The 70,718-nt window shown below is 50.4% G+C and overlaps 1 protein-coding gene across 2 annotated transcripts; it reads right to left on the bottom strand.

Annotated features, from left to right (window-relative positions):
• Positions 1-5,604: 5,604 nt before the first annotated feature.
• Positions 5,605-24,980, bottom strand: GDPD2 (glycerophosphodiester phosphodiesterase domain containing 2). 2 transcript variants are annotated; one of them, XM_084813539.1, is made up of 16 exons: positions 23,733-24,229; positions 21,117-21,243; positions 19,030-19,133; positions 18,850-18,943; positions 17,807-17,866; positions 16,700-16,798; positions 15,481-15,574; positions 14,878-15,023; positions 13,383-13,465; positions 13,077-13,227; positions 11,416-11,631; positions 9,604-9,755; positions 8,713-8,860; positions 8,315-8,397; positions 7,311-7,339; positions 5,605-6,547 (listed from the first exon to the last, which is right to left on the bottom strand). In XM_084813539.1, exons 2-16 carry the CDS (start codon positions 21,216-21,218, stop codon positions 6,495-6,497), a joined length of 1,614 nt encoding a protein of 537 aa, XP_084669665.1. In that variant the 5' UTR covers positions 21,219-21,243; positions 23,733-24,229; the 3' UTR covers positions 5,605-6,494. The 2 variants fall into 2 exon arrangements, with proteins under 2 accessions (XP_084669665.1, XP_084669667.1); XM_084813541.1 differs by lacking the exon at positions 23,733-24,229 and adding an exon at positions 24,890-24,980 and having other exon boundaries at positions 6,076-6,547.
• Between the last annotated feature and the right edge of the window lie 45,738 nt (positions 24,981-70,718).

Below are 70,718 nucleotides of genomic sequence, written 5' to 3' on the forward strand. Positions count from 1 at the left end.
TGTCTGGTCTTGCAAAGCGAACCTTCTGGCTTTTATTGATGCCAAGAGCAGACACCCAAGTTGCTGCAGCATCAAGCCCCACCTGGCCTTGGCACCCTTTGGCCTGACCCCCAAGAATCCACAGGGCACCGTATCTCCATCCGCAAGAGTCTGAAGGCTGCAATGGGGGCCACAGCTGCGTCTCCAAGGCCATTGTCAGCACAGGGGGAGGAGGCACATAAGGAGCAGCAAGGAATCCAGGCACCTCCACCCTGAACGGAGGCGACCGAGGAAGAACAAGCTTGATAAATGGGCAGTGGCCTTGCACACTGGGGGGGGGGTCTTTCCTGTTGCAAAAGAAGCCCAGGGGGCACATGAATCTCTGCCTTAATGAGGGGTGTGTGGGACAGGGCAGAAAGCAAGGCCAAGTGCCGGTGTTGCTGGAGTCAGGTGGGAGCAAATCCAGATTAGCCACAGCCTGAGTGGGTGCAGACATCAAGCAGCAAGGGCTGAAATGCTCATGATGTCACAGGTATATTTTGTACCCCATCCCTAATGCTATGCTTACCCCACTGTCTGTGCACAGCTGTCAGGTCCTGAATGGGAGGGAGAGAGCAGTTCTGTCTTCATGACTCTCCCCATCTGCTTCTTTGGTGGAATCTTGAAAGAGGAATTGGGGGGGGGCACCATTGGCCTCCACTGAATGGTGCGTGGCTTCCCCAATCCCTGCCCGGGTGGGGTGGAGGATTTGAAAAGGAAATTGCTGAGTGGGAAGGTGTGAACCTCCACTCCCTGCACAGCCCTAATCCACAGCGCACACGTGTGTGCTTAAGTGACACTAAGGAACAAAGGTGGGATCAGCTGCGTGCTGGGTGGGTGACGTAGGGCTCATGGACATTAGCGCTGGGCCCCCTCTGTTCCCCTCCCCCTCTTGGTTCCACATCTTTCCTTCCACACATTTCAATGGGATGTGCCAGCATAAGATCAGTAACCCATACTGCCCTCTGCTATGCTGACTCACACAGCAGCCCTTGTCAACGAACAAGCAGGGAGAAGGGGGGGGGGCACAGCAGCTGCAAGGGGCCGATTGGAGCTGCCACCAAGTAGCGAAGAGGGCATGGAGACGGTGGCAGGCAGAGGACATGTGCAGAGGAGGAGGCTGATGCTACTAAAAGCCAAACGCCAGGAATTCCTCTTCCTCCTCCATGGTGTGTGTGTGTGTGTACATGTACACCTTTGCCTGTGCACCTACAGCTGAGTCGCAGTGTATAGCTTTGCACTCAGCAGCAGCCAATTCAAACTTTCACCTTTGCAACATTCCCTGCCCATGTGCAGAGTGACATTGGGAAGGAGCTCCACTGCATTTCTAATCCACCCCGCCCCGCCAGCCACTGCCACAGCATGTCTATGTGTGTGGAGAGACCCCAGCTGCCACCCTCTGCAAGGGAGGCCTGGGGTGGGACAGTTGCTCACTTCCATGTTCCAAACCCTCTCGGGCTATTTGGGGTGCATGGCTGCCTGCTAGGGAGTTTAGTTTGTACAGAAACGGTTCTCCTTGGAGCAAAGAAGTCTGTCCTCCCCCTGCCCCCCGGTGTGGTGATCCAGTGGCAAGGGCCAAGGCCAGGGAGATTCTCAGCTTGTGCCCCTGCTGCCCATGGAGTTTGAGCGGTGTGTGGCAACGTGACTGCACCCTCCCGGTGGGGAGAAACCCCTCTGTGGCAGCAGCAGCAGCAGACCTCCAAGGCAGGCCTTGCCATCTGCAAGGTACAGATCCATGAGCTGTTGCCCCTGCCCAGTGAGCAGGATCCATACATTGCAGATGCAGAATGAAGCTTCCTGCATTCAGCTCGTGCAGAAAGGGTAGAAAGCTCATAGGAGCCAGACATGGGGATCAGCCAGGTTCCTGAGCATGCGAGTGAATGCAAGGAGGAGGGCTACACTGGCAGAGGCTAGCCCAGGGGGCTGGCGTTGCAAGACCGGCATTGCAGTGCTGTCTGCCATTAGCCTGACGAGCTCTGGGCCCGTCCGCCGGCTGGGGGACACTAGGCAAGGAACCACACTTGAAACACGTGTGGGGGCTCTTGGCTGCACTGCAGTGACAATCACCGATGCCCTGCAGGGACAAAGCAGTCCCTACAGGTGCCTGCTACAGAACCAGGGAGCGGGGTGCTGTGGCCTGCAAGCCTCAGGGGCCATTTTTGCAAGGTCAGAGCACAACCAGCCAAGCCAAAAACCGAAGTCAGTCATGGTCAGGACGAGGAAGTTGCAAGGCGGGGAGTCGCACGACCATGGTGGCCCGCTCGCATGAGCGGCCATGGTTCTCAGCCATCAATCGCCACGCAGCCTGCTTGATTTATTGTTGTTGTTCAGTCGTGTCCGACTCTTCGTGACCCCATGGACCATAGCACGCCAGGCCTTCCTGTCCTGCGCTCTCTCCCGGAGCATGCTCAAGTTCATATTCATTGCATCGGTGATGCTATCTAGCCATCTCATCCTCTGCCGTCCCCTTCTCCTTTTGCCTTCAGTCTTTCCCAGCATCAGGGTCTTTTCCAGAGTTTTCTCTTCGCATTAGGTGGCCAAAATATTTCAGCTTCAGCTTCAGTATCTGTCCTTCCAATGAGCACTCAGGGTTGATTTCCTTTAGGATGGACTGATTGGACCTCCTTGCAGTCCAGGGGACTCGTAAGAGTCTTCCCCAGCACCACAGTTCGAATGCATCCATTCTTCGGCGCTCAGCCTTCCTTCTAGTCCAGCTCTCACAGCCATACATTACTACTGGGAAAACCATAGCTTTGATTAGACAGACCTTTGTCGGCAAGGTGATGTCTCTGCTTCTTACTATGCTGTCTAGGTTGGCCATAGCTTTCCTCCCAAGGAGCAAGCGTCTTTTCATTTCATGGCTACAGTCACCGTCTGCGGTGATCTTGGAGCCCAAGAAAGTAAAATCTGCCACTGCTTCCATTTCTTCCCCTTCTATATGCCAGGAAGTGATGGGGCCAGATGCCATGATCTTCGTTTTTTTAATGTTGAGTTTCAAACCAGCTTTTGCACTCTCCTCTTTCACCCTCAAGAAGAGGCTCTTCAGATCCTCTTCGCTTTCTGCCATTAGGGTGGTATCGTCTGCATATCAGAGGTTGTTGATAATTCTCCCAGCAATCTTAATTCCGACCTGTGAGTCATCCAACCCGGCGTTTCTCATGATGTACTCTGCATATAAGTTAAATAAGCAGGGTGACAATATGCAGCCTTGTCGTACTCCTTTCCTAATTTTGAACCACTCGGTTGTTCCATGTCTGGTTCTTACTGTTGCTTCTTGACCCTCGTACAGGTTTCTCAGGAGGCAGGTAAGGTGGTCTGGTACTCCCATCACTTTCAGAATTTGCCACAGTTTGTTGTGATCCACACAATCAAAGGCTTTAGCGTAGTCAATGAAGCAGAAATAGACGTTTTTCTGGAATTCTCTTGCTTTCTCCATGATGCAGCGAATGTTGGAGATTTGATCTCTAGTTCCTCTGCCTCTTCGAAACCCAGCTTGGACTTCCGGTAGTTCTTGGTTCGCATACTGCTGAAGCCTAGCTTGTAGGATTTTGAGCATCACCTTGCTGGCATGTGAAATGAGCGCAATTGTGCGGTAGTTTGAACACTCTTTGGCGTTGCCCTTCTTTGGAACTGGAATGTAAACTGACCTTTTCCAGTCTTGCGGCCACTGTTGAGTGTTCCAAATTTGTTGGCATATTGAATGCAGCACTTTAACAGCATCATCTTTAGGATTTTAAATAGCTCAGCTGGAATACTGTCATCTCCGCTAGCTTTGTTGTTAGTAATGCTTCCTAAGGCCCACTTGACTTCACTCTCTAGGATGTCCGGCTCAAGTTCAGTGACCGCGCTATCATGGCTATCAGGGACATTCAGATCTTTCCTGTATAGTTGTTCTGTGTATTCTTTCCACCTCTTCTTAATCTCATCTGCATCTGTTAGGTCCCTGCCTTCTTTGTCCTTGATCATGCCCGTCTTTGCACAAAACGTTCCCTTGAGATCTCTGATTTTCTTCAAGAGATCTCTAGTCTTTCCCATTCTGTTGTTTTCCTCGATTTCTTTGCATTGTTCATTTAAGAAGGCCTTCTTGTCTCTCCTTGCTATTCTCTGGAACTCTGCATTCAGTTGGATATATCTTCCCCTTTCTCCCTTGCTTTTCACTTCCCTTCTTTCCTCAGCTGCTTGTAAAGCCTCATCAGACAGCCACTTGGTGTTCTTGCATTTCTTTTTCTTTGGGATGGATTTCGTTGCTGACCCCCAAATCATGGAGTGCACATCCCACCCCATGGGTGGCCTCCAAATGTGTCTGGCTACACCTCCCATCATTCCTGATGACTGAACATACTATGACTGATGAGGCTTGTAGTTCAGAACGTCTGGAGGGTGTAGGGTTGGGGACAGACTGTGCACCGAAGCCACCATGGGCAAAGAGGAGGCAACATGGCAGCAGCACGTTGGCCATTTGCTACCGATCTGGCTTAGCCCTGGACACCAGATGGTAATCCACACATCCATGGCAAACTGAACACAACTCTCTGACCCACAATCTCCTGCTACCTGCCCAGCCTGTCCCCCCCCCCAGTAGCTTTGCCACCTACTGAATCACTTGGTTGGTTTGCACAATCAAAATAAGCCATCCATGGGCTATTGTAGAGTTATTGGAGGGTTGTTCCTCCCTCCAACAAGCCCTGCTGCCTGGGTTCGGGCAACAGGACAATCCACGCCTGGGCAGTGAAATTGCATCCAGCACGCGCAGCAATTTAAGTTAGCCAGCATGGTTTAAATAAATAAAATAAATCACGCTGGCTTATTTTGATTATGCGAATTAGGCTATTATTTCCTGCTGCATGGAGCTGGTTGAAGGATCCAGCAGCAGGCATTTACAGAGTTAATTCGGGAGATCCTGCATTCCAAGGGAGGGAGCTGGGAGCCTCTTGGCCTAACATGGAAGGGGCGGGGTGGGGTGGGGCAGCCAGTCAAGGCCACGATGAAAATGGGAGACTGTCTCAAGCTCTCTCATTGCTTAGTTTAGAGTACTGGGTGAAAGTCAGAACCTCAAAATCAAAAACGGATCCTCTTGATTTCATATGTTTGCAGGGGATACCCCCCAAACCACCATCCAATCATGGACCACCTCTGCCTTTACAGATTGAACCAGATCTGGCAACAATCCCCCCCAAATGGATCTGAGGCACAGATCCTCATGGCTTTTACCTAGGATCCACCTGAAACCATGGTGAAATCATAGATTATATGCATGCCCATGAACCAAGCCATAAAAATCACATACCCCTCACTTCACCATGCTATCATGGCACAAAACATGGGTCCAAGGCAGGATCCTAATGGACCCTCTGTATTTCTACTGGGGATCCCTCCAAAACCGCAGTTATATCACAGATCACTTCTGCCTCCATGGACTGAAGCTTAAAAATCACATCTGGTGTTTTTTGGCACTGGCATGGCACAAAAACATGGATCCGAGGCATGGATCCTCATGGATACTATGGATTTGTATAGTGGATATCACAAAAATTACCATCAAATCACAAATCCTATCTGTGGCCAAGGACTGTACCCCAAAAAACACGTATCTAGTGATTTACTGAGGCACGGATCTTCATGATTCTTACAGGGAACCGCCCCACGCAACCATAGTCATATTACAGATCACATCTGCCACCATGGACTGAGCCTTACAAATCAAGGATCTGGTGCTTTCTGGCACTGCAACGGTGCAAAAACATAGATTCAAGACACAGATGCTCCCAGCTCAGTGTTCCTGGCGCCCTCCAGTTATATTCCCATTATCCCCAGCCAGCTTGCCTATGTTGTCTGGGGATGGGAGTTGTAGTCCCACACCTTTGGAAGGTACTAGGTTGGGTGAGTTAATGGAGCATTATGTGTGAACCCCACCGGTTGCCTAGAGTGACTGCTGTTTTTGAGGAGCAAAACCCAGAGGTCGCCAGTTAGGGGGCAGACATAAAGCTGTGAAGAGAAAGTATGTGCTCTCCCTTCAATTTGCCCGCCTTGGAAGAAGAATGGCAGCCTGCATCAGCTCCAGCTTTCCCAGTCCATGTAGTCTGCTTTATTGACAAGAGCTTCAGAGACATTTAAAAGATGCTGGTCAGTTCCCACACCGAGGAGATGTTGACTTTCATGAAGCAGGCTCTAGGTCTCTGCCCCAGCAGGTACAGCGCTCTTGCAGGAACGCCAGGATCTGGGCCATGCCAAGGGAGGCGCTGGGCGAAACACCCACACGTTGAAATGCAGGAGTCCAGCCTGTCCTGCCCAACGGCCACATGAACGCTCCTCCTCTTGGATCTGCAGAATGCAGGTCGTTCAAACAGGTCCTGGCAGCAGCTGGCAAACACCATCCTGCAGCCATTCCCAGAAAAGGCATTTTGACAGAAGAGTGGTCCCCCTTCCCAAGCCAGCAACAGGAAGGGTAGGGCCCATGCTCCCTTTGTGCTCCCACATCACTCAGACAGCAGGACGTGGATCTTGGTCAGCAGCACGTCGGAGTCGGAACCTGGAAGCACAAGGAGATGGGTGTCCCCGGCTGGAGCCGACTAGCGTTCAGCCTGCCGGCCAGCCTAAAAAACAGACTCCATCTGCAAAGAGTAGGGAGCTAAGCATGCAGCTGCATTTAGCACGGCAACATGGTGTCTGTACACCTAGACTGAAAAGACTAGAGCCGGAGTGGCAGCCTGTAGCTCTCTGCCTACTTTCAACCACCCTCTGCTCTGGCCAGGGAGGAAGAGTGGGTAGCAGGAAGGGAGAAAATGGCTGGCCCTGCCCACGACTGGCATCTGGCTGCCAGCAGATAAAAGGTTCCCCACCCGTTCCGTAGAGGATGTGGGTTGGGTTTAAAAGGGGTGTGCAGTGGTTGCAGGAAGGCCTGGGATGAGTGGGAACATCTCTCCTACAGGATAGAGTAGCTTTCCCTTCCTTGCGTCCTCCAGAGACATTGGGCTACAACTCCCATCATCCACAGCCAGCACAGCCAATGCCCATGCTGGGAGTTGCAAGCCAACCCATCTTGGACTTGGGAAAGGCTATAGGCTGCAAAACAGCAGGAGCAAGGCTGCACCTGTCCGCCCGCTGCCGGTGGCGGGGCGGAAGAGGGTGCTGGGTAGCGTTCCTCCCCATTATTCATGCAAAGTTAATTCGCTGCCTCTCCAGCTTTGCAAGTGCCCAAAGTGAGGTTGGGTTGGGGGTTTTGGTTTGTTTGTATACTACAGCACATAAAATGCAGAAGAATTACCAAGTTGTTCCGAAGGCCCAACTCTTACCTGCTGGCTCTTTTCTCCGAGACCATCTTCTACAAGGGGAAGGGGGGAAAGTTAGCTCACAGGCAGGTGCACCTTACTACCCCCTGCTTCACTACCCCTGATCTTGGCATCTTGACCCTGGGATGTGAAGCTGCCCAGAGAGCAGGCAGGGAGGGATGCTGAAGCTTGTGGCACAGTGGGAGGTAGGGCCACCTTCCAGCAACCTGGCACCCTCCAGATGCTTTGGGCTACAACTCCCATAATCCCCAGCCAGCATGGCCACAAGCACGATGACTACAGTGGCTGGGGACAATGGGAATTGTAGTCCAAGACATCTGAAGGGTGCCAGGATATTGCACCACACACTAGTTTACTACAGAAAGAGAATTCTTTCATCAGCAACTTCTTCCCCATAATGCAAGTCTTTAAAGAAAAAAAGACAACAACCACCCCGTAAAGCTCGGGAAGCCGAATAATGCTTGGAGGTCAACACAGTCACACAGAATTGAGGCCAATTTCAGAGCAAGGCACTGGGTATGTAGAAAGAAGTATCACGGACACTCCAGCAGGACAGGCTCAGCAGTGAGGACAGCACTGCAAGGCATCCACATTGGGGGGGGGGTGTCTTTCCTGCCATAGATATTGATGGGTGAGCAGCACCCTGCATGGGAGAGGGGGCACCGTTTCATTGGCATACTTCAGGTGGGTCCCAGGTCCACCCTACCTGCTGAGAGGAAGGGATACTCCTGGATCCCTTTCCTGGAGAGGATACCATGCCCCCCGCTCTTCTGCACCTCATTTCCCACACACCCCTCACATACAGGAGCATAAGGAATTATGGTGGAGACTGCGGACAGCTTTCTTCAGCATCCTCAGTTGCATCGGTTAGGTAATGGCCTCTTGGGAGACAGACCCTGCCCCCTCCCCCCCTACGCTGGGAAGACAGGGACTAGGCAGAGATCAACAGCCAGAGGACACCCAGCTATGCAGAAGGGAGCCTCAAATCCTGCTCACGCTGTACTCACTTCAGCAGCAGGAAGGCCCAGGCAATCAGCAGGAAGGAGACGCAGTCTGTCACGATCCAGATCATTCGGTAGGTGGCACGAGGCTGGGGGGAGGGGGCACACGTGGCATAGATGTCAGTAGGGGCCTCGGGATGGGAGAAGTGGTCGGCTGGCAGCGGCCTGATACTGAGTCAGAGCCTGGGTCCATCTAGCTTAGTGTTGTCAACACTGACTGGCAGCAGCAGCTCTCTGGGGTTTCAGGCAGGACTTTTTCCTGCCCTACCTGGAGATCCTGCCAGGGACTGAACCTGGGACCTTCTGCGTGCAAAGCGGGGGCTCTGCCCCTGAGCCGTAGCCCCTCACCCACATTGAGAGCAGGCCACAGGAGGCAGAGGAATGCCCCCCCCACGCTGCCTTACCAGAAGCCAGAGGGGGCGCTCCATCCCCTGCAGCACTTGACAGTTGTTGGTGGTGACAGAACTGGCTCCTGCACACCACAGGATGGAGAAGAGCCACGGGGCATTCACCACATACAGGTTGACGGAGATGTTGTCCTGGCGGTATTCCCTAGGGAAGAAAGGAAGATACACAAAGCGAGCGGTCAGTGCTGACACAGAACTGCAGGTGGCTGCATGGGCATTTTCCCTGGAGGAGATCCCCCAAAGACCTGGTTTGCACAATCAAAACAGCCCACAGTGGCTTATTTAAGTCACGGTGGGCTGTGGCATGTGCCGGGCAGGTCTTGAATATCCAAGCAGCTTGTTGTGCTGTCTGAACCCGGGGACTGTGGGTTATGTGAGGGCTGTTTAACACTCACATAACCCATGATCCCTGGGTTTGGATGGCCTGACAAGCCATGGCCAGCCTTGAATATTCAAAATGGCCACCTGCACACACTGCAATCGTGCATGTCTGATCATGCGAACTGGCCCAGCACCTAAGATGCCTGGTGCTAAGGAGAAGACCAGCTGCCAGAGGCAAAGGGGGCACTGGGTCCCGGAGCATCTGCCCTGCAAAGCTGCTGCCACACTTCAGAACCATGTCGGTTGTGCAGCATCTGGAGATTGATTTATCCTTTACTCAACAACAAAATGCAACAACGTCCACAGATTCTGTGGCCTACAGAATTTATCTGATAATGTCCATAAATTCGCTTAATTATGGTGCATCGCACACGCACATGAACTACTACCTCAAGGAGCTTGGCGTTTCACCCTGCTGGGGTAGCCAATTCTTTGCTTGGATGGGGATGACCACTCATGCAGTGGGAAACACATCGACTTGTCCCGCTCCCCACCCCCAGTTCTAACCGGATTTCTGTGCTGCTCAGGTTTTGGTAAGGCAGGTTGACATGCAAAAGCTCTTCTGTCTCATTGCTCAGCCTCTTCCGGCCATAGATCTGCCGGAATCCAGGCACCTGCTTCTTCACCTGTTCTCGAAACTCATCTGGCAGCCATAGGATCTGGGGCAAGGGGGAGAGAAACGGTGTGAAGCAAGGCCCTCACTCTCCCATCCGCAACCTGCCCCCAGCTCAGTTTTCAAACACAGCCTTCCCCAACTGGTGCCCTCCAGATGGGTTGGGCTACAACTCCCAGCATGCCCCAGACAGCATGGCCTTTATCAGATGCTGGGGACAGAACAAGCTGCGAGACCTGTGTCTGTGCCCTGCTTGTTAGCTTCTGCTGATCACTGCTGGACGCAAGAGTTGTGGACTTTTGACTGACTCTTAGGCTCACTCTCCCCTAGTCCATACAATTCTGCTTGGTAGGCTGCCACTGTTCCCATTGACTGGGTTCACACAACACGCAAACCCACACTCAGTGGTTAAGCATAGGTTGTTATTGAACTGTGGGTTATCATGTTGTCTGAACACAGCGCGTTTTCCACAGCGTGGCTTGTTAACCATGCAGTGTGGCTTGTTAACTACCCTGAACAACCCAACAACAAACCATGGGTTCTCAAGGTGGCTAGTTCGGGAAAAATAAGCCACACTGCATGGTTAACAAGCCACCCTGGTTGCATTCAGACAACATGATAACCCATGGTTCAACAACAACCCACAGTGTAACAACAACCCACACTCAACCACTGGGTGTGGGTTAGCATGTTATGCGAACCCAGTCAATGGGAACAGTGGCAGCCTACCATGCAGAATTGTTGCAAGGGCCAACAAATATCCATGATTACAAAACTCAGGGGGAAATGTCTGTCTCCAGCCACATGATCCTACCCATCTGCTCCGTTTGTCTGGGGAGGCCTGCTGTGTATCTCACTGCCATCAGAAATGTGGCTGGTGAACATGCAAGGGACGGCTTCTTCGCTGTAGCAGTCAAACTGCAGAACTCCCCCTTCCGGAAGATCCGGTCGGCTCCCTCCTTGACAGCTTTTCATGATCACCTAAACACCATCTTGCTCCAGCAATCCTATAGTTTCACTGGTTCCTAAACTTGAATTTCCGGGCTGTTTTGGCAGGGGCAGGGAGGTTAATTGAACCTCCTTTTTAAAAGTGCGTTGGTGTTAGCTGCCTGCAGTATCCTGGTGGCAGGATGGAAGGAAGGATACACATACTGTAACTAACACACAGTGAAGACCATAAAGCACTTAGCAAACCAGACCAAACCAAACAACAACCAAGTAATATTGTTAACTACCCTGCATAAAACATGCATAAAATGTCTATATTACTTGACATCTTGCAGATGCCTCCAGCAATAGGCTGGCTCAGTTAGGGCGCAACCCTATGCATGTTTAGACAGAAAAAAGTCCTACAACTTCCAGCATGGCTGGCTGGGGAACACTGGGAGTTGTTGGACTTCTTTCTGTCTAAACATGCATAGGATTGCGCCCTTAAGCGCCCTCTCCCTGCATCTGCCTTGTATAGCTTAAGGTGGAGTGGGGGACACTTGACCCAAGCTAAATTTTCCAAGACAAACATACCTGCTCCCCTTCCTGGACTGCTTCCTTCCTCCCCAGGGTACTGGCTTACAAGCCCAGCGTGTCCCATGCAGCCTTCCCTGCCGTGCTGGCTAGGAATGATGGAAGCTGGAGCCCAACACCTCTGGGGAGCAGCGGGTGGGGGAAGGCTACCTCCTGCCCGTGGAGGAGGAGAGGGGGTGACTCACCAGCTCTGGGGCAATCCCCGACTGGAGGATGGCCTCCACAGTAGCGTTGACGAGGTGCTGGTACTGGGGGTCCTCCTTGGGCCGCAGGTCGAACATGACCGAGACGTTGAGCCTCATGGCCTCGCCCAGCAGCTGCTTCAGAGACAGGATCCGCTGGGCCCGTGCCAGGGCCTGCTCGTCACTCGACAGGCTCCGTGCAGTGGGGAACGGGCGCTTCTGGTGGGGTGGAGGGGCCAATGAGAGCACGTCAGCGGGGGCCACTGCTGCCCGACTCTCCAGCCCAGCCTTGCTGGAGAGGCCCTCAGCCCCATCGCTTTTGCTGCCCCTGGCAAATTTGCTTTCCCACTTCCCAGCCTGTCTTTTGCTTTGCTTTGCGTGTACGTGCGTGTGTGTTAGGCCTCCTTCTTAAGGGGCTTCCCAACTGGAACCCACTTTCTCTTGCTCCCTATAAGGGAGTGGAGTCAAGGAACAGTTTTAATAATAAGAATAAGAATATCATCATCTTAGGTTGCCTTTCTCTTAAAAAAGACCCAAGGCAACTTACAAGAAAAGTATTAAAACATACAAAATATAAAATAGCTAAAAACAATGTCCACTAAAAATAGCAAAATATAATAATAAATATAATAAAACAACTAAAGCATTGGTACAGACCATAATGAAAACAACCAATGCAGAAAAAGCCCATCCTATGCCTTCAAATGCCTGGGAACAGAGGACGGGCATAAAAAAGATGACAATATTGGTGCCAGGCAGGCATCACTGGGGGGAATCAGGGCTGGGCAGGACACATTTCCAGTGTTTGGCCCTCGTTGTCACTTGTATGGACCAAGAGAACTGGGGCTGCAATGGGGAAAAAGGAAGGGCACAGTCTCCCCCGGCCCGCATGCCTCAGACCATGTGGTCTCAGGGTTCTGATCATGGTGGTGGTTAACAATAACAATATTATAAAAGATTTTTATACTTCTGGTCACACAATTAAAACCATCTCAATAAACAGCAGAAACAGAACAATGAGCACAGCAAAGCAAACAGTATTTATATATCTCTATCTAGACCCTCTGAGAAAAGGAATTCAGTTGCCTCCCAAAAGGAGAGGATGTTGAATGAGACTCTTTTGGGAGAGAATTCCAGAGGGTCGGGGCTGCCACAGAGAAGACCCTGGTCTTTGTGGAGGCTAACCTTGCTCCAGTGTAAGATGGAATCTGGACCACTTCAGAAGACCTTAAATACCAGGGGGCAGGGGACATCTTGTTGTGTCTGGCCCAAAGGCGTTTTCCAGTTAGGATACAGGCATGAAATTCTGCCACCGCAGTCAGTCAGCAGCACAGCCTGTTGGCCACAGACTCAAGAGGAGGGCTGGGATTATCTGAACAAGGAGTACAGCCATTCTGCTCTCATTGGATTCATGGGTTCTCCTCCTGTTCAGGCTCTGAGTAGTCTCCTTTTATTATTAGCCAATAGAGAATTTTCTCATCCGTTCTCCAAAGCGGGGCCTTTCCAATGGTCCCCCATAGATCGATACACACAATCTAAAGAAATGTGCTCCCTGCAGGGAGCGCACTCTGAGCAACCAGACGACTCATGCACGCGAGCCAAGCCGCACACTCAGTCCAGCCGAACCTGCCTGGGGTTAGGCCTGCACCAGCACCAGGTCTCACCTGCAGGAACCAGCTGCCAGCGTCCAGCTGCTGCAGCTGCGTCCAGTTGAACGAGGTGGCATTGGAGTGGGCCCAAGTGGGGAAGACCTCGTGTACATTTGTAGTCCGGGTGAGCTTCTCATCATGCATGATGAAAGGGACCCCGTCGGCACTGGGAGCGAGAAAGAGGAAAAGAGCTTGTCAGGACTGTGGATTCATTCTTCCCGCCAGAGGGGTGGTGGTGAAAAATTCTGAAAGATGCCTCACAAGGCCAGGAAATCTCCTCCTCTGTTGACAGACGGCTCCTCTGTCTGTTCTGCTCCTTACCTCACCAGGACGTCTGTCTCCAAGACACTCACACCACAGTTGACTGCCTTCTGGAAGGACATCAGCGTGTTCTCAGGTGCAAGCTGGAGGGAGATCGAGAGTGACAGGAGCATGTGAAGGGCTCAGGTAGTGCTGGACGGCCTTTTTTTTGGTTTCCTGCCCACCAATCCTTGTAGTTTCTAGGCTGTGTTCTGCAGAACTTCCCAACTCACCAGCGGGATTCAACAGCTATCTACAGCAGGGATGAGGAACCTCATCCGGCCCACAGAGCCTCGGGCTCTCTCTGCAGACTCCTCCCACTCCTCTCCCAAGCCCTTCCCTCTGGCCTTGGGGCTACTGGGGTCTTGGGAGCAAGCAGAGAGGAATCCCCTTGTTATCTCTGATTGGTGATAATGAGATCCCGTTGCGTGCCACCCCCACTTCCAATGAGAGGGCGAGCGCTGCAAAGAGGAATCCCCTTGTTATCTCTGATTCCAGAGATAACAAGGGGATCCCCCTGCAGGACCAGCACACCAAGGGCTGTGCCCTCAACAGGAGCTCCTACAAACCCCAGCTAAGTCCCTTCCCTTCATGCGCTGCCCCAAACAGCATGATTCTACCAGGTGGCCTAACCCAGCTTTGTTAAAGGGCGCTCAGGGGGAAAGGCTGGTCTGGAGCTGGGGGAGCATGTAGCATGCCAAGGCTAAGCCAAAGTGTCTGTGCCAAGAGCAGGCAGCCAAAGTCCCAGGGAGGCTTGGAGGAGCTGGCAAGGGAAACTCCAGCCTGCTGCTCTGAGAGTGTCCTGTCTAGATGGAAGTAAGGGCGATGGAGGCAGCGGAGCCTCACCGTGGGCTCCCAGGCAAGGCAGAGGTTGTTTCCTGCTCCCCAGATTCTTATTTATGCACACCTCTCTGCCCCCAAATACACAATAGGATGCTCCCCAGATCATGCACCCCCTAGAGAGGGAGGCTGTTCCCTTCGAGATGCCCCAGCAGTCTCCAGCCCAGTGCTCCATTTCCATATGAGGTGCTTTTCGCACATCATGCCCACAGGAAAAGCCAGGAGGAAGGCGCTGGGAATTCCCCGCCCTAAAATAAGCCACGGGCCACTGTGAACCATCATCCGGCCACCTGGAATCCTGCCCCTACAAGATGCCCTAGTGCTACGTTGGGTGCCTTCCAGGGACTCCACTGCCTGCCACGGAATTCACAGGAGGCCGCCCTCCACCCTAGCAGAAGCTGCTGCGGTGACAAAAAAAGCAACCATTTTCCTCACAAACAATTTGCAGTGGCACATTCGGGGGTGGCAGGATCGGAGTGCATGTGTGGGCACAAAAACAGCCAGGGTGGGCAGGGTGGGCTCTGTGTTGCACAGGGGGTGGGTGGCTGGGAGCATACTGCACAAGCAGGTCCCATCCAGACCCCTTCTCCATCAGCCTCTTTTGGCTCCTCTGGCCCCAGCTGCCCATGTCATCCGTTCTCCTGCAACAGAGGCCCAAAGAGGGCTGCCTACTCACCATGGGAGCTCCACGATGCCCAAACAGGGCTGGCTTGGGGGGCAGCTGGCTGTGCTCCAAAAGGCAGGGGGAGTCGATGCCCAGTGGGGCCAAGTACAAAGCAAATACTGCGCCCAGATACAGGAGCAGAAGCAGGATCCGGAGGGCTGTGGAGACGGAAAATACCGTGAGTTGTACGTGGCAGGTGCTCTGCCCACACTTTCCAAAGGGACGATGGGTCATGAGCGCCTTGCTTTGCAAAGACCTCTACAGCAAGATGGAAGCCATGCCGCACACCTGCAGAGCCCCCCCCCCCCGCCCCATCTCTCGGATCATTTCAGCTCCCTCCCTCCAGTGAGGAATAACTTCTTCACAGTGGAATTAAACAATGTGCTGGCGCCACCTGCCGCCCACTAAAGGAATGGCCACACAACACACTTCGGTGCGCTATGCTGCAGGTTGGTGACATCCAGCAGCCTTTGAAGGATCCCACAGGGATCTTTTTACAGCCCACCAAGATGTACGAGGGCCTGCTGAAGGGGCCTCCACAGTGCTGAGAGGAAACAAGAAGAGCCAAAGTAACATCCTTGTAGCCAGAGCTCAAAGCCCCCAACCAAAGAGTACCTGAGCGGGATGTCCGGTAAAAGCAGTCGGCTACTGGCCAGGCAAGCAGTGTCATGCCCACCACGGCTCCGATGTGCAGGAAGGGGCCTGTGGCCTAGCAGGGCAGAAACAAAGTCAGCCGTCAGTTTGGACTTTCCAGGCTGCAGAGTGGCACAAGGAGCAGGGCACAATGCAGGGCCCAATGCCAGGGAACAGACCAGGGCTGGGGGCCTCTTCCAGCCTGAGGGCCGAATCCCATTTCAGAGAAGCTCTCAGGGGCCACGTTCCAGCGCGGGCGGGTCCAAAGGGGGAGGGACCACAGTACAAACGATTTCAGCATGTTCTAGCTTCAAGCTGTTCCTGCCAGTAACTAAGTCTTAGGAGAGGCAGTTCAACCTTTTAGGATGGGGGGAAAACGGGGCCGGAGTCCAGGGTAGGCATGGTTGGGCACCTGCCGAGGGCCCACACCCCAGCAAGGGCCCACTGACAAGAGCCCCCCGGACTTGCTCCTCCTCCTCTTCACCATCGCGACCTGCTTGTTCACCGGCCTCCTGCTCTGGTGGCGAGGAGAGCAGCAGATGCCACGGACGGCCTCCTTGCTTGCTGGTTCTCTGTCTGTCAAGTGAGCCAAGAGGGGAAAGTGGAGGAGAGGCAAGAGCGGCTGCTGCTGATGGTGGTGGGAAGGTGGACTCCCTGAGGGAGGGGGCCTTGCCTGAGGGCCCTCAAGAATCAGGAGCCAGCCCTGCCTGGAGTGGGCTGACACTTCAGCACAGGCTCCCAAGCAAAGCTCTTTCCCGGATCCCCTTCCAGGAGGTGGGGCAGACGGAAGCAAGGCCCCCAAGTTCCCCTCATGAAGGAAAGGCCATGATAATGCTTACTGAGGGGATCGTGTGTGGTTTGCAAGCACATCTGGCCGCGACATCACACACGTGCAGGATGTGTACTCCAATCAGCGCCGGTCCCCATCAGCCATGGGGGCCAACCTACCATCTGCCCTTCTGCCTCTGTGAGAAACTGCCACGTGAAAGCGCCTACGGATCACTCCACATTGCAGCTGCTATCACAAGTGAAGCTGTGTGCTGCAGCTCAGCAGGCACAAAACAGGCCCAGCATTCAGCGGCCTGAGCTCCCTTTATGCCACAACATCATTGTGCAATCCAGTTTAAAGCAGCGCCCATGTGGCAGCAGCTGTGGTGCGGCCCTCGTTCTCCATGGACGCACGCCGGGTGTGGACCCTTACCTGCAGGGAGATGCGGGTGCTTTCCCACTGCTCTGCCCACTGGATTTCCAGCCCCACAAAGGCCGCTGCCACTACAAGTGCCGTCAGGATCAGGAGGCCCTGGAAGAAACCGGAAGTGTGACACCAAGCGCCTAAGAAGGACAGTTGTGTTCATGCTGCCCTAAGAGCGTCCTTTTGATAAGGAGGCTCTGTGCGTAGATTGTCAAGACCTCTCAGCGAGGAGTGTACCACTTCCATATTCTGTAAAGAGCCTGGCCTACTGTTGTTGCAGGATTGCTCTCTGACGACTGTGAGCGAGACTGTCACTAGCGGACTGCCTTAAAGCACAGCCTGAACACAGTCCGGGGCTTGACCACAAAGAGTTAACATTCTTTAAACGGTCCAGGATTGCCAGAGGACGTATCAGTATGGGAAGGAATTGTCCGAAGACGGTATCCCGATACAGAGATTGCCAAGTGTTTGTAATGGGGAAGTCATCAGTTTGGAGAAGGTGGCACACCCTGACATGCCCCTGCACAGGGGAGACAGCAGGGGTGTGAGTGTGTGCGCATGCGTGTAGGAAGAGAAGCAGTTTTGAAAAGGGACAGAGATACAGAGGCAGAGAGAGCAAGAGAGACAGTGAGCGAGGTGAGAGCTTGAGACTGAAAGCATCCTTGGGAAAGCATCCTTCTCTCCCTGGACAATCTCATGAGGGCTGGCAGATTTGCTGCCTGGTAGGGGTGTATATCCTGCTTGCCTCCACATGTTCTACTTGTATATTTGTAAATAAACCAAAGATTACAACACCCCATAAGTCTCCACCAATCTCTCCACCAAAGTTCTGTTACTGTTTTTCTTTATATAGCATCAGCACACGTGGCACTTCGAAGAGTACAAGAAGACAGGTCCCTGCCCCAAAGAGCTTACAATCTAAATCTGAAACAGAGGAAGGGGAGGGAAGAGGAGGCAGGGGACAAATGGGGAAGCAGTAAGCAGTTGTTTAACATACATGGGCTTATGAACATTGCTCAGGAGGACGGACACCTGTGGGTAGGACTGTGCTTTCTGCAAAGGAAATCTGTAAGAACTGCAGGGGGCGAGTTGGGAGCATGGGCAGGGCGGGGTTACCTTGTGCAGCCAATGAAGCTTCAGGGGCTGGTGGCAGAGCTGTAGGCAGAGAGCCAGAACCTGGAAAGAAAATGGGGGAAAGGTTAGAACCAAAGAACCCACTTTTGCATAGCTTCTGAGACAAGGACCATAGGAGAAAGAGGACTCTCTTATGAGGAGATGGTCGTGCTGACTTCAGTTTAAAAAAAAGAGCGGGGGTCAAAACCCTTGCATTGAGGCAACCCAGAAAAGCTGAGCACTAAGGTGTGTATTATGAACACTGGCATGTATTTTCTCATTTGCATAATTAATTCTCTGGCTACCAGTCACGTGGCAGGTTATGCCAGGCCAGAAGGTCAGCCGCGAATGCCTGGCAACCTTACTCAGCCCCCGTTTCTAGCTTCCAAAATGCTCACTAATATGGTTTCAGAACTAATCTTGCAGCCTTAAGGAGGAGGCTAGTTTTTTTAAAAGAAGTAAAAAAGAGAGCGTAAACTGGCATTCTCATGATGTAGCTTCGCTGAAGGAACTCTGTGAGCTGCAGTTTTTGTGAAGTGGTTGAGGCTGCTGTGTTGGAAAGTGCTACCCCCTTCAATGAACAACAGTTCCAGGTTTCCTGGGCAGTGCAGCAGCATTTGAATCGCTTTAAATCTATGGTGGAAGGTGTCACGCAACCTTTCCACATCATCAAGTAGCAGACAGGGCAGAACATTCCTAGCAGATGGAAGAACATGCTCTCAAAGGCCAAATGGACTAAGGAGAGCCCTGCTGGATCAGACCAAAGGCCCATCTAGTCCAGCATTCTGTTGCCAGAGTGGCCCACCAAAAGTCCAAATTGGAAGCCCACAAGTAGGACCTGGGTGCAATAGCACCCTCCTGCTTGTGTTTCCCAGGAACTGGTATACAGAGGTATACTGCCTCTGAGGCGAGAGATAACCTATAGCCATTATGGCCAGAAGCCGTATTCTCCCAGATTCTTGACTCCCCACTCATCCCAAAACTGGACCAGGAAACTCTGAAGGGGAGGCAAACCCTGGGAAGAGAGGCAAGGGGACAGACCATACCAGGAGCATAGAGGAGTAGGACACCAGAGTCGCCGTTCCAGACAGCATCACCAGCGACCAGTCAAACCACCACTCGGTCTTGCGGAAAATGAATCTATCGGGCAAAAAGAGGAATTGGGAGGCTAAGGGTTAGCGGAGAGTCTCGGGTGGGAAGGGGGGCAAGCTGTGCCTTCTACTCACTCATTGAGGTTGTGGAAATCATTGAGGGTGATGAGGGCAAGGTAGATCCAGGCCAGGGTGAAAAGGCACACGCCAAAGAGGAAGAACAGCCAGGCGCAGTCGCACTGCGAAGCGAAGGAATGGGTGAGAAAACAACACATCAGCCAGCACGCCCAAAGCCCACAGTGGGTGGCTCTTGACCCTTGGGTGACGCGCCTGCTGGCCTGGAAGCCCTGCTCCAATTCCAGCTGGGCGAAGCTGGCTGTGGGCACTCAGTGGAGGACACGCACTCTGCACGTGCTTCAAGGACTCTTAGGTGAGACCAGCTGGGTGCGTGTCTGTGACAGGGCCTGTGGCAGGTGGCACTGAGACTGGAATTCCCTCCCCTTGGAGATCTGCCAGCTCCTTCTCGTCTAATATTTAGAATCTTGCTGAAAACTGCTTTATCCCAGCAAGCTTTTATTTTGGTTTGGGAGGTGGAGTTTTTTTTTACCATTTACTTTTTTTACCGTTTGTTAGATTTAGTTTTTATCTGTGTTCTTTTAAACTGTTTTATGATTGACTGGAATTTAGGTTTTAATCATGTAGGCCATTCTGTGTGTCCACGGACAGAAAACTGGGCTAAAAATACCAAATCAAATCAAAATCTTGCATGCTCTAAGGCTGAACTGTAGCACTGAGAGCAGATTGAAGGCTAAACACTGCCTCAAATTAAGCCCCATCCATGACCCTGAGTGCTGCTTATGCTGAAGAAAGAGAACAGTTCTTAAGAAAAAAGAGGGCGCTGAAAGTGGTTTAAGAGAGGCTTCACTTCTCATGGTGTACACACACACACACACACACACATGGAGAGGGAGAGAGAGAGAAACTCAAACACACTTCATTTGTTATTCTGTCACCTCTGGTCAAACAATAAGTTTTGCACGATTTTTAAGCAATACAAAACCCCTGCAAAACCAGGGATATACATGGGAGGAGCATCTATAGCTAGCTATATAGCATGAGCTGAGATTCCTCTTTCAAATGGTCTTCAACCCTCTACCTCCACTCTTTCCTACACTGCAGGAGCAACAGGGGACAAAGACAACATGCCACTGTTTTCGCTTCTGCTCAGCCCACTTCTCGTTCCCCTCACAAGAGCCTCCTCTTTCTTTTGCTGATCATGTCACCCAATACACAGGGAGGTGGAGTTGCAGCTGGGGTGTGGAAATCACCCAGGGCGAACCCCACCTCTGCCACAGACTCAGCATCTGCCCTTGGCAAGCCACTTTCTCTCAGCTTCAGTTCACTGCCCATGCAACTGGGACAAGGGTGCCCCCGTGTCTGGCCGCATTTCCCCCACTGCACTGAGAAACCAGTTTGGCCTTCATTCCCATGCCGTGATAACCAAGCACTGGGGATTCCCAGCAAGTCTGGGCAGGCTGGCAACCAAACCTTCCCCAGCAGGGTCAGACAAACCACCCAGTTCTAGCACCGCATCCCCTGGTATTCTTGAGAGCAGAACATTGAGTTGATCTTCAGGCCTGGGATGAACCCTCAGGAATAGGCCATGGGGGCTGGTGGCTCCGGTGGCTCTCCACAGTGTGAAGGTCCTTTAGAGTTCTGACTGGGTCTGATTGAAACTTGGAGCAGATCCCCCGCCCCACTGACACCAGAGCCGCCAGCCTCCAAGGCATAACTTCCACCAGCTAGGTTCACATGACACGACAAGCCACGGTCAGGGGCTGATTCTTCAGGATGGCACCCGTGGGTGCTGTGGCTCCTTGTGGCTTAAAGAAGCTATGATGAGCTGCGGTGTGTTGTGCAATGAGCCCCAGTGAGTTGGAGGATGCTGCCATCCCAGAGGAGGCTTGGGGAGCCAGGCCAAACTACGCCCAAGGAAGGGGAACAGAAAATGGGCCCAGGGCACTCCAGGCAAGAAAAGGCGCCCATGCCTGGATGCCCGGGTGGCATGCGTCTCCTCCAGGGCCTGGATCACCAAGGCGGCCCCAAGCAAGGTTCTCCGCCTGCATCGTGTCCCAAGAGAGCCACAACTGCCCCTGCCTGTTCTCTGGGATGAGGGGGGATTTCCCAGAGTGCCCCCTCCCACGGCTCCCCAGCCCACACACCTTGCTGGTTGCCAGGCCCTTCTTGCTGCGATGCCAGTGGCAGCTGTAGAGGCACAGGAGGCAGGTGGCACACAGGCTGCAGCAGCCCCTATTCTTCGCCATGGTGTGTCGAGGGGGGCACCGGGCTCTGCAGGGAGGAAGCACACAGAGCCCGTCAGCATGGCAGACGGAGTGGAGTTTCCGGGCTGGGGGTGGGGCAGTGTAGGAATAGGCGTGGGGAAGGCAGAGATGGGATAGGGAGGGAAGGAAGGAAGGAAGGAAGGAAAGAAAGAAAGAAGCCACACAGGTTTGAGTGGACCTCCAGTCCTCTCCCCCCCGCCCCATCAACAGGAACAGATGCCATCTGCAAAGTTGCAGCGGGGAGAGTACAACGAGATTCCAAGCTCCCCACTATCAGCAACCTGCACAAATTTGTGGGTGGTTTCGCAGAAGAGGCTAATCCAGTTCAGGCATCAGGCCAATGGAAGCCCGTGCAGTGGGAGTTCAACCGGCCCGGTGAGCAACACCCTGGCCACCCCACCCACCCCGAACATGCAAGTTTGAGCAAGCCCACGATGCAAGGAGCCCGGTTAGTATGGCGCTTAACCCTACATCTCCTCCAGAGAAGGTAGAAGAGAAAAAGAAAGAAGGAGACAGGCAGCACACAAGCCCAGCCAAACTGGAGGATGCAGGGAAACCAACATACCCAACTGCTCCTTCCCCTGCCACAGATTTTCTGGTGGTTTGCTTGGAAATCATACTTTGGTGACAAGAACGTGCTTCCTGCGTAACTTAACCTCTTTTGCACATGTTGCTCATGCATTGGAGAAAGACTTGTCCTGCTTTCCTGGTTCCCACGCCGCTGCCCCCCCCCCCCGCAAACACAGGAGTGTGGCCTGCGCCGTGCAAGCTGTATGGGAAGGATGGTGCAGTTGGGGGGTGGAGGGGTAGGTCTCTTCACAGACTGCAGAAGCAGCACTTGGAGGCTAAAACGAAACTGGGAGTGCACTTCCAGCACCAACCTCAGTCAAATTACAAGCCAGATTCCTGCACATTCAAGCTGCATGAAAAGTCAGCCATACAAACAGTGCAAGGAAGGCACATATAGATTTGCTTCTTCACCTGTTAGCCCCTGCCTCCATTTCCCTCTCCTTTCTGTTCTCTCCCTTGTTGTTTTTCTAGACTGTAAGCCCTCTGGGGCAGAAACCTGGCTTCTCATTCTTTGGAAAGCACCAGGTACACAGATGGCATCACCATCAAAAATAACAGGCCCTTTTAAGCCTACAAGCAGAGAGCTTCTTTCATGCAGGATATGTTCTCTTACACAGAGATAATACGAACATTCATAGGAAAATGACACACCCGCCATCTGGCATGGCAAACTCAGATGTGTTTGCCACAATTACTCATACTGGGGAGCAACCCCCCCCCACGTGCTAAGAAACTGTGGTGAAAGAAAGAAGTCACATGATCTTCACACATGATGGCACAGAGATGTGCAGAGAGTGCGCTGTCATGTATGAAGCAATTGTGAGAGGCACAGACACTCCAACCCTGCAGGGGCCTCTCAGACCTGGGCAAGGTGTTGCTATGGATACCAGAAGGGCTTCAGGCCTTGGTGCACAAGGGCAGGGAGAGGGAACAGGGCAAGTGGCCATGCGGCTCAAAACGGTCCCAGTCTTCCCACACAGCAATAGTGTCACAATGCCAGCAAGGGTAGGTGGGTAGGGACTAGGTGGCACTGGCCAAGGGAGGCAAAAGGAGTTTTGGGGGGGGGGATGCCCCTGCATGTCTTGCAGAAATTTGGTTGGCATGGGGCCAGTTCATCCGCAGCAAGCAAAGCCATTGTGAAATTTCGAGAGGGAGGGGCGTGCGCGTGGGCACAAAAAAAAATATCAAACTCCTTTTTCTTCCAAAGAAGATGGTCAGCTCTGTTGGATTTTTGGTTGTACAAAATATTTTAAATGGGAAACATTCCAAGATTAGAGGGAAGGAGAAAGCCAGGATGTAAAAGAGACCCCTTACGCCGCCTTCTTCCTCTCTTCTCTGGCTTAACACGCATTCCCCATGTAGTGCAACAGCTATTCACAAAACACCGGCACAAGGCATCGATTTCGCAAGGAACCCCCCAACCATTTCTATGTGTGTGTGTGTGTGGGGGGGAGAAAACGGGTTTTCTTTTAAGGGAAAATGGGAGGGGCCAGTCCTCAACTGCATTTCAGAAGCTACCCTCTGCCCCTCCCCTGCGCCATCTGAACCAAAAACATGAAGTGCCTTCAACAGAGAGAGATTTTTGGCAGAAGGCTGTTTTTCCGAGAACTCAGAAGACAACCCCCTAGGAGCGCCTTGTTCAGTTAACACACACGCTACCGCCATCCCAACTGGGATGGGGTTGGACTCGATGGTCTCACAGGACCCTTCCAACCCTACTATTCTATGACTCTACGAGCCCTGCCGAAGCAGCCTGACTCTTCGCTTAGTTCCAGCGTGCTTCACAGATGAGCTGGGAACGGGGGCGGCGGGAGGAGGGCCCCCTCCCCTTCTGTCTGCAGAGCCCCAGGCAAAGGGCCTCCTTCGCTCCCAAGTCAGCCCGCTGACTGCTCCGCGGTCTCCTGGCGCGCGCCCCAGCTCACTCACCTTGACCAAGGCCCCAGTCCTCTTGGAGGCCTGGCAGAGAGGGGGCTGGTCGGGCAGGCGGGCGCCCCTTCTCGGGCCCTCCAAGGCAGCGCTTGGCCGCCTCCGCCTCTCTTCTCCCCAGCTGAACTCCTGCCGCCGCCGCCGCGCTCGCGGGCTCCGCGGACGCGCCCCTCTCACCTGCACACTTCCTGGCCAGCGCGCGCGCGCGCCCCCTCGGGGCGGGGCGGGGCGGGGCAGGGCAGGGCCGGGCCGGGCCGGCCGGGCGGGCCCAGGTGCGCTCGGGCGAGGCAGGAGCGAGCGCTGCCGGGGCGGCGAAGGCCCCGGGCTTCGGGGCGTCTCGCTGCCGGCGCGGGCCAGGGGCATGCGCTCGGGCCGCTCGGCGGGGCGGCTCACGGGAGCTGGCGGGCAGCCCGCGCGCCCGGCCGAGGGGGCGGAGGGCGCGGGGCTCCCCGCCGGGCCCGGGGCCTCTGCGCGGCCACTTGGGCCGCGAGTCCCGCGCAGGCCCAGAACAAGGACGGGAGGCGGTCCGAGGCGCCGGGGCAGACGCCCAGCAAGTTCCGAAGCGCGACGGGAACTTGGGAAGCTCGTTCTGCAGCGGGAGGCAGCCTGGCCCTGCGCCGGGACCGCGCCGCTCTCGCCCTGCGGCCGTCCGGCGCGCGACTGGCCGCGCATAAGACAGACGAGATGCGGCGGGGGGGCCTCCGTCCGTGGGGCGGCAGCGGCCCCCTCCCCGGGCGGCGCGAGAGGGAGAAAGGCGCCCCTCCCGCCGCCGGCGGGCGCACCCGTCTCCCGCGCAGCCTGTGCTCAGGGGCTTTGAAGGGCCGTCGCGCATAATGATCAGCGCCCCCAGGAGACGGCTCCCTCGCCGGGGCACTGGCGCGCCAGCCTCTGTTCTCCTGGCAGCGCGGCTGGAATTCGGCGGGTCTTGCCGTGCCGCTCCACGCCGATGCGGGGCGGGCAGCTCAGTGGCAGAGCCCGCTTTGCATGCGGAGGGCCCCAGGTTCGATCCCCGGCGTCTCCAGGGAATGTTAGGGGAGGATCCGGCCTGAAACCCGCGGAGCTGCTGCCGCCAGTCAGCGTTGGCAATACCGCGGTGGATGGGCCCAGGGGCTGCCCCAGTGAAAGGCCGCTGCCGAGGTTCCCCTGCAGCCTCGCACCTGTCGGGCGCAGAGGCGGCAGCCGAGGCAAATCTCAAACAGCGCCGCTCGGCTCAGCCTCCGTCCGCGCGAGTCAGGCGCGCCACCGCCTGCTTGCGCTCGCGTGCAGGACGCTGCCTTAGGCGGAGCCAGGCCGGTGGTCCGTCTCGCCTGGCGTTGCCTGTCCGGACGGTTCCCCGAGGTCTCAGGCGAGGCTCCGGTGCTGACGCCCGGCCTGGGGCCCTCGGGCACCACCTCCAGCCGCCTGCTCCGTCAGTGAGCCTGCCCTGCCGCCGCCACTGTCCCCGGGGAGCTGCTCCGCTCCGCCGCCACTTCCTTGCTTGACAGGCAGGGAGCCAGGGGGCTGCGGCGCCTCCCGCCCCCCGTCGCGCCACCACTGCTGTCCGGGGCAGAGCGAGAGGCAGGCGAAGAAGCAGGGGGCCGTGGGGAAGAGGGGGAGCGAGTCCAGGGGGCGCTTGGTGCTGGGCCCCAGCTGGGATGTGGGCCCTTGGCAGCTGCCCAGCCAGGCCCGCTCGTGATGCTGGCCCTGCAACAGTCTTCCCCAGAATGGAAATCCTTCCAGCTAGAGATGCCAGGCGCTGGCGTTTGTGGTCCCCTTTGACAAGAAGTCCCAAGGGCCTGCGTAGGGCCTGGGCTGCCCTGCACAACCCTGCCACACTGTGGTGCTCTCTGTTCGAGACTGCTAGAGCAGAAGCAACACCTTGCCAAGATTCCCGATTTGACAGTGGGGGGAACGCGTACAGGGGTCCCCAACCTTTTCAGACTGGTGGGCACATTTGGAAGTTTGAGAGTGTGTCGAGGGCACTCTCACACAATGGCTGCCATGGGAGGGCCCGCCCATTCATGAAATGGCTGCCATGGTGGGCACGGCCAGTCACAAAAGATTCATTTCCCAGAAGGCAAACTGGTGAGACTAAAAGAAAAGTCACTTGCCCAGAAGCCTAAAGACAAAGCAGAGGTGGAGTCTGAGCTCCGAACACAGAAGCACCCAACTGAACCAAAATAAAGATGGTGCTGGAGGGCGGTGCTCCGCGTTGCAGCAGGGCAGCCTCCCAGTTAGAAAAAAACGTTAAAAAATGGTAAGAGATACAGCAAAGACCAGGAGAGGCAGGGAGCTTGGGCAGGGGCCAAGAGAGGTGTCTGCAGGCACATTGGTGCCCATGGGCACCACATTGGAGGCCCCCACGCAGATGTTCTGGAGCAGGCACCGGAGTGGCAGGTGCTCATCCTCCAGGCTGTAGGCACCTTTGCCCAAAAGGCTGGATATTGCCGGGATGGATTAGAAACCTAAATCAGTGTGTGTGGACATCCCAGGGAAGACTTCCACACGATGTTAGGCAGAACACATGTCTTTGCTGGGAAATGGCCCTGAAGCGTAGCCCTTGTGGCATGGTGCTGGCACAGCTCTGATGACACCAGCTGCAGAGGCAGAGGAGCGGAATGGGGTTATTCCATTGTCTCTGCTGAGTCACCTGGTGCCTGTGGCCCTCCCTCAACTGCCACCTTGCAGCAGCCATTCCATCAGGCTGGCTGAATGGTTTCCATTCCCACTGGTCATGATAAGGACTGTAACTTTAAGAACTGGGGCCACAGCTTGCTTTTTTCTCCTCCTCCCTGCCCATCCCTTTTTCCTTGTGTGTCATGTCACTGAGATTGTATGTCTGCAAGCAGGGACTGCCTTATTACTGATTTTTGTAAGCCACTCTGGGAGTCCTTTTTGCTAACAAGTAACCACGCAACAAGCAAACAAACAAAGTGTTTTATGAAAATCCTCAGCCAGCCTCTAGGTGACACCCTGGCATCAAGAATATTAGAGGCAAATCTGGTCTTATTCTTCCTTGGCTTTGGGAGAATGCCAGCAGCTTATCCAGACTGCTGCACTGAAGCTTCTAAGGTGTCACTGTTGCCATCCCTGGCCGGATGGATGCAACTCCATTGACTTTGAATACTGACGTCTGGTGGCCCCTCAAAACCTATGCCAAAGTTTTGCGCTACAAATCTTGCATTTTGCACTGTCCCCCACAAGTGTGTAACTGACATACTCACTGTGGAATCCCACTGTGGACCCCAAACCAGCACTGTTGCATCTTCTCAAAATCTATGCCCGGGTTTTGCACTAATTTTGTACTGTTTTGTGTCACAGATCCCAACCCTTGCGCTGCCACCTCCAAGTGTGTAATGACACAGTCAGTTGGGGTTCCTAGTTAACACCCCCCCCCCAAAACCCAACTATGAACCCAGAGTCGACAAGGCCCCCTTTTCCAGGTGAGAGAGAGATGTGAGCCTTACTTACAGCCTTCTGTGGGCTCAACCAATTCAGTGAGGCTTCCCAGCCACAGTTATGTTAATTGCCGCTTGCATTGTTGGAGCTGGAACATGTAGCTGCATTCCTTTCAAGAGAAGCTTTCTGGTTATTGTTACTGGTGCAATGACAGCTTCTTATTGTGCTCGGAGACCCGCAACGGGAGGAGGCAGGCGCAATTGCAAAGACACTTCCCCATCAGAAATGCAGATGGGCCACCTTCCGTAACCTTCCTGCCTTTCAAGCCTCTGCCAATTACTTCCCAGAGTTAGAAGGGGGAGGGGCAATTAGACACTGATTCATATGTTAATAGCCATCTCTTCATTGAAAGTGGGCTTTCTCCATTAAAAAAAAGCTTGAGTGCTGGCAGTAAGAATTGGTTAAAGTAGCAAATTGCAACACACACACATACAAAGTTGAGATTCACACAAACAGAACTAAATATATAAGATTAACAACTTGGAAAAGCAGAAAATTCCTGCCCAGCCTGCAAGAGAGAAACCATCTTCTAGATCTTTAGGCTGTTTTTCATTACAGATACAATGTACAAGGGCAAGAAATACTACATTCCCTGGCAACAAAAAGAGGTAAAGCCTGCACTGGAATCCTAATCTGGATAGAAGCCCTTCTCCCAGATGCATGCAGGCTGGGTGTGACTGTTCAGTGAGCACTCTGCACAGGCTCAAAAGCACAGTATTATTCAGGATGGCTCAAGAGATGGAGAACCAAGTGACAAAGCAGCCAATATTCCAAGGACTGTGTGCACGAGTGCAGAATCAATATTACGTGTAGAATCTGGCATCCTGAGAAATTCAGTTTATATTTATAACAAGTTTCTAGCCCTCAAGGTGACATGGATTTGGTTTTAAAGTGTGCTGTATTGCCTGGGTATTTCTCTGGGGGAGGGGAGAAAGAGAAATTACCCATGGTTGCTGGGGTGGGAAGAAGGATTCAGAATGCAAACAAACCTACAAGAAAGTGGAACATGTTTCGAAGTGTGCATGCTTCTGTTTTTTGGGGGGAGGCAGGGGTGTTTTGGCTTTCCCAAGGCATGCCGGGAGGCAGTTCATACAACAAAACTTGGATGAGGGCTTTGGATCTGCAGGTTTGAGGATGTCTCTAGAATGTTGCATCTCTTTAACTTTTCAGTTAAAATCTTTCAGTTTAAAAGCTTTAATGGATTTATTAATGGGTTATTTAATGGCTCTATTGCTTTATTGTTGTGCACCACATTGGTGGTTTTTTTTTTTTAACAAAAAGGGCAGAATCAAAATATTAAATAATGTTAGAACTATCAGAGACTGGGAAACTTGTTTGTAAAAAGCTTGCGCACAAAGTTCCCAAGCAGCATCTCTAGAGACTTCGAAGCTCCTCCATCCCAGAGCCGCTGAGCGAGCCAAAACTCAGCCACCAGCAGGATTAACCCTGTCATGAAATGCAGTCTGAATAGCTTGCTTTCTTCCTTCCTTTCTTTCTTTCTTTCTTTCTTTCTTTCTTTCTTTCTTTCTTGGCAAGGCTACTGTAGCTTTAACAGCAGCAAGAAATGTAATAGGTGATGCTTACCCCATCACTATATTTCCGTGTTGAGATTTTGTGCTGGATTTTGGCCTGTTGCATAGTTGTAAAAGCTGTAGACGCAACCTTAATCATATATACCTATGTTGTTGTTGTTCAGTTGTTCAGTCGTGTCCGACTCTTCGTGACCCCATGGACCATAGCACGCCAGGCCTTCCTGTCCTGCGCTCTCTCCCGGAGCGTGCTCAAGTTCATATTCATTGCATCCGTGATGCTATCTAGCCATCTCATCCTCTGCCGTCCCCTTCTCCTTTTGCCTTCAGTCTTTCCCAGCATCAGGGTCTTTTCCAGGGAGTTTTCTCTTCGCATTAGGTGGCCAAAATATTGGAGCTTCGGCTTCAGTATCTGTCCTTCCAATGAGCACTCAGGGTTGATTTCCTTTAGGATGGACTGATTTGACCTCCTTGCAGTCCAGGGGACTCGTAAGAGTCTTCTCCAGCACCACAGTTCGAAAGCATCGATTCTTCGGCGCTCAGCCTTCCTTATAGTCCAGCTCTCACAGCCATACATTACTACTGGGAAAACCATAGCTTTGATTAGACGGACCTTTGTCGGCAAGGTGATGTCTCTGCTTCTTACTATGCTGTCTAGGTTGGCCATAGCTTTCCTCCCAAGGCGCAAGCGTCTTTTAATTTCATGGCTACAGTCACCGTCTGCGGTGATCTTGGAGCCCAAGAAAGTAAAATCTGTCACTGCTTCCATTTCTTCCCCTTCTATATGCCAGGAAGTGATGGGGCCAGATGCCATGATCTTCGTTTTTTTAATGTTGAGTTTCAAACCAGCATATATACCTATAGTATGTTATTAATGCACCAGCAGCCACAGCGTGTGAAATGGCAGGCTGTGCACTACAGGGTTCCTTAGTGTTCATGTAAATGAATTTACATGCATGCACGCTAGAGGCAAAATACTCCCCTGCCCCCACTGCATGCACTCAAGAGATTTAAGTTCTAGAGAACCTGGGATGGGAGCTGAACCCTGTAATAGGACAACTCGAGCCTCTTATGCTAGCAAAATGTTAAAGATAAACACCGCAACAGCAATACACTATTTTCTATTACTTGTTCCTGGTAAGTAGGAAAGGGTGGGGCGTATGTGTTACTTCTATGAGCTTTTGGTAGAAACAATAATATTTGCCTGGGCATTTTAATCAAGTGTGTTGTGTATTATTGGTTGCTGTGCTTAGTGGTGGCAACTGGAGTATTAAAACTTTTGTGCACTATTTTATCTGACATTATGTTGTGTTTTTAGTTTTCTGCTCTGTTGCTTTATTTTGTTGTTGGTATAGATTGTTTTGTATTTTTATAATTTGTAAGCTACCTTGAACATTTTTTTTTGCTAAGGCAGGGTAGAAATATATTAAGGCAATGAAGCTTGAACTACTCGCAGCGTAAGCCATTTGGGGTGGACCGTGCTGAGCATTGCCTGTGTGCAGGCGTGCTCACAAATGGAGGAGGGAGAGAAACTAGCTGTTGACAGGGCCCTATGTGGAACTGAGCCAAGCTGGGAGGGCCTGTCCCATGGGGTTTGCTCATTGTGTTACCCCTACATGGGCCAAGATGCAGACAAAGGACTTCTTGACCCCCTCCTCTTCAGGCTGAACAGCAGAAGAAAAAAGAGAGAGAGGCTTTAGCAGAACTCTTTGCTATTGTTACATTCTTCTGCGGCTCCTTCTTATTTCTTTGCATCTTGGCTCCCGTATGGGAGTGGAGCTGCCCCAGGAGGGAACTCTGGCAGAGCCACTGTTGCTGTTCAGACCAGGAAAGGAGGGGCAAAGGAGCCCTCTGCTTGGGGCGCAGCTTGAGGAAAAGTGCCAGAGGGCCAGGGTGGGCATGGCTGGACACCTGCCAAGGACTGCACTCAGCAAGGGCCCGCTGACAAGCGCCTCCTGCAGCTGCCGCCCTCTTCACTGCTGCAACCTGCTTGCTCCAACGCCTCTTGCTCTGGCCCAGAGGGCGGTGGTGGTGAGATGGAGGGGCAGCAGATGCCACGGCCTCCTTGCTGCCTGGCTCTCTGCTCAAGGGCCCTCAGAAACCTGGAGCTGCCACGGCAGTGTGTGTGGGCCCTCGGATTCAGGGGAAAGCTTTCTGGGGCTTATTCCTGGGGCTCCAGTTTCCTTCTTGAAGATGAAATGGCCTTTGGACCTTCTCAGTGGATCATGATGATGACATTGGTTCTGTTACCCAGGGGTACAGCCTTAGCCTGCTCTGGTCCCGTCTGTCCCCAAGGATGGTGTGCGCACAAAGAAAAGCACAGGCCCAGCAATTGGTCCCTCTTTGCTCAGAATGCTGAATACTGGGGGCTAGACCCGCCAAACGGTGGTGGTGGCTGCACTGCAGCAGCTAGATCATTTTAGGCCCTGGACTTAATGGTCTTGCAGGTGGGTAGGTGGGAGGGCCGGGGCTTTCAAAGACCGTGCGTATTATTTGCTTGAGAAGTGCACCACTGACATTTCTATTCTTTCCTCTGCCCCCCCCTTCCATGCTTTGCAACTACTTCTACATTTGGGGTTGGACTCGATATTCTTATAGGCCCCTTCCAACCCTAGTATTCTATGATTCTACATTCCTGATACGTTGGAGCAAAAACCCCAGCAGCAAAGCACCCTGTGTTGCCAAACTTGATTTTTTTTTTTTTAAAGGAAGAAGCACTCTGATCATGTGCAGTTGCATTTTAAACTCCCGGAAATAACGGCACCATCATGACTGCAGGAATAAAATGAAATTTGCTTCTGCTGTCCTGATTTTTGAGAATAACAATCAATTTGTTGTAGAAAAGGGTAATACATTTTAAAAGTAAAAATAAGACGAGTATCTGTAACCACATAAATGCCCGGTTGCCCATCCCCTTTTAAAAATAAGAAACAAGGATGCCGTGTTGACCAACATCACCGTGATGGTGGGCCTCGGCATGCGTATGTTGACCGAGGCGCTAATGTTGCCACTTTCCAGGCGGTCATTTAGGCCCCCCTGGGCTGTTGGGCCCTGGTCTTTGGGCCTAGCTGCACCGCTGGGGGGCCACCCTGCTGAGAGCACAAGGAAGGCCCTCTCCCCTGTGAGCAAGGATAAATCGAATCAAGCTCCCCTCAAGCCCTGAGGCACCGGTTTGGCAAGAATGGACAAACCACTGCAACTTTAGCTGCAGATCTCCAGTGATTACAGACTGCAGCTCCTCACCATGGGCAGGAACTTGCAAAGCCTGAGGCCTTCATGGCTAGTGCAGTTAAATGCAGGTTCAAATAACAAAGCTATAAATATGCAGATATTGTATTTCCAAGGGTTTTTCTCCGCCGCCCCTATTTTAATGTAGGTGTTTTTTATTTAATCTCTGCAGCTTTTCCTCAAGTGCTGGGGTAGTTATGAAGCGTGCTAGGTGGAAAATGTGTAATTGTTTTTATCCCAGGAAACGTTACAAATTCTCCCTCACAAAATGTACTTTAATAAGTTCTGGGCAGGTTCGTCTTTCTCTTTTCTAGAAGGCAAGGGAGCTTTGCTGACTTAGCTAAACAGCCCAAACCAGTAGATGGCGTGGAAGAATACATAATTCCTGCAGATCAATAAAACAGATGGTAGTCTGATGTAGAATTGAAATTGTTCTCTTAACCTGAAGCCATTCCTGTAGAAGCAGAAACCCCCCTGTGGCTTGAGGTCGCCTCTTTCCGAAGCAGCACAAATGATGACTGTCTCTAGTGAGGGCAGCAGTCAAACACATCTATCCTTTCAAACTGACAGAGCCTGGGGCGTGAGCACTTATGTCTTACCTGTCTAACTTTGCTTGAGTAATGGCAGCTCCTAAAATGTATTCTTTGTCTCTTGCCCTAATAGGGGTACTTTGAACTTGATTATGAGTAGAGCACAGCTTCTGCAAAGCAGTGATGAGGCGCATGCGACCCTGAACACAGTGAAGCGTTTGCTGTTTATTGGAGCCTGGTCTGCTTAAGAAGGGATTGCGGTGGCTTAGTGGTTAAGACGCTGAACTGCGGACTGGAAGGTCAGCAGGTCAGCAGTTCGAGACCCGAGTGCTGCGTGAGGGAGTGAGCTCCTGTCTTCAGTCCCAGCTCCTGCCAACCTAGCAGTTCGAAAGCAAGAAATCGCAAGTAGATAAATAGGCACCGCCTCGGCGGGAAAGGTAACAGCGCTCCGTGCACCTCAGTGTTCAGTCATGCCGGCCACATGACCACGGAAGCGTCTTCGGACAGCGCTGGCTCTTCGGCTTAGAAACGGGGATGAGCACCGCACCCTAGAGTCGGACACGACTGGTTGGGGACACCTTTACCTTTACCTTTTTACTGCTTAAGAACATAAGAAGAGCCCTGACGCAGGATCAGACCCAGGGTCCATGTAGTCCAGTGTTCTGTTCACACAGTGGCTGCCCAGCTGCCCAGAGGAAACCCACAACCAGGACCTGAGTGCAACAGCACCCTCCTGCCCATGTTCCCCAGCCACAGGTATGCATAGGCATACTGCCTCTGATAACTGGAGGTAGCATAGAGCCATCAGGACTAGTAGCCCTTGGGAGCCTCCTCCTCCTCCTTCAGGCATTTGTCCAATCTGCTTTTGAAGCCATCCAGATTGGTGGCCATCACTACATCTTGTGGTAGTGAATTCCACTGTTTATGCATGGTGTGAAGAAGTTTACACATTGCTGTACATTTTCAACCCACTCTGCTCTTCTTGGCCCTCACCCATCAGTGGCTATCATCTTGAGACCTTTTGCAGGTGAAATGTGACCTATTAGAGGTCTGCACAAATGGTCTCTTGAAATTCTTTACCCTATTTGTGGGAAGAGGAGTTGGGGGCAGCTCCTCACTGAATTTCTCCAGGGGGAGGAGAAATGCTCCAACAGTTTCTCAGGGTGGGCCTAATCATTAGCAGCAGCGGCAGCAGGGCTTCTCTCCTGCCCCACACTAAGGTTTGTGGGGGCTTGGGCAGCAGCAATGGTGTTAGCAGCTTGCCCACCCCTTTGCATCCTTCTGAAGGCCCTGGACTGGGAATTATTCTGGGGTGATGCGGGTGCAGGGAACAGCGGCCACCACAACAAAATTATGGAGAATGATGGAAGGAAATTCTGAAAAGTGGCTTTTTCTATGAAGTGAGAAAAAGAAAAATCACCATGTATTTTCTCAGAAAAATGTATTCGGAGAAATTTTGGCTCCGGGTTATGCTAAAAGATTTGCTGGTGCTGAATTTGCTTCTGGTTGAAGCTGAATTTGCTGGCAAGATTCTTTTGCAAAGGTGGGTTTTTCTTTTCTTTTGTTTTTCATTTTCATTTGTAAGAGAAAAGGTTCCAGTTTGGGCTGCTCAGTGGCTATTAAACTGGGAAAAGGGCCACTGCAAACCAGCAAGTGAGGGGAGGGGGAAGGGAAAATTCTTGCTGTGGTTCTGATTCCCCCAAGACGTTAGGGAAACTGACATGGTTATCATCTATTGTTTATGCAGCACCATATCCTTTGAGTTTTAGAAAGTAAATACAAAGGACAGGGCCTTTTTAGTTGTGGCATCTTGTTTGTGGAACTCCCTCACAAGGGAGGTTCAATTTTTTTGCAGGCTGTTGATGACTTAAAAAAAAATAATCTGCCAGGCTTTATCTATTTTGCCTGCTTCCGGATTGTTTTTGTTGGCTTGTTTTTAATGCTCTCTAGTTTTATAATTTTATCTAATTGATATTTTAATGTTGTAAACTGTCTTGGGGGCCCTTTTGAAGGCCAAAAGGCAGTATATATGTGATTTTATGAATGAATAAAATAAACAATTCAAGCAAAAATGCCAGGTCCCTGCAAGAAGGAGGCTGCAATCTGATTGTGGAGAAGTGAAAGTGAGGGCCAAGAGACTCCCAAGGATAACAATCAACAGAGAGAGGAGGTATGTAAAGAGGGAGAGAAACAGAGGATGATTGTGATTTCAAGTATTTAAGTAAGCTTTCTTTGATTGCAGATGGGAGCTGAGTCAAGGGAAGGGGCTGTAGATCATAGTAGAGCACCTGCTTTGCATGAAAAGAGGTCTTAGGTTCAATCCCCAACATTTTTATTTGTTTTTTTATTTGGTTAATATCCTGCCTTTCTTCCAAAAAATGGCACTCAACTTACAGAATCAATTAAATTGATTAAATTTAAGCTTACAGAATCAATTAAATTGATTAAAACAATAAAACAATACATTCAAATACAATAAAAAAATAAATTATAGGGAAAATATGATTAAAAACAGTACCCAACCCAACAGAGCCATGTATAGGCTAAAGGCCTTCTTAAATAAAGCAGTCTTTACAGGCAGAAGGACAGCAGAGAGGGAGCGAACCTAGCCTCCCTTGGGAGGGAGTTCCACAGCTTGGGAGTGGCCACCAAAAAGGCCCCCTCTCAGGTCGCTATGAAACCCCTCTGAAGGCAGTGCTCTCGAAAGAAGAGCCTCTTCAGAAGATCTTAAGAACTAGACAGGCTGGTAGGGGAGAAGGTGGTCTTTGAGGTAGCCTGGTCCCAAGCTGTATAGGGCTTTATAGGTCCTGACTAGCACTTTGAATTCTGCCCATAGACAGATTGGTAGCCAGTGAAGCTGCTGTAACAAAGGAGTCACGGGGTCCCTGTAACCGGCTCTGGTCAACAGTCTGGCCACATCTCCTGGAAACCTGCTGTCTGTCAGTGTACAGCAGAGGTAGGGAACCTTTTTTCTGTTGAGGGATGCATTCCCTTGTGTGGGTGGGTAATTTCCTGGGGGCTGCATGTCAGCTGTGGAAGTGAGGAATGAGTCTGAGTGTATGGAGATGTCTGGCAGCTCAGATTTGGAATCAGAATGGGAGCAGCAAGAACAGAGTGAGGCATCCTCCCTAGTGAGCCCAGATATGGCGAGACTTTCTTCCCAAGACCTTGACACATAGATGGCCCAGACTGAATTGCTCCCCGATTCCTCCACCATGAGAACTCAAGTTTCAACAGGAGAGGAGGAGGAGGGGCTGACTTGAGGGATGCTAGAGTCTGTCACAGAGTGAAACAGGAAGAGTGAGGGGCAGGGCTCAGGCGCTCCGCCAGGTTGGCCACTCGTGGAAGCCAGTGCAGGAGGGTGCCACCCTAAGGGAGGGGCATCCCTGCGAAGCAAGTCTGGCCAAGAAGTTCATGCCCAGACAGGTGGAAACTTCTTTGGCTTCCACTTCAGCTCCTCTATTGACATTCAAAGATGTGTGATTAGCTGGTTCTGTGCAGTATGAGAGTTTCCTAGAATCTGCATTTGTAAAGAAGCTAGTCTGTTTACTAATCAAGTGGTGTTGGCCTGAAGCTTTGTTTCCTGGAGTGTGTTGATTGTGAAGGGAGAGGAGGAGGGAACATGACAGTGGGCAGAGTGAAAACCAGAGCCAACAGTGGGCAGAGTCAAGGTGAGTAGAGTCAGAGCTCAGGTGGATAGTTTGCAAAGCAAGCCAAGAGCCCCATGAGAGGAGGCTTGAGGCCCACATGGGGTAAGCAATACTGATTGATATGGACCAGCTGTCCGAGTCAATATAAGGCAGCAGCTTCCTAAGCGGCTATGCCAGCCTTCCCCAACGTGGGGTCCTCCAGATGTTCTGGACTTCAGCCAGGGGAGGTTGGTGGCTCCAGTGTCACTGGGGTGGAGAATGCACTCCGGGTTTCAGTCAAAACTCTAAATGAGCTATCTAAGTTGGAGAGCACTTTGGAGAACTCCTTTAGAGTTCTGATTGGTTCTGACTGAAACCTGGAGTGGATTCACTGACATTGGAGCCACCAGCCTCCATGGACTTCAACTCCCATCAGCCCCAGCTAGCATGGTCAATGGTCAGGAATGCTGGGAGTAGTACTCCAAAAGATCTGGAGGGCACCAGGTTAGGGAAGCTGGGGTAAGCCAATTCCTTCATGGAAAAGGTGGCTTGTAAAGGGGAATTGGACCCATGTAGGTGTTCCGGAAGGGAGTTCCAGGTACAAGCGACAGGAAAGCAGAGATATCCCAGAGCCCTCCCAGTGCCTCCACATCCCTGCGCCATTCAAGCTCTACTTTTAACATGTTTTAACAATAAATAAAACGTATAAAGCTGCCTGGAAACATCAATCATAGTCGATCTGATGGCCCAGGAAAAGCAGAGCTGTGGAGCTGGGCTGTCTTGCGTTATGGATGTCTTAGTTAGCACAGTATATCTTGCAGGCTGAGATTTTTGTGTCCATATATCATACTAGGAGCCTGAAATGGAGACTCCTTTCCCCCCTTTCTTCCTCAGTCTGCCAATAGTTCATCCTTGGCTTCAGATGGAAAACACCCAAGAGAGGCACATTGCTCCTGGGCCCCAGTAGCTTCTTCATTTTAGAGAGGAAGAGGTTGTGCCTCCATTTGATAGCATGAAGATCAAAGAGCAGGGACCAGCCGAACCCCCTATCCAAGCAGTAACATTTGATTTGCTATGAAATGATGCCTGAGCTGCTGCTTTGGACCGGTCCCAAGGGAGAAACGTGTCCTCCAGCAAGGAGCTTGGTGAGTCGGGCTGTGTCTTGCAAGATGGCTGCAGTTATGCTCAGCGAACAAAGATGTCTTGGCTCAAGGGTTTAAAAAGCATGCAGAAGCTCTGTCAGACCAAGGGCCCTTTCAGGGAAACTCTCAGGGGCTGCATTTCAAAGGTGGGTGGCGCCAAAGCCAAAAGCGGACTGGGCCGAGAATGAAAAATAACAAGACGGATAAAAAAAGTGGTAAAGGCCAAAACAAAACAAAAGACCGCTGCACTGATGTATATAGTTCCTGATGCATTTCAAGATCCTTCTCTATCTCATGGGCAATTGATTTCTTCAAAAGTTCCAAATAATGCCTAGAACTCTTGGCTTCTGATGGAAGACTACAAAACAAAAATACCAGCATATGTTAGCTTAAACCTGCTGCCAGTAATGAAGGGTTAGGAGTGGCATTTCAGCAGTTTCAAATTGGGGAAGAAGAGTGCGAAAACTGGAAGACCACCAACGGCCCAGTGGTTGGAGAAGAAGGCGTGGCCATTTGGGGAACCCCTGGAGGTGTGGATTGGGACCCCAGGTGGGCTAGATTTGGCCCCGGGGCCTGAGGGTTTGCACTCCTGGAGTAGGGGGTAGTAGGCCAACCTACCACATCAGGTCACCTGAACTGCAGGTGCTTCTCACTTCCTCCTTCCCGCTGCAAACAGGCCCACTCAAGGGCTCACTCACACATGCATATGTGCTGCTCACATGCAACTGGGAAGAGTTGCAAAGAGCATTGGCGTGATGCACCCACAGATCTGCAGGCTTTCCTCGTGGTAAGTGCACATGAAAAGCTGCCTTCAGGTTGGCCTTAAAATCTAGATAGTATGAAGCTGAAAGCTTGTACATATTATCTAAATTTGTTCTTGTCTTTTGTAAAGAAACTAAAGGTGCAATCCTATGCATGTTTAGAAAGAAAAAAGGTCTGCAACTCCCAGCATGCCCCAGCCAGCCATGCTGGCTGGGGCATGCTGGGAGTTGTAGGCCCTTTTTCTATCTAAACATGCATAGGATTGCGCCCCAAGAGGGGGAACACCAGGAAATTCTTTTCAGATTTTTATACACTTCTTTATTTTGTATTCCTACTCGTGAAGAGAATTATATGGTCACTAGGATATAAGGCAGCCTTGCCCAAAGTTTCTGTCCTCCAAGTGTGTTAGACTACAACTCCCATACTCCCCAGCCAGCAGGGAGGCTGATATATAGCTTAGATCACATTCATCCGCAGTCTTGTAAGGGTGCTCTACAGGTAAACGCTTTCCCTTTTAGTTCTGGGAAGTTCAGGGAAAGACAGGCTAAGGCTTACATGAAATCACAAACCGAAGGTGCTTCAAGCTGTTTTTTTTAAACAGCTGAACTGTTGAGTTGCCTTTCTCTGCCAGAGTAAGCATGCTGACCATATGCTCATTTGCATATGTTAGTTTGCGTAAGGGGCTGAGGTTAACAAGAGACAGGATGTGGGAAAGAGAGTCTGGCTTGTTTAATGCAGGCCAGGAAGCATTGCTATGCATGAGATATTTGTTTCAGTTGTTCTGTGTTGCTTCTAAATTGGAACCCTCACTTGCAGGTGATCTTTTGCAAAGGCTTCTTTTTTTGCTTGTCAGTTTGATCAAGCAGTTCATCTCTTGCAACGACCATCTTATCTCAGTGTAGCAGGTTGCTGTCTGCTCTGTGGTACGACACATGCTTTGCATGTAGAAGACCCCAGGTTCGGTTGCCAGCATCTCTACTGAAAAGGAGTTCAGGGACTGGGAAAGATGTCTGCCTATGAATTTTGTTTTGAATAAAATTCAAAATGACCTTGAGAGAATCAAAAACTGGACTGAAACTAACAGCAATACATGTAAAAAGAATCTCAAGATTGCAGCGGATCACAATCTGAGCATGTGTGATGTGGCTGCAAAAAAGGTGAATGTGATTTCAGATTGCATTAATAGAACCATAGTTTCCAACCTGTAAGAATGAGTGGGTTGTAGCCAATGGTGCCATTCCACCAACAGAAGGGAACCCCTGGCAGAACGGATATCCTCTTCCCCTGTGCAGCCTCCTCCACTCCACCCCAAATCTGCTGTGGAGAGTTGGGGAATCCTCTGGAGCAGATTTGGGGCACACATGGGGTGGGGGAGCTGCAGGGGGGAGGAGAGTGGACTTCCGCTCATGCGTGGGTTGGGTCCAGCTCTTGAGTTCCACTTTATTCCACCTCATCTCGAATGCTGCGTCCAGTGCTGGACACTGATGTGGATGAATTGGAGTAGATTCAGAGGCGGGCAGCAAAGATGCCCAGGGGTATGGAAAACAAGTCCTGTGAGGAGAGGCTGGAGGGAGTGGGTGTTGTCCGCTGTGTGAAGTGCAGACTGAGTGGTTGGGGGCCACGATAGCACTCTGCAAATAACGGAAGGGCAGGAGGAGACTGAACGGCTGAAGATGCTGGGGGATAGCTTTCCACGGAACATTAAGAGATGGGAAGAGCAATGTGGTAATGGAGCCAAAGACCTAGAGGGGTGGACCATGGGATGCCTCCTTCCCCTGAGCCTGCCCCTTGGTCCGTCTAGCCCAGTATTGCCTGTACTGACTGGCTGCAGTGACTCTCCAGGGTTGCAAGCCCGATTCTTTCCTAGGCCTACCTGGAGATGCCGGGGATCAGACCTGGGACCTTCTTCATGTAAACAGGTGCTCTACCACTGAGCCATGGCCCCTCCCAGGCTAGGCTCTCCCTTGCAGGAGGTTTTCAAGCAGAGGCTGCACAGCCATCTCTTGGGGATGCTCTAGCTCTAGGTTTTCTGCATTGAACAGGGGCTGGACTAGATGGCCTCCAAGGACCCTCCACCTGTGGGATTTCTATGATGCTGGAGAGACGCTGCTGCCAGTCAGTGCTGACATTACTGGGCTAGATGGCCTAATGGCTTAATTCAGGATAATGCAGCTTCCATGTATGTTCAGCAACTCCTAGGAACAAGCTATATCATGAATTCACAGATTATAATATTCTTGTGAAAACAGGGACTTTTCAGACACTTTTTAAAAACATACATAATATCTGCGATATGCTGTGTCTGTGCACTGATATTCTCTTTCTATATAAAGTCAAGCTGCTGTTCACATCTCTTTATACATGGATCTGGATGAATACTCTAGCACAGCTTTGGCAGATGCCCAGGAGTTCATTCAGCATGCAGTGCTTGCATTTTGGGGGAAAGGTGAGGGGGCCCTTCATGAACTCCACGGCTGCACCCTGACTTTAGCCAAGTCATTGTCCCCCACCCCCGCTGAGAGCCTTCTAAAGCAGTACCTATGGGGTCTGTCTGAAGACCAGTGACAAATCCTGATCCTGGGAACGGAGGGATGTATTGCAGGGACGTGGTCTCTTCAGTATCAAACAGCTCTGGGCAGTACAGGACGACCAGTGAGGCTAGTGAAGATGTTTCTGAACAGCCATTGGGCAGAGCAGTTCATGTGATCCTGCCTGACCCCCGATAAAATCTTCTGGATCAAGTTTGCTCACTTTTGCCTGAGCAACTGGATTCTCTTGGTGGTGTTTTGTGTTAGATGCAGCCTTCGCCACCTCCTCCTCCTCCTCCTCCACCACCACCTTTGGTCCTTTGAAAGGAGCTCAGTCTTTCTGATGCATGGAAAAATGCAAATCCAGCCTGCGAAGAAAATGCAATCATAAATAAGAAAGTCTCGGTTACAATTTCTTAAAGTGGCTGATGAGCGATGCCACGAGAATGGAGTATGACTATGCCCCTTATCACTACATGCTCATTTGCACACTCAGATGGTAAGGAAGGAAAGCAAATCAAGGTCTGCCTTCTCAGCCACTGTGTTTGGCCTTTCCTGGGTCTTCAGGGCTGTTCTGGAGGCATAACATTCACCAAGAGGCCTCCTGGCTTAGTTTAGTTATTACCATTTTGCCTGACTGGAGACTGCCTCAGCACCTTCCTGACGTGTCTATTGTATTACCTGTGATGCCTTGCTTATTTGGGGAATGCAATTACCTACCCTTCTATGCTGATAATGGCAGCAATTAATTAGCATTAGTGCAAACATCCGTGGCAGTTTTGCAGCTTCTTGTCGAGCAGCAGCAGTAGTTTGCACCCTTACAGCTGCAGCGAGCACCGTCGAGACTGTTTCTGAAATGCTTTGGGATAGTGCTTTCCAAATGGAACCTTTTCCAAATGGACCCAGTGGCAAAGGACCCTGTGCACGTCATGGCGAGACATCAGTGTGTTTCAAGGATTCTGGGCACATTGAGGGGCTCGCTCAGTTCATGCCAGCCTCTTGGCTCCCACTGTTGCCCTGCAACATATCCAACACTCCCCAGTTACTGTGCATGGCAGAAGATCAGCCCTGGTAGACAACCTCTTTTTTAGGAGTCTTCCCTTGGAGGAGGCCCTGATGAGCTGCCAAGGAGCCCTGAGGCCCTCTGGAATGCTGTCCAGAAACGGTGACTTTGGGAGATAGCCTGCCACTGGCCAAGGACCTATCATGGGCTGTCTGCTCACAGTTTGCTCATAAGGGAGAGGAAATTGTTTCTGTACATTGTGGTGGGAGATGTTCCACATTTCCATATCACATCTCTCTTTGGTCTGAGAGCACATTCTCCATAACTATGTTTTGCTTGCTTGCTTGCTTGCTTGCTTGCTTGCTTACTTACTGAATTCGTATTGGTCATCCACCAACTTGTGTTCTCTGGACAACTCACATAAATCCTCCTGTGCCCCGGACAACTACCCAGAGAAGAGTGTGCATACCCTAAGAGTAAAGTTGGCCTCCTGTAGGCTTTGTGGTCGTCCCACTGAAGCTAATATTGAGTAAACCACACTGGGCACTTTGTGAAGCTTTTCTAGACATCTTGTGTGTGTGTGTGTGCATTAGGTCATGTCTATGCAGGTGATTCCCATGTTCTTGGCTGGCACCAGCACCTAACACTGTTGGACAGCTCCCATGGGCATCTGAAACACCCACCAGGATGAAGTCAGAGCAAGCGTGTGATCTTTGGGGTGCCATTTGCACTCCCCGTGCATGACAGTTCATGTGCCTCGGAATGCACAGGAGTCCAGATTATAATTGAGGGCTGTGCACAAGCGTGGATCTGCACTACTTTTTCAACCTTTATGTGCTTTTGGCACCACCTGTGAACTATGCACTTTACATTCCATCATTACCATAGGATGGCTGAGGACTAGTCCAGCTGGAGGAGCACCTTCTCCCCTATGTTCCTGCCTGATTGCCAAGATCAGGTTTGGACACTCTTCTCCAGGTGCCACCGCTCACAATGGTGCAACAGGGAAGGAGCCTTCTCTGTAGTGGCCCCCTGTCTGTGCAATGCTCTCCCCAAGGAGATCCGCCTGACATCCTCACTATATATATTCAGATACCAGGCTAAGACCATCCTCTTCCAGCAGGCATTTAATCTTTAATCTGTTGCTCTGCTTATTAACTTTACTGCTGGCTCTTTAATATTTTTAATTTTAATATTTTGATACTTTCATCATTGTATTTATTGTTTTGGTTCTTCTTTTACTGTGCTTTGGTTTTTAATTATTGTAAACCTCCCTGAGGGTAGTTGCCAGTTGGGTGGCATATAAATTTAAGAAAGAACCATACAATTTGAGGGCAGACTCCTGAACTAGCTGGAGGGGGAGGAGGCAAGCCCCATTCTAGCAGGACAAGAAGCCTTCACTTCTGAATGGGGGCGGGGGGGGGAGAGAATGTGAATGAGAAAGAGTCGTGGTGATGCCCCAGGGGATTATCAAGGCATGCGGAGAAGTGTTTTAAGATCACCAGACAGCCAGTGCTAGACAAGCTCATAAACCAGGAAAGAATAAGCTGACAGTACCAGGAGAGAGTCAACCAAAAGGAGAAATATTCATTACGCAGTAACAAGACTTTCAGGCAATTCCAAATCCCAAGTTAATCTATCATCTGCTTGGGAGGGGGGTAAAAGATCTCGCAGCTTGATAGAACCCCTGTCTGAGAGTGTTTAGTTTTCGATTCATCATTAAATAACCCTAATAATTCAAGGCCTCGTTTGTGAGGAAGGCAACTCTGCCCTTCCCCTCGGATAGGATTTCTTAAAACAAGGAAAGCGTGGAGACGGTGGAGACTACAGAGGAATGGTGAACCACTCTGGAAGGGTGCCAGGGCTTTAATTACAGAGATTAAAGGACTGAAGGTGTGTGATGAGTTACTCCTTCTCCCGCCACCAGTGCCTGGCATCCAAGGGCAGATTATATTGATTCTCCCCTCCCCGAATTTGAGAAAACATTTGCGCTTAATGACGAGGTGAGAATTTCTTACGCAGAGATTGCAGTGCTCTTAAGAAGTCACTTTACATTATGCTTGATTGCACTGCTCAGGAAATTAAAGAAGCTGAACCCTCATTTTCAGTTTTAAAAGTTTGCTATGCTGATGTAAAGCTCCATGCCACTGGTAATGAAGGCAGTTCTTCAAGGGGGGCGGGGAAGGGTGTGCTCTGGATCAGCCTCAGTAGGGCCCTCGTTGCCAAGGGATATGTCTTTTATAAAGGGGGTGATGGTGGTCTCCTAGGACTGATGCACAGAATATCGTAGTTATGATGGTTTATGACTCCTAGAATTCATAAAAACTCCAAGAGGCATAAACATTGCATGTAATATTCTGTATGTTGCTCCTAGGTCTTGATTCATTGGTAAGGCTCCTTCTAAATACAGCTTCACCCAAGATGAAACTGTGAGTTAATCCTGCTTAATTAAAACGCGTTACACCTCGCAGATGTGTAGCAGTGGATCCATGCACAGGACCATTCAGATAATGATTTGATACTCTGTTCTATTGAGGCAAAGTGGATTACCTGAATAGAACAGAGTATCAAATCATTATCTGAGTACATGCCAAAACATTTGCAGGCTGGTTCAAAATGTAAAAACATACTCCAAAGTCAAGCCACTTACACTTTTTTAAAAATGGAGTCCATACAGATGACCACTAAAAAAGGGGATAACTTTCCACAGTATGCATATATGACCATTTGGTAATCTGATCATTTGAGTTGTGCTACTGCTGCCCAGTGGTAAGGGAAATCTTACCATTTTCAAGAGCATAAAAGTAGCCCTGCTGGATCAGACGATGGTAGATCCATCAAACCCAGCACCCTGTTTCTGACAGTGGGTAGCTAAACACTGTTGGGTCAGGATTACCTGACCACTCTCCCAGCTTTCGGTCTGCCCCCTCCCTCCCTTCCAATGGACTAGCTGCAGGCCTATATTAAGAGCCCTGCCAGAGGGCTATATATAACCCTGTTAATTACGTCTGTTTACCAGCACTTGCGCAGAGCCTGAATCCAGTAGTAAAGGTTCAATGCACAATAAAATACATCCTGACTCATTCTGGTTAAACCCCCCATCTGCAGGACGTTGTGGGTTGTGGGCGAGTGGACTAAACTGGAATTGTGCAATAGTTTTGAAGTGTCTACAGTGGTTTGAGAGACCTTTAGATTCCCACATTGTATGCACATATTTATTTATCCCATTTTTACCTCCAGTCAAACAGGTTGTGTAGGAGTTTGAAGCAATAGACAAGCCTGCCTACCCTGTTTACCAGAAGTAACCATGGGAGAAGCATACCACTCACGAACTACAATCTCTCTTTCAAGCCTTGTGGAAGCATTATAAGGACCGGGAGTTTTATCTGGGTATATAAAAAACCCAGTGTCCTCCTTACAATTTCAGGCTCAGTGGCTAACGCACCAGATCTGGGTAATGAGGTTTATTTTATTATTATTACATTTATATCCTGCTTTTTTCTCCTCTAGCAAAGAACCCTAGGAGACTTACCTGGTCCTCCTCCTCTCCATTTTATCCTCACAACAACCCTGTGAGGTAGGTTAGGCTGAGAGTCAGCGACTGGCTCAAAGTCCCCCAGTGAGCTTCCGTGGCCGAGTGGGGACTCGAACTCGGATCTCCTTAGTCCCAGTCTGACACTCTAACCAATACACCACACTGGCTGTCTTTGCCAGTTGCTACTTTCTGGTATGGAATGACAAGAGAGAATGGTTCTCCTGGCTCTGTTGACCCTTTAAAGGGAGAGCTGGGCATCTGATCCTTATGCCCAAGGATATGGGACAGCTGTCCCCAGCCTGGTTAATGGCCACACTAGCTGTGGATGATGGGAATTGCAGTCCAACACATTGGGCAGGCACCAGGTTGGGGAAGGCTGGTATAGGACAATGCAATGAGCTGCAGTGGGGTAGATCCACTGCAAAGCAACACATGAGAATAGCAGCTCTGCTTCACTGGGGGAACGCGGGCGAGCCCTGGCAGTGGCGGTCGCTTGTCCCTCGTGGCAGCTGGGCTTGAGAATGGACAGAGAGGCCCCCTTTCTTTCTGTGGCTGGATTATCTTTATGCAGGGCTATGTGTGTTAAAATATGGGGCAGGGAGGAAGTACCCAAAGGGGGCTGCACCCCATAATGCGGCATGAATGAGAGTGATTGAATTTCCAACAGTCCAACATGCACACATTTCAAGCTCAGCTCATTTCAAAGATAAAACTGGTAAAGCTGGCATTTCAGTCCATGATCTTCTGAATTTTCCCTTGCTCTTTCTGTGGATCCAACAGACAGAGCGCCAACGTGGTCGGCAGAACCTTGCCCCGGGCCGCTGTGCTGGCTGAGCAGGTAGGCATCACATCCGGCACTCTCCGCTGAGGCAGGGCGTCTGGCTCACCTGTGCGCCGCCTCACTGCGTGGGACCCTCAAGCCCCTGCTGCCCTGCTTGCCAACAGGCCGGCCGGCTGGCCGGCTGGCCAGCAATGTAGTTCCCCCTGCTGGCACAGGGAGGCCACGGCCTCTTCCCTGATGACTGCATTTATCCCACAGTTGGGCAGCAGCCAGCTTGGGGACATCTGGTCTCTGTGGCCTTCCCGGAAAAATCCCAGGGCCAAGCACTCTCCATGTTTCCCCATGTTCTCCCTTGCAGGAGGAAGGAGTGTGTGTGTGTGTGTGTGTCTGTGTGTGTTGGGGAGGAGGCAGTCATCTGGCTGCTAGCTTGGGGGTAAATAGTAGGGGCTCCCCAACCTTTTTGGACCCGTGGACACATTTGGGAATTTGAGAAACTGCTGTGGGGCACCACCCCCAAATGTGGCCAGTCAAAAGACAAGTAATTTACCCAGCAAACTGAGTAAAGCAGAGGAAGGGTCTGAACTCCAAAGCCAATTCACATATTTGACCTCACAGAAGCACAAAATACTCATTTAGGGCTGCAATCCTAGTCATGCTTACATGGAAGTCAACAAGAATTCTGAGCAGACTACATAGGATTGCTCTTCTCAGCCTATCCACGCACTCACATACCCACATGTCTCCGCAGCCCCAAAAGAAAGGAAAATGCCCCCAGGCCCAAAAGGAACAGAAAGATTTTCCCTACCTCCACCCCAGGCCCCACCACTCCGTTCCCCACCTGGCACTCCTACTTTCTCCTCTGTCATCAGAGCCCCACCTGGGAAGGTGCTGCGAGTGTCAGAAGAGTGAGAGAAGGGCTGGGAAGAGAGGGAGACCGAGCAAGGCTAGGGGCTGGGAGGGAGAGGCAGTGAGTTAAAGGGGTGAGAGGGAGAGAAAGAGCAAGGCAAGAGACTGGGGGGAGAAATGGCGAGAGAAAGAGCAAGGCTAGAAGGGGAAGAAATGGTGAGGCAACGAGGGGCAGGAGAGAGAAATAACAAAGAAAAGTGGGAGAGAAAGAGCAAAGGAAGTGTTGGGGAGAGATGGTTTTTGTGAACTGTCCAGAGAGCTTCAACTATTGGAAGGTAGAGAAATAAATAAATAAATAAATAAAAAATAGTGAAGCTAGAAGCTGGGAGTGGAGAGAGAGAGAGCAAAGGTCTGTGTGGGCGGAAGAAGACTGGATGGGGCCAGGAAGCGACTCTTTCTTTCTCTTCCTGCCTGCTGAGCAGCTGATCAGTGGCAGGCTCATGAACAGGAAGGAGAACTTGGCATCTAACAGTTTTCATGTTGGGGACCCCTGAAATAGTGTGTTTGGGCATGGCCTTCACCATCCCTTAGACCAGCAGTGTAGAACCTCAGGGCTATGGGCCACATCCAGCCCTCCAGAGGTCCCAGTCTGGCCTTCGGTGGCTCCCCACATGGCCATGCCCCTTTTCCCTGGCCCCACCCTTCCCCTGACCACTGATCCTGGCTTTGTTCAGTTCCCCCCCCCCCGTTCTAAAAGGTCAAAATGCCTTTCCTAGGCCTTAGTGGCTGGTAGGAAGAGCTTTAAGCCAAAACCTGCTGATCTTTTAGCCACGCCCCTTTTGCCTTCCACCACACCCACCACTGGAACGCAGCCCCCGAGAGCTGAAAGAGGTTCAACACCCCTGCCTTAGACAAAGTAGTCTAACTATGCAGGTCCTTGATCACAGCAACCCTTCCAATTATTATTATTATTATTATTACCATTTATTAAATTTATACATTGCTTCCCACGGCAAAAAGGAATCTCAAAGTGACTTACACACACAATGCAGAAATCCATGATTAATATAATGGGGGGGAAATCAGTATAAACCATCATCAGCCCAATAATAAAAATAAAAATAAATACAACAAAAGCATAATATAAAAACAATACAATATGAAAAGTACACAAATAAATAAAATAGACAAGATCTCCCCCTGTTCACAGCCTAGAATGAACACACAAAAGCAGCCCACAACAATTTGGCCATATCTAATATCCATATGCCTGGGAAAAGCAACATTTCTTTGCCCAGCACCGAGAAGATGACACTCTGGGCGCCAGATGAGCTCCCTTGGGGAGAACATTACCGGAACACGGGGCTAACACAGAAGAGGCCTGTTTCTGAACTGACACCCCCAAGCTTCTCTCTGAGGGGGCACACAGAGAAATGCCTCTGGAGCTGACCTCAGGGGCCAGCTGGGTTCAAATGGGGAGAGGCGGCCCTTGAGGTACTAGGTGACCTGTACAGGTGAGCCAGGACTGGGGTTATATGTTCACAACACACAGTCAAGCCAACAACCTGGCTGCCAAATTCTACACTAGCTGCAGTTTCCGAGCCATCTTCAAAGGCAGCCCAGTGCACAGCACATTGCAGTAACTTAACCTAGAGGCAGATTGCGGGGCAGCACTTGATCACGGTGCAACGCTTGGAAGGCAGAGGGGCACACTGCATCAGAAATGAAAGAAGCCAGAACCCGCATCGATCTGCAAGGTTATTAATGTTATCATAGAGGTAGAGCAGTTGTCTCCAGAACCCTTCCTGTGGCAATTAAGATCCATTTCACTGGTGATGGAAGCCTTTTCTCTGTCGTGGTCCTGGGATTGCAAGGGAAATGACCCTTCTAAGGGCCATTTTAATTTGTTTTATTTCAAGCAGTTCCATGTCTAATACTCCACAATAATTGCAATTATTTCACAAATGTTGCCTCCCTGTGCCTTGAAAGCGCAGGCTCCAAAAGCAAAGCCTAGATGATTAAATTGTTAAAGTCAAAACAAGGCAGTGCAAAACCTTCAGAGGTGAGGGACGGATCAGTTGGGATGGAGATCTGCAAATCCCACAAAGCAGGGCTTTATTTATTGACTTGATTTGTACCCTGTCCTTCTACCGAAAATGGCACTCAAGGTGGGTTACACTCACTAATAAAACCTGATGAAAACAATAATAAACAAATACATTTAAACACAATTAAAAACACAACAATAACAGTAAAGACAGCAGTGGCTGGTTACAGGAGCACGTGACTCCCTCCTTGTTACAATAGCTTCATGGCTACTGGTCTGTTTCCAGGTAGAATTCAAAGTAGTTATGACTTAGAAAGCTCTGTATGGCTTGGGATCAGGCAACCTGAGAGACTGCCTGGTCCTTTAGATCTTCTGGAGAGGCCCTGCTTTTGAGACTGCGACCATCAGAGGCACGTGTAGTGGCGACCTGAGAGAGGGCCTTTTCGAGGGCTGCTCCCAGGCTGTGGAACTCCCTCCAAGGGACACTAGGTTTGCTCCCTCTCTGCTAGCCTTCTGATTGCAGGCAAAGGATGCTTTATTTAAGAAGGCTTTTAGCCTGTAAGTGGGTAGGGTGGGTTGGATGTTTTCAATAATTTTTTCCTGTAATTGTTATGTTTTTATTGATTTTGATGTATGGTTTTAATCAATCATAGAATCAGAATAGTAGGGTTGGAAGGGGCCTACAAGGCCTCGAGTCCAACCCCTTGCTCAATGCAGGAATCCAAGTCAGAGCATCCCTGACAGATGGCTGTCCAGCCTCGTCTTGAACGCCTCCAGTGTGGGAGAGCCCACCGCCTCCCTAGGTCATCGGTTCCATTGTCGTATTGCTCTAACAGTCAGGAAGCTTTTCCTGATGTACAGCCAGAATCTGGCTTCCTGTAATTTGAGCCCATTATTCCGTGTCCTGCACCCTGGGATGATCGAGAAGAGATCCTGGCCTTCCTCTCTGTGACAACCTTTCAAGGACTTGAAGAGCGCTATCATATCTCCCCTCAGTCTTCTCTTCTCAAGGCTAAACATGCCCAGTTCTTTCAGTCTCTCTTCATAGGGCTTGTTTCCAGTCCCCTATCATCTTTGTTGCCCTCCTCTGAACCCGCTCCAGTTTGTCTGCATCCTTCTTAAAATGTGGTGCCCAGAACTGGACACAGTACTCCAGATGAGGCCTAACCAGTGCTGAGTAGAGGGGAACTAGTACTTCCTGGGATTTGGAAGCTATGCTTCTATTAATGCAGCCCAAAAGAGCATTGGCCTTTTTTGCAGCCACATCACATGGTTGGCTCATATTCAGCTTGTGATCAACAACAATTCCAAGATCCTTCTTGCTTATAGTGTTGTTGAGCCACGTATCCCCCATCTTGTAACTGTGCCTTTGGTTTCTTTTTCCTAGGTGCAGAACTTGGCATTTATCCCTATTAAATGTCATTCTGTTGTTTTCTGCCCAGCGCTCCAGTCTATCCAGATCACTTTGAATGTTGTTTCTGTCTTCCAAAGTATTAGCTATCCCGTCCAATTTTGTGTCATCTGCAAATCTGATCAGCATTCCCTGCACCTCCTCCTCCACGTCATTAATACAAATGTTGAAGAACACTGGGCCCAGGACTGAGCCCTGTGGTACCCCACTCGTTACCTCTCCCCAGTTTGAGAAGGTCCCATTGATAAACACTCTTTGAGTCCAATTCTGTAGCCAACTGTGGATCCACCGGATCGTTGTTTCATCTAGCCCACTTTGATCTAGTTTGTTCATCAGGATATCATGGGGCACTTTGTCTAAAGCTTTGCTGAAGTCGAGGTATCTTATGTTCACAGCATTCCCACGGTCCACAAGGGAGGTGACCTGATCAAAAAATGAGATCAGATTCATCTGGCAGGACTTGTTCTTGGCAAATCCATGTTGGCTTCGAGTCATCACTGCATGGTTTTCAAGGTGCTTGCAGATGGATTGCTTTATCATCTGCTCCAGAATTTTCCCAGGGATGGATGTCAGACTGACTGGTCTGTAGTTCCCAGGTTCCTCCTTTTTACCCTTTTTGAAGATAGGGACAACATTAGCCCTCCTCCAGTCATCTGGCACTTCACCCGTCCTCCACGATTGCTCAAAGAGAATAGACAGTGGTTCTGAGAGTTCTTCTGCCAGTTCCTTTATTACTCTAGGGTGCAGCTCATGTGGCCCTGGAGATTTGAACTCATTCAAAGTAATTAGGTGTTCTTTGACCATATGCCTATCGATCTCAAGCTGCGATCCTGCCCCTTCAACCTGTACTTTGCCTTTGCCAGGGGGTTCATAGACCCTCTTTTGGGAGAAGACTGAGCCAAAGTAGGAATTGAGCACCTCTGCCTTTTCTTTGTCCTCTGCTATCCTTTTGCCATTCTTATTTAACAGCTGAAAAACCATTTATTTCCTCTGCCTTTTACTATGCATGTAGCTGAAGAAAGCCTTTTTGTTGTTTTTAGCATCCCTCGCTAACCTCAACTCGTTCTCAGCTTTAGCCTTCCTGACGCCATCCCTGCAATTCTGGGCTACCTGCCTGTATTCTTCCTTTGTTACTTGGCCTTCTTTCCACTTCCTATATGTGTCCTTTTTTGTTTTCAGGTCATCTCTAAGCTTTCTGTGAAGCCACATTGGCTTCTTTTGTTGTCTTCCACCTTTTCTTCTTCTTGGAATTGTTTGTAATTGTGCCTTGAGAATTTCCTTTTTTAAAAGCTCCGACCCATCTTGGACTCCTTTTCTCAATTAGAGTCACTTGCCATGTGACCTTACTGATCATTGTTCTGAGTTTATTAAAATCAGCTTTCCTAAAATCCGGGGTACACGTTTGACTACACGTGGCTTTTACTTCCCTTAGAACCAAGAACTCATGTACAACATGGTCACTTTCCCCCAGAGTTCCTGTACCTGCTACTTTATCCACTAAGACATCTCTGTTGGTTAGGATCAAGTCAAGGATAGCCGATCCTCTAGTTCCTTCCTCTACTTTCTGTAGGAGGAAGTTATCCGCCACACAAGTCAGGAATTTGACTTCTCCTTGATTGGGTGGCCGGTAGTAGACTCCGACCACCAGGTTCCTTTTATTCTTTGCTCCATTTATTTTGATCCAGATGCTCTCGATGGGGCTACCAAGCTCCTCCTCCTGTATTTCTGTGCAGAGATATGTATTTTTCACATACAGTGCAACCCCACCTCCGTTTCTGTTCCTCCTGTTCTTTTTGAACAAGTTATATCCTTCAATTGCTGCATTCCAGTCATGAGAGTCATCCCACCAAGTCTCAGTTATACCTATCAAGTCATAATTTCCCTCCTGTATTAAGAGTTCAAGTTCGTTCTGTTTGTTTCCCATACTCTGGGCATTAGTATATAGACATCGAAGACCTATATACTTTCTTCCTACATGTGTCTGAAGGCTATTATTGGGCGCTGTTAGAGCTGTTCTCTCCGTTGCAGTGCATGCGCCTACGTCCATTGTTACCCCCAACTTTACATCTCCCTTCCCTGTAGGATTCAGTTTAAAGCCCTCCTGATGAAGTTCTTCATGCTGTGGCCAAACACATTCTTCCCAGCCTTTGTGAGGTGCAACCCATCCCTTGCCAACAGCCCATCTTCCAGGAAGTATAGCCCGCGGTCCCAGAATCCAAATCTCTCTCATCGGCACCATCTTCGTAGCCAGTCATTCACCCGGAGTATTTTTCGTTCCCTTTCTATCCCTTTTCTAACTACTGGAAGTATGGATGAGAAAACTATCTGGGCCCCAAAGTTCTTGAGTTTCCTTCCCAAAGCTTCAAAGTCTGACGTGATTTCTTCGTAGCTCTGCTTGGCGGTATAGTTTGTTCCCACATGGATGAGAAGAAAGGGATACCTGTCAGTGGACTTTATGAGTGTAGGCAACCTTTCAGTCACGTCTCTAATCTGTCCTCCTGGGAGACAATATACCTGGCAAGTCCACGGGTCTTCATGACATACTTGGGTTTTGATCCCACGCAGCAAGGAGTCTCCCACTACTACCACTCTTCTCTTCTTGTTGTAGGCCTGGGTTTCATTGCCTCTGTTTGACTGACCTTCAGCCTCTTGCTCACTCTCTTGTAGGTTCCCCTGTGATTCTTCCTCTGCAGGCTGTCCTCCAGTCTCATCCGCAAGTACCTGGAATCGGTTACACAGCTCCACTGCTTCCACTGGTGCAGAGTGGCGTCTAGTTCTTCTTCTCCTAACTGTCACCCTTTTCCAAGGAGTATCCTCTGCTGCATTTTTCCTCACCTCAGCATTTCCCACTTCTGCCTCAGCTTGCTGTTGCTCTTCAAGCTTCTGGTCTTCACATTGCTGCTGTAGTTCCACCATTCTGTCCAAGAACTCTTCGTGTTCTCTTATTCCCTGGAGGGTCGACAGTCGCCACTCCAGTCCTCTTACTTTTTCTTCCAGCAGCGTGATCAATTTGCACTTGTTGCAGGTGTAGGCCTTGTTGTTCTCAGGCAAGAAAACAAACATTGCACACACCTTGCAGGTCACCACCACACTGTCTTGTCCTTCCATTGCCTCTTTTCCCTTTTGTGTCTAGCTTTGTGATTGTTCTAGACTAGCCTGGGCCTGCTCCTCTATTCAGTAGATGTTAAAAGCAGAGTCCCACTGGTGTGGAAGTGTGTGTTAAAAGACAAATAAATGAAAAAAAGTTAGTTAAAAAAGAAAGAAAAATGTTAGGGGCCTCCCCCTTGACCTCCCCCTTGACCTCCCCTGGCCAACTCCTGTTTGCTCCTCCTATTTGCTCGCTCTGGTCGCTTGCCCTCTGGGAGCTTGCTTGCTTCTGTAGTCCCTGGACCAGCTGGAGCAGCTTGCTCTGCTCTACTCTGCTCTGCTCAGCTGGGAGGTGGGAAACAGACTGAAGCTTCCCGCCCACTCAGCTGCTGGGAGTACTCAGGCCACACACCCCCAATGCAGTTGGAGCTCTCAGAAGCACCTGGCGAGCTCACAGCCACTCAGAAGGATAAAGGGCAGCCCCCTGGGCTTTCTGCAGCCCACTTACATCTTAGCCTCTGTCTCCTTTGTCTCCTTTGTCTCTTCTACCACTGCAACTCCCCTGGCCAACTCCTGTTTGTTTGTTTGTTTGTTTATTTATTTCATTTCTATACCGCCCAATAGCTGAAGCTCTCTGGGCATTCACAAAAATTAACACCAAACAACACACAATAAAACAATTTAAAATATATAGAACATTAAAACCACAATATAACAATACAACCACAATAAAACCTAGCAGCAGTGCAGGAGTTTAAAATACAGATTTAAAACAGCAAAGATAAAAATTTAGAAAGCTAAAATGCTAAAATGCCTGGGAAAATAAAAAGGTCTTCACCTGGCGCCGAAAGGAATACAATGTAGATGCCAGGCGAACCTCACTAGGGAGCTCATTCCAGAGCCGGGGTGCCACAGCAGAAAAAGCCCTCCTCCTAGTAGCCACCCGCCTCACTTCCTTTGGCAGGGGCTCACGGAGAAGGGCCGCTGATGATGATCTTAAGGTCCGGGCAGGCACATATGGGAGGAGGCGATCCTTCAGGTAACCTGGCCCCAAGCCGTTAAGGGCTTTGAATGTTAACACCAGCACTTTGAATCGGGCCCGGAAATGGACCGGCAGCCAGCGCAGCTGGAAAAGTACTGGTGTAATATGAGCTCGCAGGCCAGTCCCTGTTAACAATCTTGCTGCCCTATTTTGGACCAGCTGAAGTTTCCGGACCGTTTTCAAAGGCAGCCCCACGTATAACACATTGCAGTAATCCAGACGAGAAGTTATCAGAGCATGGATAACTGTAGCTAGGCTATCTCCATGCCACTGAGTTCACCTGTGCCTCAAGTGACAGTTCTGGATCCAAGAGCACCCCCAAACTACGAACCTGATCCTTTAGGGGGAGTGCAACCCCCTCCAGAACAGGTTGAATATCACCTAGCCGGGCAGACGAACCACCCACTAACAGTACCTCCGTCTTGTCTGGATTGAGTTTCAGTTTATTGGCCCTCATCCAGTCCATTACCGTGCCCAGGCCCTGATTCAGAACAGCCACTGCCTCACCTGGTTTTGATGAGAAAGAGAGGTAGAGCTGGGTGTCATCTGCATATTGATGGCACCTCAGCCCACACCTCCAGATAACCTCCCCCAGTGGTTTCATGTAGATGTTAAACAGCATGGGGGATAAAATAGAGCCCTGTGGAACCCCATGGCACAATTGCCATGGCACAGAGCAATAATCCCCCAGCACCACCTTCTGGAGTGGTTCCATCCAAGTAGGAGCGGAACCACTGCAGTGCAGTGCCTCCAACTCTCAACCCAGACAGCCTATCCAGGCACCACTCCCTCTCTCAAGGAGGAATTTACAACCTCCTGGACCCAGCCAGACATCCCCTCCTTGTTTGATTTAATAAGCCATGAAGGGCAAGGGTCAAGCACACAAGTGGTCGATCAGACTTGGCCAAGCACCTTGTCCGCATCCTCAGGCCTCAGTAACTGAAACTCATCCAATAAAACTGGACCAGACGGTGCTCTGAACGCCTCTACCAATGGAACTGCATTAATGGTGGTGTCCAATTCATGACGAATCTGAGCAACTTTATCCTCAAAGTGCCATGCAAACTTGTCACAGCGTGCTACCGAGGGTTCCACCGTCTCTCTCCCTGGCCCAGAATGTAACAGGCCACGAACCACTCTGAAAAGCTCCGCTGGACGACACTGAGAAGATGCAATGCTGGTGGAAAAGAACTGCCTCTTTGCCACCCTCACCGCCACAGAGTAGGCTCGATAGTGGGCTCTTACCTGTGTTCGGTCAGACGCAGCACGAGTTTTCCTCCACCTGCGTTCTAGCCGTCTCCCCTCTTGCTTCATTGCCCTCAGCTCAGGTGTATACCAAGGAGCTGGCCGGGCTCTGCTCAGAGGGAGAGGGCGCTTGGGTGTGATAATGTCAACCGCCCGAGTCATCTCTGCATTCCACAGAGTGACCTGGGCTTCGACCGGAGCACCAGCCATACCAGCAGGAAAATCCCCCAGAGCCCTCTGGAATCCATCGGAATCCATTAGCCTCCGGGGACATTTTAATAGGTCCCCCACCCTTGCAGAGGGGGAAGGCTGCCAGGAGTCTAAACCTCAGCAGGAAGTGATCTGACCATGACAAAAGGACAGATGTTAATTCCTCCGCTTTCAGATCACCATCCTCCTGCCCAGTCGAGAAAACCAGATCAAGTGTGTGTCCTTTTGTATGCGTTGGGCTGATGACATGTTAGGACAGCCCCATGGTTGTCATGGCGGCCATGAAGTCCTGAGCTGCCCCGGATACAGCGGCCTCAGCATGGAAGTTGAGATCCCCCAGGACCATCATCCTAGGGGTCCTCAACACCAAGTCCGAGACCACCTCCGTCAGCTCAGGCAGGGAGTCTGATGGGCAGCGGGGTGGGCGGTACACCAACAGAATCCCTAATCTGTCCCGGGTACCCAACACAAGGTACAAACACTCAAGATCTGCACTCGAACGAGCAGGAAGCCTGGAGAGGGAGATTTAATTCCTATAGACCACGGCAACCCCCCCTCCCCAACCCTCAAGTCGGTGTTGGTGCTGCACAGCTGCACAGGAGGGCACAGCTGGGAGAGAGTGACCCCTCCCAGTTCCCCCACCCAGGTCTCAGTAATACATGCCAGGTCAGCCCCCTCATCCACAATCAAATCATGGATGAGGGAGATTTTATTTTGGGCCAACCTGGCATTCAGCAACAGCACCACCAGACTTGAGGGCAGACTGGTAAGGCTGCCAGGAACCATCAGGTTGGGGAAGAACCAGAAGAGGGGACAGCTGTAAGGTGTCTAGCCCCTCTTCTCCTCAGCTGGCCTGTTTATCCCCCAACGCCATACCTCCCCCTGCCCGTGACCACAGTTATGGTGGCACCTCCCCCACCCCCTGAGTTGCCCAATAGTCCTCCCAGGCACATATTAAAATGTTAGGATATAAAATGCACAACAGTTTAAAAGGATATAAAAGATAAAGGAGATAAAAGAGAACAGCAGCTAAGAAGGAGCAGATAAAGTCCACATTTGCCCCTTTCCCCTTGTCTTTAAAGCTGCTGCCCTCTGCTGCTGCTATTTGCTGCTGGTATCTGTGGCTGCTGGTGTCTCTGGAGAGGCAGGTGGGTAGGTCTTCAGATCCTACGTGACTCCAAGTGCGACGCAGGCTCAGGATCCACCTGGTGCAGCTGCTGGCTGGTCCTCCTCCCCAGGCTCCTTCCCGAGCAGCCTCTGGCAGCCCCGCCTTACTGTTTGCTCCCCCTGTTTGCTCCCCCTGTTCACTCACTCTCTGGGAGCTCACAGAACCAATGTTTATTGGTTCTTGAGAGCTATTTTTTTTGGTAGAAGTGCGGGGTACAAACAAACACTGTGCCTTGATGTTTTCACTAGATGTGATTCTATACCAGTGCTGAAGTCACACTATCTCTCTCACAACATGGTTTCCTGGCACAGCTGCCTGTAGGATAGAGCTTCGTTTTCAAGTGAGGAAGTGCAGACCTGGCTGGTACTCAGAACTGGATTCAGCCTGGTGCTCAGTGAATGAGAGGCAACGATCCTCACAGTAGCGAGAATGTTGCCACTTAATTGCAGAAGTGGAAGGGGACTGGAGGTGTACCAGTGTTGTGTCTGAGGAGCATCTCGGCGGTGGAAGGAAGGATTCACTTCCGGGGCACATGAATTGGCCAGGCTTTTGTTGTGGGGGCACTCCGAGGTAAGAATCAATTATCTCTGGAGTGCTGGAGCTATTCCAGTTCCTTTTCAATGTTTCAGACAATTAGAACCTATTTTGAGTCTTAGAAAAGCAATTCCTTACATCTCAGCCTGTGCTATTAGTAGCACTTCAGTGCTAATTGGAAATATCTTTGTAATAAATAATAGTCATGAAATGTGTCCACAGCACAGCACAAGATGGTGTGTGCAGCTCACCGCTCCCTCCCTCCTTTTAAAATGTAAAACCTGCTTCCTGTATTCTGCAAGGTCATTTATTTATCCTTCTGGTTTTCCAGACTTGCTCAAATACAGAGAGCTAATGTGCCTTTAATGTGATCCACCAACTCTTTTGTTTAGGACCAAATACCTCATGGGCAAAATAGGGTGTATGTAGATGGGTGCAATAACCTGATGACAGCCATCTATACATCCTATAATAAACAAATGAACCTATGGAACCTCCATGTTCAGAGACAGTGACTGCTACCGAACAGCAGTTGCTGGGTTGCAACAGTGGGAAAGGGCAATTGCTTCCACGTCCTGCTTCTGGGCTTCCTGGTGGCATCTGGCTGGCCCTGTAGGAAGCAAGATGCTTGAACTCATGGACATGCCTTAGTCTGATCCAGCGAGGATCTTTTTATGTTATTGTGGCTCAACAGGCCTGGGAGGGGCCATACATCAGTGGTAGAGTACATGCCCTGGTAGGGCTGGGAAAGGGTCATGGCTCAGTGGCAGAGCCCTTGCTTTGCATGCAGAAAGTCCCAGGTTCAATCCCCGGCAGCATCTCCAGGGAGAGCTAGGAAGGAATCCTGCCTGAAACCCTGCAAAACCACTGCTGCCAGTCAGTGTTGACAATACTGGGCTAGTGTCAGGGTGGAAACTGAGCTGATAGAACCCCAGAGCAGTTCTGATTCTGAGGAGGATCAGCAATCCGTGGGAGAGGAACCAGTTCATCCCTCACAGGCACAGCAGCTGGCAGAGATTCCTCCTGCCAGCATTCCTGGGATAGATTGTGACCCTGGGAGCAAGAGAGTGCGGGAGGGGGGCTTGCTAGACGCTTGACGCAGACACAGGGAGTGACGAGCGATGGAGGGCGCGGAAAGGAGGCGTAGCACCCGTTTGGCATGCAAGCAATGGCCACCTCCCGTAGACCCAAGGGAAGGAGGGAGGATCTCTCCCTAGCCCATAAGCTCAGGGTCTGCAAGTGATTCTCCTTCAAACGGGGATCAACTGCCTGCTCGGAGCATAGGCTACTCTGCTGTTCCTTGCTTAGTCGCTGGTGATTAGCATCTGAAAGAGTCATTAAATTGTAAAAGGATTAAAGCCTTGAAAAGAATCCTTTCGTCTGTGTCTCGAGTTGGCTATTGGAGTCTACTGAAAGAGGCTGCTAGGGCGCTCCTGACAGCTAGATGGACCCAGGGTCTGACTTGGTATCAGGCAGCTTCTGAGGTTCCTGTGTGAGCCAAGTATTCATCCCCAAACTGCAGGATCTGTAGTGCATAGGGCAGGGCAGTTGAACCTCAGGGGAGCTGACCCTCATATCTGGCCTGCCTGGGATCCCAATCTGGCCCCACCCCATCTGGGCTTTCCCAGATGGTCGTGCCTGCTTCCCCCGGCCCGCCCCTTTCCCCCAACTGCTGATCCTGCTCTTGCACAGTTTTTGTTCCCCATTCTATAAGGTTGAAATGCCTCTATTAAGGGTTCGTTACTGGCAATAACAGCTTTAAGCTAAAACATGCCAGTATTTTTGGTATCTTGACCCCACCACTTCTGCATTCAGTCTCACCCGCCATTGGAATGCAGCCTCTGAGAGTTTCTCAGAGATTGAATTCAGCCCTGAGGCTGAAAGAGGTTGAACACTTCTGGCAGAGGGGTTTCTCAGAATGCACTCCTTCAAATTAGAAAGTTTAAATGTGACTGCTTGAGACCATTCCACTTGCTGACCCCATGTATGTCTCCAGAAAAAAAAATACCCAGAGCTCTTGAGGCAGCTTGCAAATGGTGCAAAAAAAGAGAGAAAGTCTGCTAATTTTTGTACTGGGCAATTCATGATCTATGTGTTGCCCTGACAGAAACACACTAGTCTGGGGCACGGAGGCAGTCAACTGTGTGAGGCACATGGATCATTTCAGCCCTCTGCTCATCACTGAAAATAGAAGGAAACAATTAGTGGCAGGAGCTTAGGCTGTTAATTTTCCAGCTGTTGTTCTGATGGGCCCCAAGCTTGGATTAGAGATGCAGATCCGTCAAAGCAAAGCAAATAAAAACAATGCAGCATTGCCCGCAATGGGTGGCAGAAACAGTTCTGCTCTCTGCCTCGTTGCCATTTGTCTAAATGCAATGCAGTCTCTAAAAGCCTGTCTGATTGGCAGGGCATATTGTTGGCACTGGGAGCCTGACAGGAGAAGGAACATCCGCAGAGGTATTGCTGTCAGCAGGACAACTGTATCACACACCACACCCTACTTACAATGGCCCCTTCTTTTGTGCACGTTCCCTTTTGCTGAACTTTGCTCCACCTGCAATTCCCCCCTCCCACTCCAGGACCAGGACTGAACATTAGTTTTATGGATTGTCAGGTGTCTTTTGTTCTGTCGTCCATTCATCCCGGACGTCCTTTTTTTAGGGATGTATGAACATTTCGTACCACTTGCATAAGATGGAGCGATCCTAACAGATGGACAGAAGGAGAGAGCTGCAGAGATTGAGAGTCTTGTGTTCTGTCTCTTACTAACTCCAGCTGTGAGATTTTGGATAGGTGTTTAATGCTGGTGCCTCTCCCTGATCTGCTGTTTGGCTAATCAGGTTTAGCTTTTTAGATTATTGAAACTTTATTTACTGATTAAACGCTGCCCTGTATTCTACAAGAGCTACATAATACTTTCCAAGAATCTGCTTTCAGCTGGGGAGCAATGGAAGCTTCACACACACAGCCAAACTCCGGTTTAAAAACCAAGCAAAGCGATAACGTGGGATGCGTGATTGTCTTCCCTGCTGCAAGTGCATAGTGAGGGCAGCTCTCGTTTGGGCTTGGCACTAGGCGGCAGCAATCTGTCAGGTGGTGGCGCCCTGTGCAATGACTTGCCAACAACCAAACAGTTTAAAAGGTTGCTTTCTATTGCTGCTTCTTGATGTACTATAATCACTGCAGTTCCCAGGCACATGTTTTGCAGATGTTTTTTAGACAGGCATCTTCCCTCCATGAGTTACAGTGTTCACTGCAGACACGCTTATGGTGCTTCCAGATGAAGCATTTATTGTGCGATTGCCATGCCTTATTCGTGGAATTTCACAGGGGCTCCAGGTGTCATCATCTTCCACCCACAGGCCCCTGTGTTTCCCCACCACTTCTTCCCTCTTTTCCCTTAACACAGATAAGTCGTTAAGAAAGAAAAGATGGAATAGCCGCAGAAGACCCTCTGATTGGTAGTGCCAGGAACCCTCTGTCTGGAAACACCTTCAGTGAACAACCAGGCACTTGTTGTTCCTGTAATCTGGGAAATGGCCCTGAGAGAATGCATTTCAGTTAGTCCCAACCAGAGATGTATGAGAATTTCATTTCAGTTCGCAAATCACCTGAACTTACTCTGTTCACAGCCCCAGACGCGAAAAATGTTTGCACATTCCCGAACTTGCAATTGTGTTTGAAAAATGTGTATTTTTAAAAACTGTGCATTTGAAATGTGCATTTCTCAGAAAAATAAGCATTTTCATACTTTAGGCAATGGGAAGGGGGGAGTGCACACAGAAATGACCCTTTTCCCATTCAAAATATGCATTTTTCGCAGTTGTACAAACCGAAAAACAGGTCATAAAAATAAATAAAATAAACATGGAAGTGAGTCAAACCAAGTTTTGAAGCAAAGTTCGGGAACCAGGAACAACCCCTTTCTTGGCACCCAATCAGTGAAGTACTGAGGGATTTAACACTTGCCAATACATTGCCTCAGAGGTTTGTGGCACTCCAGCACGGATTTTTGAGGCTCCTGCTGTATCAATGCACCCAGCCGCCAACCAGTGGTGAGGTTAGGGCTGGATCTAGGGGGTGAAGTCCAGGGTCCCACAGCTCAGCCCCCCCAAAGGGCCCCCAGAGATTGGCAGGTGCAGAAGCAAACCCCCTTTACTTCCTGTAGTCATTGGGATGCTATTATTTAAGTGAGTTAAAAATGCAAAATTTCATATGCTCAGAGCATCCCTTTTTAAATCAGGGTTGGCAAGCAGGTTTGTTGTTGTTCTAAAGTGTCGGGAATGTAGGAGCTGTTTTGAACCATGGACTGGCTGTGGGAGGGCGAAGAGCCACGTTCATTGTGTGCTTCCCTCCACCGTACGGTGATTAAGTCCAAGGCCTAAGATTACCACGCCTCATTACTGCCTGCGGAGTTAGGGTACTTTGCAGGGCAATATGCTTTGCACCTTGGAGAGCTCCTTTAGAGTTCTGACTGGTTCTGATGGAAACTTGGAAAGGGTTCATGGCCCCACTGACTTCGGAGCCACCAGCCTCCGCTGCTTGGGCCTCTATAATCGCCGTGGTGACCGGCAGCAATGCCCTGGGCAGCTGGAGGCGTCCCCAGCAGGAGGTGCCTGCCATGTGGTCCCACCAAAAGGTGCTTCTGGATCGGGTTGAAGTAGGGTGGCCAGATGGTCTCTGTTACAGAGGACCGTCCTCTCTTTTGAGGGCTGCCAGACATCTGCCCCCTGTGTGAAGGGCTGCCCTGCCCTGCCCTGCCCAGGTCCAGTTTAAAGATAAGGAACCTTGAGAACTGTTGCCGATCCACAGTTAGCAGCACCTGGACAGCAGGCTGAGTGAGGTGCACAGGTCACCTGGTCACAGTCTTCTGCACTATGGCCACACGTGCTGTATTTCTATTTAAATTATAATAGTTATTTCTAAATTTGCATCTCTCTGTATAAATTAGCATATGCAAGTATTATGCAAATCACTACCCCCCCCCCATTGGCGATTCCTTCGTGGCCACTCTAGGCTGAAGGTCAGCGTTGGAAGAGTCTGCTTGGGAGTTCCCTGGGCTTGTAATAAAAAGCTTACAGGAGGCCTTCCATCTCCAGTTCCAGTTCCTGGGCCTTGAATACCTGATTCCCATAGAAAACCCATTGGCTGACGCAAATCCCACCTAGCTTGCAATGCCCTTCTGGTGCCTTTATACCATCTCAGTTGTCTGATTGGATCTGTGGCCCTGGAAATTTTTATTTTTATTTATTAAATTTATTAATCACCCATCTGGCTGGTCACCCAGCCACTCTGGGCGATGGCCAGCCACTGGGCGGTGAAATGTTCCTGCAGGAGCACCACAGAGCCAGCGAGTGCAGGCTCCTTCTCCTAGCTCAGACTCCCCCCACCCTGATGCCCTCCAGATGTTTTGGATGGCAACTCCCATAATTCCCAGCCAGCATGGCCAAGGGCAGTCCAGCACATCTGGAAGGCACTGGGTTAGGAAGGCTGTCCTGGGGCAGCTGCTGTCTTCCTGGCTTGTTGGAAGTGTTGCCCTCAGAGTGGCCGCTGGACTCCACTGAGGATTCCTGAATTGTTGTGCACTTCTCACAAGGCCTGTGTGAGAGCAGAAGCAGACACTGCCTCCCAAGTGAGCTTGTTCCCAGGTTCACTATCTGCCTCTTACACATGGCTCCTTCTGGTTACTGCTACTGGTTGTTGTTGCTCTCTCTCTCTCTCTCTCTCTCTCTCTGTGTGTGTGTGTGTGTGTGTGTATGTGTTTTGTTCACTAAACTTGATGGGCTGAGCTTCCAAAGTCTTTTAATTAAAAATGGCTCAGCTGAAATAATTAGGATTCATGGCAACTGGTTTGGCGTGGACAAGCCTGATGTAAGCTGTTTTGGTTCTGTTCTAGCTTTGTTCTTTTAGTATCAGTGGCTGCTTGCGGCTAGACAGAAGGCATTTGGGAGCGGAAGGTTCTTTGTAATTTTGGACTCAAGCTTTCTTCTTTGGCTGCTGCTACCAAGAGGAAAGGTAATCTTCTCCAGGTAGTTGTAGGCTTGCTACTATGCAAAGCTTAGAGGTGAAGTGGGAAGACAGACCCAGCATGGAAATGTGGCGGACCAGTAGAAGAGCTTCACCTCTACATTTTTGGTCTGTCATGCACCTGCCAGAGGCATGGGAGTCTTTCCCAGGGAACAAAGTAACAAAGTATGTATGTATGTATGCATGTATTTATTTATTATACTTTTAAACCTCCCAATAATGGGTGGTGCACATTAAAAACATTAAATATAAACAATAGAAAACCAAGTAAATACAGTGCATAATAAAACCAAGATAAAATAAGCAGTAAAGAGTAAAAACACTCCAGTACATGAAACCAAAGTAAAACCAGAAGCAATCAAAGTGCAGTGATCGAAAAGCACGAACAACAGTTCTTAAAATGCCTGGGAGAATCAAACGGTCTTCCCCTGGTGCCCCAAAGACCACCCTGTAGGCACCAGAGAGCCTCTCTGTGGAAGGCATTCGTCAAACGGGGCGCCATCATTCCTACTACGGCATCATTTTCACATGTCGTTCAACTTTGTCTTTAGCATTCACAAACGGAGCTGGCACTGTCGGTGGAGGTGCGATGTGCTCCTGACACCATCCCCCTTGCATGCAGCTTGGCCGGTCATTGCAGCTATTGCTGACTGCCATGACAATTGCACCTCTTTGTCGCTGACTTGCAGACGGTTGTCTTGCTGGACAGAAGAGCTGCGCCTTTCCTGACCCTCGCATCCCTTCATCTGACCCTTTTGAGCCATTTATCGTGCCACAGGAAGCTGCAGAAATCCGCTGCCTGGTGCATGTTTGCTGCCAGGAGAGTGCCGGGCGTTGGGAGGGAGAGGGGGCAAAGGGAGGGTGGGGTTCAAGTGCTTGGCTGTGGAGCAGGCATATGGAGGCACGAGCTATCCAGTGTCAGCCTGACCCTGTGGCGGTGTGGCCTCTTGTGTGTGGCTTCTGTGGCCCCCAAAAGCAATCCAAGACTGGTATCCACAAACTAGCCTCCACTTGGCCAGTCCTATGCCTGCCTGCCTGCCTGCCTGCCTGCCTGCCTGCCTGCCTGCCTATCTCTATCTATCTATCTATCTATCTATCTATCTATCTATCCATCCATCCATCCATCCATCCATCCATCCATCCATCTATCTATCTATCTATCTATCTATCTATCTATCTATCTATCATAGTTATATACCTCTCCACATCAAAGATTTTGGAGTGGTGAGCAACAAGATAGATTAAACCCCATAATTAAAACAATTAAAACATTTAAAAACATCCTTGAGGAGGGAATGATGCCATCAGCCCTCAAGGAGGCAGTGATAAGACCGCTCTTACAAAAGCCCTCCTTGGATCCCCGAGTCCTGAACAACTTTCGCCCAGTCTCGAAACTGCCATTTTTGGGCAACGTGATTGAGCAGGTGGTGGTGATGCAGTTGAAAGCATACTTGGAAGAAGCCAATTATCTAGATCCATTTCAGTCGGCTTCAGGCCTGGGCATGGGTCAGAAACAGCCTTGGTTGCCTTGGTGGATGATATGAGGAGGGCTCTGGATAGGGGCGAATGCTCCTTCCTTGTTCTCCTCGACCTCTCAGCGGCTTTTGATACCATTGACCACAGTATCCTCCTGGACTGCCTGGAGAGGATGGGCATTGGAGACATCGTATTGCGATGGTTCTGGTCCTTCCTCTCTGGCAGGTACCAGAGGGTAGCACTGGGAGAGGAAGTTTCAGACCTGTGGCTGCTCACTTGTGGGGTGCCACAGGGTTCCATCCTCTCCCCAAAGCTATTTAACATCTATGTGAAGCCGCTGGGGGCTATCATCAGGAGGTTTGGAGTGGGTGCCATCAGTATGTAGATGACATGCAGCTCTACCTCTCGTTCAAATCTTCACCAAGGTTGGCCGTAGAATTCCTGTCCAAATGTCTGGAGACGGTGAGTGGCTGGATGGAGAGGAATAAGCTGAAGCTGAACACTGACAAGACCGAGGTACTTTTGGTGGGAGACAAGAGGAGGTTGGGGGATGCTGACCTGATGTTGAATGGGGTATGGCTACCCTTGAAAGTCCCTTCATGGATCACTGCCTTGTTGTGGCGAAGGGGCTTGCATAACTCAGTGAAGCCATAAGCTATGCCATGCAGGGCCACCCAAGACGGACAGGTGATGGCAGAGAGTTCTGACAAAATGTGGTCCACTGGAGAAGGAAATGGCAACCCACTCCAGTATTCTTGCCAAGAAAACCCCATGGAACGTATCACAAGGCTAAAAGAGATGATGCCGGAAGATGAGCCCCTCAGGTTGGAAGGTGTCCAATATACTACTGGGGAAGAGCAGAGGGTATTTCCAAGTAGCGCCAGAAAGAGTGAAGCGGCTGGGCCAAAGCTGAAAGGACACTCAGCTGTGGATGTGTCTGGTGGTGAAAAGAAAATCCGATGCTGTAAAGAACAATATTGTCTAGGAACCTGGAATGTCAGATCAATGAATCAAGGTAAGCTGGAGGTGGTCAAACATGAGATGGCAAGATTGAACATCGACATCTTGGGAATCAGCGAACTAAAATGGACAGGAATGGGCGAATTTAATTCAGGTGACCATCATATCTACTATTGTGGGCAAGAATCCCTTAGAAGAAATGGAGTAGCACTCATAGTCAACAAAAGGGTGGGAAAAGCAGTACTGGGGTACAATCTTAAAAATGATAGAATGATCTCAGTACGAATCCAAGGCAAACCATTCAACATGACAGTAATTCAAGTCTATGCCCCAACCACTGATGCCGAAGAAGCTGAGGTTGATCGGTTCTATGAAGACCTACAACACCTTCTAGAACTAACACCAAAAAAAGATGTCCTCTTCATCATAGGGGACTGGAATGCTAAAGTAGGAAGTCAAGAAATCACTGGGATAACAGGCAGGCATGGCCTTGGTGTACAAAATGAAGCAGGACAAAAGCTAATAGAGTTTTGCCAAGAGAACACGCTGATCATAGCAAACACTCTTTTCCAACAGCACAAGAGACGACTCTACACATGGACATCACCAGATGGTCAATATCGAAATCAGATTGATTATGTCCTTTGCAGCCAAAGATGGAGAAGCTCCATACAGTCAGTCAAAACAAGACCTGGAGCTGACTGTGGCTCAGATCATGAGCTGCTTCTTGCAAAATTTTGGCTTACATTGAAGAACGTAGGGAAAACCACTAAACCATTCAGGTATGACCTCAATCATATCCCTTATGAATATACAGTGGAGGTGAGGAATAGATTTCAGGGATTAGACCTGATAGACAGAGTGCCTGAGGAACTATGGACGGAGGTCCGTAACATTGTTCAGGAGGCAGCAATGAAATCCATCCCAAAGAAAAAGAAATGCAAGAAAGCCAAATGGCTGTCTGATGAGGCTTTACAAGTAGCTGAGGAAAGAAGGGAAGCGAAAAGCAAGGGAGAAAGGGGAAGATATATCCAACTGAATGCAGAGTTCCAGAGAATAGCAAGGAGAGACAAGAAGGCCTTCTTAAATGAACAATGCAAGGAAATCGAGGAAAACAACAGAATGGGAAAGATTAGAGATCTCTTCAAGAAAATTGGAGATCTCAAGGGAACGTTTTGTGCAAAGACGGGCATGATAAAGGACAAAGAAGGCAGGGACCTCACAGAAGCAGATGAGATTAAGAAGAGGTGGAAAGAATACACAGAAGAACTATACAGGAAAGATCTTAATGTCCTTGATAGCCATGATAGTAATGTCCTTGATAGCCATGATAGTGCGGTCACTGAACTTGAGCCGGACATCCTCGAGAGTGAAGTCAAGTGGGCCTTAGGAAGCATTAGTAACAACAAAGCTAGTGGAGATGACAGTATTCCAGCTGAGCTATTTAAAATCCTAAAAGATGATGCTGTTAAAGTGCTGCATTCAATATGCCAACAAATTTGGAACACTCAGCAATGGCCGCAAGACTGGAAAAGGTCAGTTTACATTCCAATTCCAAAGAAGGGCAACGCCAAAGAGTGTTCAAACTACCGCACAATTGCACTCATTTCACATGCCAGCAAGGTGATGCTCAAAATCCTACAAGCTAGGCTTCAGCAGTATGCGAACCAAGAACTACCGGAAGTCCAAGCTGGGTTTCGAAGAGGCAGAGGAACTAGAGATCAAATTGCCAACATTCGCTGCATCATGGAGAAAGCAAGAGAATTCCAGAAAAAGGTCTATTTCTGCTTCATTGACTACACGAAAGCCTTTGATTGTGTGAATCACAACAAACTGTGGCAAATTCTTAAAGTGATGGGTGTACCAGACCACCTTACCTGTCTCCTGAGAAACCTGTACGAGGGTCAAGAAGCAACAGTAAGAACCGGACATGGAACAATCGAGTGGTTCAAAATTGGGAAAGGAGTACGGCAAGGCTGCATATTGTCACCCTGCTAATTTAACTTATATGCAGAGTACATCATGAGAAATGCCGGGTTGGATGAATCAGAGGTCGGAATTAAGATTGCTGGGAGAATTATCAACAACCTCCGATATGCAGACGATACCACCCTAATGGCAGAAAGTGAAGGGGATCTAAAGAGCCTCTTGTTGAGGGTGAAAGAGGAGAGTGCAAAAGCTGGTTTGAAACTCAACATTAAAAAAACGAAGATCATGGCATCTGGCCCTATCTGGCATATAGAAGGGGAAGAACTGGAAGCAGTGACAGATTTTACTTTCTTGGGCTCCAAGATCACCGCAGACGGTGACTGTAGCCATGAAATGAAAAGACGCTTGCTCCTTGGGAGGAAAGCTATGGCCAACCTAGACAGCATAGTAAGAAGCAGAGACATCACCTTGCCAACAAAGATCCGTCTAATCAAAGCTATGGTTTTCCCAGTAGTAATGTATGGCTGTGAGAGCTGGACTATAAGGAAGGCTGAGCGCCGAAGAATTGATGCTTTCGAACTGTGGTGCTGGAGAAGACTCTTACGAGTCTCCTGGACTGCAAGGAGGTCAAATCAGTCAATCCTAAAGGAAATCAACCCTGAGTGCTCATTTGAAGGACAGATCCTGAAGCTGAAGCTCCAATATTTTGGCCACCTAATGCGAAGAGAAAACTGTCTGGAAAAGACCCTGATGCTGGGAAAGACTGAAGGCAAAAGGAGAAGGGGATGGCAGAGGATGAGATGGCTAGATAGCATCACCGATGCAATGAATATGAACTTGGGCACACTCCGGGAGAGTGCGCAAGACAGGAAGGCCTGGCGTGCTATGGTCCATGGGGTCACGAAGAGTCGGACATGACTGAACGACTGAACAACAACAACAACAACCCTTGAAAGACCAGGTCTGCAGCCTGGGGGTCATCTTAGACTCCCAACTGTCCATGGAGGCTCAGGTGTCAGCCATGAGCCGGACAGTGCTGTACCAACTCCATCTGATACGGTGGCTGTGCCCCTACCTTCCTAACCATCTGCTCCCATTGATAGTACATGCGCTGGTCTCCTCTTGTCTAGACTACTTCAATGTGGTCTACATGGGGTTACCCTTGAAGACAGTTCGGAAGCTGCAGCTGGTGCAGAATGCAGCGGCTCGCCAGGTTAAAGGCAGCCGCTGGTGAGATCACATCACTCCAGTGCTGAAGGAGTTGCACTGGTTACCAGTTGTTTTCCGGGCCAAATTCAGGGTGTTGGTTTTGACCTTTAAAACCCTACATGGTTCCGGCCCAGCTGATCTTATGGAGCGCCTCCAGCAACACCAGACAGGCTGCTCAACAAGATCAGCCACAGATGGCCTTCTCTCTGTCCCATCAGCAAGGACAGCTAGGGTGGTGAGGATGAGGGAGAGGGCCTTCTCTGTGGTGGCCCCCAGTCTGTGGAACTCCCTCCCTAGAGAACTCCGCCATGCCCTCTCTTTAATGAGCTTCCACCACGCATTAAAAACGTGATTGTCCGGGCATGCATTTGGGGTGGGTTAGGGTATTTTTAGAAATATGATGTTTTAATGTGGAATTTTATTGTTTTAAACTGTTGAATTATTGTACATCGCCCAGAGTGGCCAGGTGACCGGCCAGATGGGCAATTAAGAAAATATATATATATATATATATATATATATATATATATATAACAGATTCTGAACAATAACCACAGCTGGTCAATCAGAGAAGGCCTCTTAAAATAACAATGTCTTCAGGAGGCGCTGAAAGTAACACAACATTGGCGCCTGCCTGACCTTCAAAGGCAGGAAATCCCACAGGAAGGGGGATTCAGAGCCATGCTGAAGTCTCTTTTCCTGGTGGGCTCTAGCCAGGCCATGGGTCCATGTGGAACCACCGGGAGCAAGCCCTCCAATCATAGTTTATGCCCCACCCCTGTTCTATCAGGACCAGACCCGGATGAGATCTCCTCCTCCAGGAGGCCCTGTTGCCAGCCCAAGCTCCTGCTGCAGGGGTGCTGATCCTCTTTCCGACTTGGGACCAATACCATGTTGGAGAAGCTTTTGGGTGCTGCATTTCTATGGTGGGTGGAGGCAAAGGCATAGAGGGCAGGGCCAAACACATCCAAAGTACCAGCTTATTTTAGCTTAAAGCCCTTCCTGCCAGGATGACGAAGCCCAAGAGAGGCATCTCAACCTTTTAGAATGGGGACAAAACTGCATAAAAGCTGGGAAGCCACTCAATGCCCACTGGTTGGGGGAAATGGGGAGGGGCCAACTGGGGTGCCTGGAGGGCTGGATTGGGACCCCAGGAGGGCTGGATTTGGCCCCAGGCCTGAGGTCCTGCGCCCCTGATCTATGGGGATAAAGGGGAGTCAGTAGACACCAACAAGCCCCCTGAGATCACTGCCTGAGAAGGTGTGGGGGGCCTAGTCCCACCCTTTAGCTCTGGACCCCCCAAGCAGAGGAGGTGGCAGGTCTCAACAGAAGTCTGTACCATAAGGCAGCATGAGGCCCTCCTTCCCCTGGGCCCCACTCCAGAGGAGGAAGTAGGAGCCAACACTTACTCTGGATCAGGGCCCTCCTGATGCTCCCAGGAGGGCTGGGGCAACAAGGCCAGCTATCAGGCTGCTGAGTTGTTGGCCTAGCAGTTTCTGATACACCTCATCCGGCTCATGTCCAAGTCCCATGGGGCTCTGCAGCTGGATATCTCTCCCACTCGTTGATCTGCTGGATAGCTCCCTCGCCTCATTTGAAGGATAGGAAGGGTGGTGTCCCATTCTGTAGCTCCCTGAGGCTCCCCAGGGGAAGCTATTGTCATCTGACAGGACTGGATCTGAGCAATGAG

This window comes from Heloderma suspectum, chromosome 9, assembly GCF_057233095.1.
Source record: "Heloderma suspectum isolate Gila_16-S chromosome 9, 16-S_ref, whole genome shotgun sequence".
Taxonomy (NCBI): domain Eukaryota; kingdom Metazoa; phylum Chordata; class Lepidosauria; order Squamata; family Helodermatidae; genus Heloderma; species Heloderma suspectum.

Bases quoted from the DNA above. Each gene is read 5' to 3' on its own strand.
- GDPD2 (XM_084813539.1), bottom strand. From the start codon at position 21,218: ATGGCGAAGAATAGGGGCTGCTGCAGCCTGTGTGCCACCTGCCTCCTG. The intron at 8,861-9,603 runs GTTAGAACTGGG...TTTCTTCCCTAG, and splicing joins CTGAGCAGCACAGAAATCCG to GGAATACCGCCAGGACAACA. The intron at 6,548-7,310 runs GTAAGAGTTGGG...TTGTGCTTCCAG, and splicing joins TCGGAGAAAAGAGCCAGCAG to GTTCCGACTCCGACGTGCTG.